Genomic DNA, 56,993 nt, shown 5'->3' on the forward strand with positions numbered 1-56,993 from the left:
CTTAACATATCCAGAGAAGAATTCTCATGACTAAACTCTGAATCTTAGGGAAGTGACATGCACAGAACTTCCTTAAAAACAACAACAACAACAAAAAACCTCTTGCTAACATTTCTGTCATTGATAACCAAGTGTTTTCTTAATTGCTGCTCAGTTTCTGAGTCTCTTTTTTCTTAAAGCCCCACAGCCTTTCAGCGTCATCAACGTTGGTCTTGTCCTTCTCCACGGCCCTTACATCACATTCACACCCTAGCCCTACTTTCTCTATTCCTTCTCATTCATGTAGATTTCCCCCGATTTTTTTTTTTTTTTGGTTTGTTTGTTTGTTTGATTTGGTTTGGTTTTTTGAGACAAGGTCTCTCTGTGTTAGCCTTGGCTATCCTGGACTCGCTTTGTAGACCAGGCTGGCCTTGAACTCACAGCGACCCACCTGCCTCTGCCTCCCGAGTGCTGGGATTAAAGGTGTGCACCACCATGCCTGGCTCCCTCCTGATTTTCAAATTCGCATTTTCATCTGCCATTTCAAAAGATTTTATCTGTGACATATGAGATAAGCCTCCTCTGTATCTGCAGTACAAATGTCTGCGTGGCCCTCTGCTCTGAGGACTAAGTTGTGGGAAAGATTCTTTCTGGCCTCTCTCAAGTTCTTGAACAACATGACATAATCTTGATAATCTGCTGTTGATGTTTTGCATCTCTCACAAAGGAGGAACTATGGCAACTGATTTGTTTTGGTTGATGTTATCATCACAGAATAAGGAGAGAGTAAAGACCAAGGCACGCATCTATTCTTGCCTGGTTGAAAGCTATTTATACATGGCAGGGCATGCGCATAATCAACACCTCGTCAACCCTAATCTATAGGTGGGAAAGCCACAGAGCGTGTGGTACTGTATGTTTTTTTAAAAATAGGCACACAACAGTTCAACAGACAGTATTTCTTCTTCTATGTTTGTTTTTATTGTTTCTGCTTTATGGCAGGGCCTGCATATGTAGCTCAAGCTGGAATATAACTCACAACCCTGTCTTTGCTTGCTGGGAGCTAGGATTATGGGTGTGTGTGTCATCACGCCTGCTCCAAGGGTGGTTATTCTTACCTGTGCTTGGCTGTTTTATAGTTATGGTGTTGCATTATAAGTTATGGTGATGTTGGTATCTTTTTCTTTCTCTTTCTAGATTTTCCTTTGCCTGGGCACATAGGGAGCTTCGTTTATAGCTCATCCAAGCTTGTATGTGCCCGGTTCACTGAATGAGCCAATGAAACAAACAAAAATGAACCAGCCATTTCTAGAGTGGCCCCTAAAACCCCTCCCGTAAACACTGTTTTTTAAAACATAGTTTATTAGTTCTGTAATATTTTTAGACATCATTAATGTTCTTTTATACTCTCCTTTTCTCTTAGGGTAGCTATATAAAATGTCATCTTGCACACTGACTTTTGTGATACCATAACTGCAGCATGAAAGGTGCTTTGATCTCTGAATTAATGCTTAGAGGGGACTGCTGACCAATTAGAAACCCTACTTAGTGCTGCACAAGCAACAGATACTCTTATGCATTTAAGTCATTTTACATTTTGGAATTTAATTTGCTATGGTACTTATAATTTTCTTCACTAATACAGAAGTTAGACCCTTGGAGAGGGAGGCTACCTGAAACAAGTAGGATTCAGTGTATGTTAAGGAAACCTATCTTCAGGACTAGGAGTTGTGGTTAGCTAGAGTCTGAGGTGGAAAAGAGGATGAGATATGAAAAAACATAATGGAAATATTCTTTGTTTACAGTAGGAATCATTAGAGTTGTAAACAACTGGACGCTGGATAGTTTTTATGTCAACTTGTTACAAGCTAGAGTCATTTGGGGAAAGGGAACCTAAGTTGAGGAAATGCCTCATCAGATTGGCCTGTGGAATATTTTCTTGATTGATCATTAGTGGGGGCAGGCCTATCCTACAGCGGGCAGTGCCACCAATGGCTGAGTGGTCCTGGATGTTATAAGAAAGCAAGTTTAGCTGGGAATAGTAGCATATGCTTCTTCAATCTTAGCACTTGGGAGGCGGAAGCAGGTGGATCTCTGTCAGTTCAAGGCCAACAGGACAGCCAGTGCTACACAGAGAGATTTCTTCTCAGAAACCGAAACAAGACAAGAACCAGGCTGAACAAGTGGTGGGGAGTAGGCTCGTGGTGTGCAGGGCTCCTCCATGGTCTTTGCCTTGGTTCCTGCTTCAGTTTTTGTTCTTATTTCCCTGGATGATGGGCTAGAAGCTGTAAGATAAAATAAACCCTATTTTTTTCCCAAGTTGCTTTTGGTCATGGCTTTCATTAGCACAATAGAAACTCAAACTAAGAGAAGCTGTCAAGATTTTTTAAACTACAGAAATTAAAGATTTAGTGTACATTAATTATATTTTAATAACTTTTTAAAAAAGTAACACCATAAGCTCCATGTTTTAGTTAGGGCCCCAAAGCATCCAGAATTTAAGAGAAGAGCTAGAGAACACAGCAGGGAAGAGTCAATGGCCACACAGTCTCCTTGGAAGGAGAACCCGTTCTTTGTCATAATGAAGTCATCACATGCGTACAATTAAAGCAGAGATGTTCTGACTTAAAAATAATTGCCTGGGACTTGGTCTTGAAACATTGGGAGTTTAGGAGCCCACAACATCACTCTGCTATACACAGCCACGTGCCACCTGCACACTCATCCCTCCACCTGGCACATGCTCAGTTACACGGAGGTACTAGACATGGCAGTTAGAGGCTGAGGACTGGAGTCTAAAAGATAAAATGTCCTAAGTCAAGGTCCGTTCTTAGTATGTAACTGTTGGCTTGTTACTTCACAGTTTGCCTCAGTTCCTCTTTTGATAAGCTGTTTTAAAAAAAGGCAAACAAGTGCACTTACCTCACAGGGTCCCTGGGAAGCTTGACTAAGAAGGGGTAGCTAATGCTCTCAGCAGCATCTCTGGCAGGATGGCAGCCCAGTCCCTGAGCTCAGCCTGTCTTCATCTTCAGGTCCTCAACTATTCTGGTCCCTCTGAAGTTCCTTAACTTGAATCCATTAACACCACTGGGAATCGAGACTGATACCTTTTCCCATCAACTTTCACAGTAGCTCGTGTGTGTGTGTGTGTGTGTGTGTGTGTGTGTGTGTGTGTGTGTGTATGTGTGTGTGTGTGTGTGTGTTTCAGAGTAGTCACTTTACCACATTTTAAAATTCATTTACTATTTGCAGTCCTCAAAGCCAAAGCTCTGATTTTCTTTTTGAAGTACCCAGACTAGTCTTGGGAGTAGATTCGAAACATCACTCCAAATAAAATGAACTCTCAGAACTCCCCACTCTGAGTGATCTTCCTATTGTGAATCTATTAATAGATTAAGCCATTGGTTCTGTCAGTGCCCCGGCCCCATGAGCTAATCACTTCCTCGTCTTCTCATAAAGCCCTGCCTCTACACACTGTATTGTAGATCCAACTTTTAATATGTGACTTATTTGGTAAAAACTTTCTGTCTAAGCAATACTATTGAGTACTCCTCTGTGCCTAGTTACTGATAGACAGGCATGGGGCTGTCATCAAATCATAAGCAAACTCAGAGCTTCTCCATGTAATAGCACAACGTCCACATTCTCAGTCTTTCTTGCAGAGTGGCTACTGTGGGAAAGTGGCTTTGGGGTGAGTTTTGTATTGTTTTGGTTGGTTGGTTTGTTTATGTTTTTTGTTTTTGTAAGATTTGCTGGTGCTGATGTTTGGGCTTCATAGGTGGGGGTGATTTGCACAAAGGGAGCACAGAAATATATTCAGTCACTCTTGGGGAACCATAGAAGCATCTGCATAAAATTTCCGTTGATATTCTTTGAAAAATGCTAGGAAGCAGACGCCTTGGCTGGAGCCCAACATTTCTGTCCCAAGCAGCTACCAGACTCTTCACCTGGGTGGCAGAAAGACAACATAAGCTGAGAAAGAGCTGTGCCCTTCCTGCTCTGTTTCTCCCCCTTCTGCTCTGGTAGCTGCTTTCTTCCACATGCTCAAGGGCCCAGCTTGAACTGGGTTCTCCAGCAAGAAAGTTTTGCCTTGTTCATAGTTCTGCAGGGTGTTTGGAAATCCAGTCTTGACGTAGCCTGTGTTAGCCCGGAGCCATCTTGAATGCTGGGATTACAGGTACATTCCTCATCCACAGTAAGGGGCCTGTGATTGTTTTCTCCTTACATTCTCCTACAAACCTAGTCTGTCCTTCATAGTGCTGTGATTTGAGATATTTTCCCCTTCAGAGATGTTTCTGCTTTACTGTAAAGTGACACAGAGAATTGGAAGCTTGGCGAGTGCACAGATTTTGTTTAGGCTTTCTCATTTTCGCCAGACTTCCCTGTGAGCTAAAAGCCCTAAGCATGCAACTCTAAAATAAGTGCCCCAAATATTTTTCCCAAGATTAGGAAGAGCTTAGAGAGTACAGACCACTCTCTGTCTCAGAAAGGAGACTGGATTCTGCTTCTGTTTGGGTTTGATGCCATCTTTAGCTGAAGGGTGGCAGACACCTGGCTATAATAAAACAGTGCAGAAAAAGGAGCCAACCATCCTCTCTGTGTGGCTCTTGTGAAGCCTCTTAACCTCTTTTTCCTCATCTACAGGATGGAGCCAGTAGGATCATTGCCTCTAACCCAAGAGCCCTAGGGAGCTCCCTAACGAAGTGAAGGAATAGGCTCAGATCACACTGTACAGGCTATGTGAACCAGGCTCAGATCACGCTGTACAGGCTATGGGAACCAGGCTCAGATCACACTGTACAGGCTATGGGAACCAGGCTCAGATCACACTGTACAGGCTATGTGAACCAGGCTCAGATCACGCTGTACAGGCTATGTGAACCAGGCTCAGATCACGCTGTACAGGCTATGTGAACCAGGCTCAGATCACGCTGTACAGGCTATGGGAACCAGGCTCAGATCACACTGTACAGGCTATGGGAACCAGGCTCAGATCACACTGTACAGGCTATGTGAACCAGGCTCAGATCACGCTGTACAGGCTATGTGAACCAGGCTCAGATCACATTGTACAGGCTATGTGAACCAGGCTCAGATCACACTGTACAGGCTATGTGAACTAGGCTCAGATCACGCTGTACAGGTTATGTGAACCAGGCTCAGATCACGCTGTACAGGCTATGTGAACCAAGCTCAGATCACTCTGTACAGGCTATGTGAACCAGGCAGTTGGTGTTCAAACCAGCACCTCTCACGGGCTCCTGGGGAGCTTGGTCTTGAAGGATGTTGGAAATTGTTTGAAATGACTATACCCACCCCCAAGTTTTAAACGGGTTTGTCTCTGCAAGACTTCTCATTAGTTCATCTTATATCTCTACAAGGTTAACCACCCCCTCCATAGTATATAGGAGAATCCCCTCTAAATTTCATGAGTCCATGACATACGCATTTTAAAAGGCCATCTTAGGCAAGTAATGAGACAGCAATTGAGTTGTAATCTGAATAAATAAATGTTTTAAAAAATCATCTACCTCTCCTGTCCCTATTAACCTTCTTTCTCTTCTACTAGGGTAGGTCAGTTTGAAGGGAGGTCGAATTGCTAAAGAACCCCAAATAAAGTTGGCTTTTGAAAGATCAAAGACTACACTATACAACCCCTAATCCTAATTAGCACCATGGGGCACTTCCTACCAGGCAAGCACTAGGGGAGCATTCTCTTGAGTTAGCTCACCCAGTACTCTCATCCATGAAGATGCTGTGGTGATCTCTATTGTCAGTAAAAAAGCAGAAACTTACTTATGCGTTGCTGGTCATTCAATGCAATTGGGCTCTCACACTTGCTGGCTTTTGTCACCATGCTTGTTAGCATAGTACTTGGGTAGCTGAAGCAAGAGGATCTGTAATTCCAGGGTAGCCTACTCTATGTAATGAGACCCAGTTATAAAGAAATCATAGGGAAAAAAAAGTCAAAGAAGGATGGAAGGAAGGGAAGGAAGGACAGAGGGAGGGAAGGAGGAAGAACGAGAGGAGAGCCAGGAGAGCTTTGAGTAAGAATGGCTCCCATAGGTTCATATATTTAAGTGCTTAGTCATCAAGGAGAGGCACCGCTTGAGAATGATTAGCAAGCTTCAAAGCAAATGTGTCTTTTATAAGCTGCCTTGGTCATGGTGTCTCCTCACTATAATAGAGCAATAATTAAGACATATGCATTAATTATGCATAAGTTCCATTTTGACATTTTCATTCATGTAATGCATTTTATTGCTTTAATCCTATTTATTTATTTATTTATTTATTTATTTACAGTATGTGTGTGCAGACATATGGAGGCTGGAAGACGACCTTGGGTGTTATTGCCAGTAACACTGTCCACTTCCTTTGAGACCAGATCTCTAACTGGCCTGGAGCTAGGCTGGATGACTCACTAAGCTCCCAGGATCCTCCTTTCTCTAGCACTGGGATCATAAGTACATGCTACCATGAAGAGCATTTTATGTGGGTTCAGGTGATTAAATATAGGACCTTGTGTTTGTGAGGCAAGCACTTTACTTACTGAGCTATTTTCCCAGCCCCAAACACTACATTTCAAAATCACTTTTTATGTTGGTGCAATAGTGGCATAGACATTATGAGTAACTAACCACTCTGGTTGGATTTCAGTCCCATTTCCTGAGATGAACCCACACCTGGCACTGCTTGAGTGGCTATTAACCTTAGACTGGGTAGACCTAGGGGAAAACCAAATACTACTGTTCTGCTGAAGGAGCATAGCAATAAAATGATCCCTAACGACATTCTTCTGTACCCGTAGACCAATGAAGCACTCAGCAGAGAGCGGTTAGAATACTCGGCCTTAAATGGAACTTCTTTATCCAATCCCCTTCCTCTGGGCTCAGGGAACTGTGTAGAAGAGGAGGGGGAACGATTTTAAGAGCCAGAGAGGATAGATAACACCAAAGAGACAGTATCTCTCATATACAATAAGCCTGATGCAGACATGGCAGCGCCCAGGGGGTCTGCACATGTTCAAATCAGATGGGATTCTACCACTGAGAGGGAGAGTAGACACAGGCTTCTACCCCTAACCAAGAAATTATCTGCAATCGACACCTGCTTGTAAAGGAAAATCGTGTTCTCCAGTGGATTTTCACTGGGTATATTAACCACACTTCAGAATAGACCCAGAGGTCAGCAGTAGATGGTCAACACAAAAGGAATGCAATGGTATTTTTGTAGATGTTAAAAAATTTCATATTGCTTTGTTTGAACATTTTTGTTTTTACATTTTGTCTATGTTTCCAGTCTTGCGTGTTTATGAGTTTTGTTGTGTTTGTGTTTCTTGTTTTAATTCTGTTTTGTTTGCCTGTTTGTTTGCTTTTTAAAGAAAGGGGAAGGTGAGAAAGGTCTGTGAGAAGTGAAGTAGGGGAAGTGATAATCAGAATACATTGCATAATTAAGAAAAAAAAAAAAAACAAGAACCATTTAAAACCTCCAGTGGAGGGAGAAGACACCAAGCTGCCCATAAAACCTTCAACCCAAAATTTGTCTTACCTACAAGAAGTGTAGGGATTAAGATGGAGCAGAGATTGAGGGAATGGTAAATCATTGACTGGCTGACCTTGAGACCCATGCCTTGGGAGAGAGCCAACCCCTGACATTGTTAATGACTCCGCTGTGCTTGCAGACAGCAGCTCAGAATAACTGTCCTCTGCTAGTCTCCGTCCAGCAGCTGATGTAAACAGATGCAGAGACCCACAGCCAAACAATAGGCCGAGCTCAGGGAGTTTTGTGGAAGAGTGGGAGGAAGGATAGAGGGAGCCAGAGGGGTCAAGGACACCACAAGAAGACCAACAGAGTAAACTAACCTGGGCCCATGGGGCCTCACAGAGACTGAACCATCAACCAAAGAGCTTGCATGGCTGGACCTAGACCTCTACACATATGTAGCAGGTGTGCAGCTTGGCCATCATATAGGTCCCCTAACAATGGAAGTAGAGGCTGTCTATAACTCTGTTGCCTGCCTCTGGATCCCTTCCCCTAGCTGGGCTGCCTTGTCTGGCCTCATTGGGAGGAGATGTGCTTAGTCCTCTGTGGCTTGAGGTGCCAGGGATGGTTGATACCCCTTAGGGGCCTCCCATTCTCTGAGAAGAAGAGATGGGAATGGGGGAGAGGTGTGTGAGGGTGGGACTGGGAAGAGAGGAGGGAGGGGGCTGAGATCAGGCTGTAGAGCCCATTAAAGAATAAAAAACAAATAAATTTTTAAAAGAAGGAAAAAGGACAAAGCAAACAAAAAGTGTATCCAAGGGTAGGAGTAAAGAAACTGCCTTATTTTTAGAGCAGTTCCATCATTTTGCATTCTTGCTAGCTTAGCATGAGCATTCCAGTGAGGGTGAAGGAATCTGAGTGCAAGGGAATGTTCCGTATTTGACTATAGCAGCATTGCAAGGGAGTGTGTAGCTGTCACATTTATTGAATTGTACACTCAAATGTGTACAAATAAAAACTGTTTGGAACTAGGGATATTAAAAACAAACAAAACAACTTTGTTTCAAGTGCCAGGAAATGCTTCTTATTCCCTCTTTTGTTTTCCTACAGGGTCCATAAATCTAAGTGAAGACAGTTTTGTTTTAAAATATTTTAATTACTTAAAAAAACCTTATGTAGTAGTCTCCTTACAGAAATCCTCCAATGTTGTTAAATCTCTACAACTTCCTAGGAATTACTACAGTCTGAAGATGTCAGCTTCTTAGTTTCTTCTTTACAGAGGGGTCATTCGGCAGCTGGCATTTCTTATCAAGTTTCTGCTCTGTGCTCAACCTTAGCTACAATTTTCACTGCCCTGAGTGTCATATGCTGGTGACTTGGGCGAGATTGGGATGAGCACGTGTCTCGTTTGACTGGCTCTAAGCCTGTATGTAGCATCTCGTCACATCAATGGTGAGAAAGCAGTCTAAATTTTGGCCTCACTATTTATTCGTGTGTGATTGTAGTTCCCTTAGCTGCAGTTAGGAGACTACCAGACCTTGCTTCTCCTTGAGGTCCTTTGCACCAGTGTTATCCATGGAGGCAGACAAGGGACTATAATAACCCTAGTATAAGAAAAGTTGGTATGTTTGTCTTAAAATGTCTGTATAAATGCTCTGAAAGTTCCCAACACATATCTAAAATAAGATGGCAATCATTTTGTTACTCCAAACCTTCAGTCATTCCTCAATGTCTGTAGAATCTACTCCACTTGCTTTAACCCTTTATAATCTAGTTAAGTTTCATGTTCAATTTTATCTCTATATGCTCCATTTCAAGCTCCTCTACCGCGGCCAGGTCCATCTTGAAATGTCATCAGCCATTTGTTGATGCCTCACTGAATGCAGAGATAGAAGTTCTTTGGGACTGTGGGGGATGAAGTAGCAGCAGTGGTCCCACAGAATCCCATCTTTTATGGAACAGACCTTCCGGTAGTTCTGAATTATGGCGCTTCGGAGTCTGCATCTTCCTAATGGATGGATGGACAGACAGACAGGTCGGCATGTGGATACATTTGTTTGAGTCACTAGCTTTTAAGCCCCAGTATCAGGACTCATGGGTAAGTGTCCCCTAATGTCATGTGAATGCCTAACCTCAGACAAGGACAGCTCCCCTTAGCTCCCTGCTGCGGAAAGTCTATCTACCCTTCCAGAAACTTCCCCTCCCTCTGTCACATGAAGTTCTATGTATGTTAGAGACTCTTGTGTTGTTGTGAAAACTTTCCAGTTTCATTGGCCAGCAAGGACATGTTTTCTGAACTCCTCAGAACTTTCATTTGGTGTTTCATACATTCATTTAGAACATATTACATTATATCAGAATTTAAGCATATGACATGAGTCACTTATACACACAGATTGGCACTTGGTCCAAAGTCGTTTATTTCTCATAAATAATGAGAAATATGAATCATGACTGCAAAATACATATGTATCACTTTAACAAAAAGAGTGAAGACACAAAGAGGTTTCACAGTTCTAAGCTCATGCCACTATTGAATGATAAGGAAGAAAGATTGAGAGGTTAGGAAGATGGCTCAGCTGGCAAAGTGAGGACCTGCGTTTGGGTCTTCAGCATCAACATGGAAAACCAGGCATGATGGCTCATACCTGTAATTTCAGCATGGGAAGGGAGAGGTGGGCAGATCCCTAGAGCTCACTGGACAGTCAGTCTAGTCAAGCTTGTAAATGTTAGAGTCAGCCAATCCCTGTCAGAAGAAGATAAACTGAAGTTCCTAGAAAAAGCCACACCCATGTTAACGACCCTGTCTATAAAGGCTGATTGGTTAGAAATTCATAATTGCAGAGAGTTCGAATGTTCCGTGTATCCAAATCACTTTAGTCCCATTAATAGTAATTAATTCCCAATTTCTGTGTCTGACTTAAGATTTTTGTCACTATCAGGTGAAGCTTTTTGGACACCAACTACCATCAACCTATAATCTAAGAATGTCATCAAATAGCACCCGAGACCTATAGCAGAGATTTCCCCAGTTTGCTGTAACCAGTCTACATGATACTCTCATCAACATATTTCAAAAGTGCTTCGATTTATGACTTAATTTTGTTCTGTAACTATAAAAATGTCACTAAATCATGTTATTTATGATGACCTGAATCCATGATCCTGGGCCATAGTCACTCATACTTGCCTCTAGAATAAATTATATGCAAGTTTCCTTGAGATGAAAATTATGTTTTGCATTGAAATGATCACAAAGGGAAAGGCTATTTAGCCAGTGCAAATAGGCTATATCAAATGTACAGCGTATATTTGATTAAAACAGTGTGTTATTAGTCAGAGTTCTCCAGAGAAGCAGACTCTTAGGGTTAAATCAACTTATGTTAGAATAGTAACAGTTATCTCACAGCTGACAGTGCTTTGAGCCTTTGTAGCTTCTCAGTCCGTGAGGCTTTAAGCAGGTCCTGGAACTGCTGGTCCTTAGTTGATGGTGGAGGCCTGGGAATGCTGATTCTGATATCAATGAAGGGATCTGCAGCAGTTAGAGTAGTTCAACAGTGTTTGTCTCAACGCTGGAGAGGGCATCAGCCTGTTAGTGCTCAGTCCACATGCTCAATCTGGCCCCGAGAACATGGACGGTTCCTGGAAAGCCACTGGCCCATAGTCAATGACGGAAGCCAGGGAAAACTTGTCCTGACATCACCAACAACAGGGTAAATTACCTTAGCGGAAAAGGTAACGGTAAGGCCAAGAGAGCCAAGAAAACTAACCTTCCTTCTGCCGCGGCCTTTTGAAATATCTGAGCTGCTACAAGAAGGTTTGAGCCCACAGGTGGGTTGCTTTCCCCACATCAATTAAGGAAGTCAGGAAACTTTTTTCAACCGAGGCTCCCTACGTAGCAATTCTAGTTTCTGACAAGTGTATGTTAAAAGAAACTATCACCAATAGTTGTTAAATGTCTGGTTCGCTGTTATTTAATACTACCTGAATACTCTTGGTATTTTATTAGATGTTGGTCCCCAAGTTATGGTTTGAATAGGAAATGTACCCCTGTAGGCTCACTTGTTTGAACACTTGGTTTTTAGCTGGTGGTGCTGTTTCGAGAAGCTTGGAACCCTTTGGACTAGGTGGCACCAGTGGGTTGCTGGGGTGATTCTGGAAGTTCGTGCCTCCTTCTGGCTCCAGCTCCAGCTCTGTCTCCTGATTGGAGATGTGAATTCTGCTATGCCTTCTCAATTATGAGATAGAAAAAAACCCTTCATGTTTTAAGAATTTTCTGTCAGATATTTTATCACAGGAATAAGAAAAGTCTAAAACACCCATAATTCAATAGATTCCTTATAGTAAGAATTAAGCTCTTCTCTTGTTTCTATTCTCTTTCTTCCTCTCTATTCATTTTCTTTCTCCTCCCTTATGAATATCTAACAAGACTTGGTGAACTCATTGATCTGCCAGTCAGTCAGTGTGTCAGAGACTACAGCATAGAGTTGGCACTGTTCCCATCAACATTAGGTGAATGGCTCTAGTGTGCGGCATCACAACAGGTCCCTGGGGATGTCAGCACCTAGGGAAGAGATGTTCCTAGCCCTGGGAGCCATGGCATAGTGGAATTGAACCTACATTTTACATTGGTTGAGCTCCGCACTTTACATAGAAACTCTATGTGTTTACCTTAATTGACTTTATGACAGCTTTAGGAAATAAATATGTGTTGAAGTTATAAAGGAGAAAACTAGGGTTCAGCAAGGCCCGCTCAGTGATAACCCTAAGGCCATGCAGCGGTGGAACCACAGCTAAAGTGCAAATTCATGTCTTCGTGAGTTGCCAAAACCTTTACTGATGTTCTTTGCCCTCATGATTTTCAGTCTCTCCCAGAAAATTTGCTGTTCTCACCCTTCCCTTCAGGGGAAATCCCCATGCTGCTCTTCCTCCAGCCTGCCCGTGGGTTCAAGTGGTGATTATTGCAAAGTTGTCACCAGCACATTACATCAAAAATGAGCCAAATGGGTAAAGAGCTGCAAGAGAGCTGCTGAGTGCAGTGTCCATCCCCAGATAGCTCAGAGGTCACACTGAGGACCGAGTGCCTGCAGTAAATAACAGAAAGGAAGAACTGTAGCAAGTTGATATCTTTCTGAAAACTTGCAAAACCTGAGGAGCTAGCCTTTTTAAAACAGGAAGCTGTGCTGTTTACTACCTGACTGCACATGTAATCAAATATTATCTCCACCTCATCGGCAGTGAGACCTGAGCTACTACTGGACTCATAAAGGGCTTAGAACATAATCACCAGGTATTGTTTCTTCTTTTTGTTCTTTGTTGGACAAGGACATGTTAAAATTCAAACAGATGTTTCTTAGAAAATAATTCCAAGTAGGCTAGGAAAGGAAAAAATGGATGTATTAGTTCAGGTAGGTGGAAAAAATAGCTTCCAGAAGCTCTCTTGCTTCCAAGAGGGTGGTGGCATATAGTGACTTAAGGGCAACATGAGGTAGAGTGAGAAGTCAACTCTAAGTCAGGTTACCAGGTAAAGTGGTTGGTGCTTGCCTTGGTGTCTTCCTGTCTGTGTGGATTAGGTTGGCCGGGTGCCTTTGGTGGATCTTTATTAGAAGATCAAGACAGAAAATTTCATTTAGCCTTTTGAAAAACCTTAGTTTGGCTGAGGTTAGAAGCGAACTGGTTTTGGTGAGTGCTTTGAGAGAGGGTGGTGGACTTTAGTTAAAAATAGAGCAGTGATTCTCAACTTGTGGGTTGCAACTCCTTTGGGAAGTGGAATGTCAGATGTCATGCATATAATATATTTACATTACAATTAATAACAGTAGCAAAATTACAGCTAAGAAGTAGCAATAAAATAATTTTGTGGTTGGGGGTCACCACAACATGAGGAACTGTACTGGGGTAGAAGACCCTCTTACCACTTTCAGAAGATGGCAATAATTATACTGAAGCCTGCCGCTGAGTAATCCTCCTGGAATAAGAAATGTGAGTCTCTATAACTCAATAAGAAAGGAGCAAATATGCTCAGCAGAATACTAAAGAGCACAGTCAATGCATAGACAAGGAAATATGATGAGTAATAATTACAACATACAAAATCCCTCAGCAATGAGCAGAACGGTAATAATAATAAGACAGCTCTGTATCTACCTATTTGGCCCAGTGACTTTCTTGTTTTAGTTCTTTTCCATCTTGATGGACGCTTTCCAAAGCTGGCACCATCACCTACAGTGTTAAGAATTTATTGTTGTTATACATTTCCTGGAAGCAATTTGGTAAAATGCATCAAAAGTTTTGGAAATGTTATTAGAGTTTGAAAATGTGTATTGGTGTATGTAGTATAAGTAAATAAGTTTTAAAACAGAGATGTTCGCTGCTGCATTACTTACAAAAGGACAGATTGGGACAAACTTCATTCACCATTAAGATGCTGATTAAATAATCATGGAGCCTACCTAATATATTGGACCTATTACAAATTATATTTCAAACCATTTTAACCACATGAGATCAGGATGTTTAAATAAGTAACAGAAGGCAATATAATATGTGTTTCCAATTACAATGTGCATAGCACCTAGGAGAGGCGCAGAGTGTGTTTTTTGGTATGCTCACTAGAAACCCTTGGGCTTAGCAAGCGGAACATACTGGTAACGCTTGGTCCTATCATGCTGATTACATTACTTTGGCAGCACAGATATTTTTTCCTATGAAAATATATTCTTTATGACCATCTCAATAAACTAAATATCATCAATCTGTATTCAAAGGTATTTGCCACATTTGAAGCACCTGCTATTAAAAGACAATGACAAACTTTAATCTCCAGGAAAGGAGTTAGTAAAAGTCCTTGTCAGGTGCGTGAAGCCAAGGCAGTCAAGATGAGCTGACTACACTTTGAGATTTAGAACGCTTGACTGAGTAGGGTCCAGGTCAACAATGCAGTACTTAGCCACTCATCTAACTCAAACAACAATTGGAAGTTCCAAAGCAAATCTACAACGATATGCAGATGAGAAATACTTGTCCCTTATGGCAGAGGTGAATTGAATTTCTTAAATAATCAAAGACTTTGAGAAAATCAACATGAGATAGAAAATTATTTTGATGAGACATAAAATTTTTTTTATTTTAAAGAAGAAAAAACTTAAGAAGAAACTCAGAATTGCTATTCTTACTGCATAGGAATTTATTGAGATAACTCAGCCACGAGTCTCTGTGTCTGTCCCCTCTTGTCCCTGTATTACCTTTTCATTCCCTCCTCACCCCACTTAGGCCTTTGGTCTCTTCGCTTCTCATTTTGAGATAATCTTCAAATAACCTCTGAGACAGAACAAGAAAAAATATGAATTACAATTTTAATATTAAAATTAGAATATGAAGAAGCATATGCAATATTGAGCTTCCTCATTTTCTGGAAAATAATGTAAAGGTTAAGACTTTTTGTTCAGGGCTGGGAGTGGAATTCAGGGCCTAGAATATAAGCAAGAACTCTATCACTGAGCTGCATTCTTAGCAAGATGAATAATTGTAATTCATATTTTTAACTAAAGCACCAAGAAACAATAATGGAAACAAGTTTGTACACGTGTCAGGAAAGTAAGGTACATTGTTGGTAAGGTAAATGGTGAAGTTGTATTTTATGGAGAAGACGAATCATCTTGTTCTGTTTGTAGACAGACCCAAACATCTATCTGTGTGGGAGCAAAACTTATCACAGTTTTCAAATGGTCACAGGACTCGATAATTTGTGTAGAGAACCTTAATTTCCCATTCTTGAGGATAGAAATGTTAAAATGTCAAGTATATGATATTATTTTCACATGGAAGATTTACATCTTGTTTTTAAGAAATGAGGGGAAGAGTCATTCTTTTCTTGAACGAAGGCCATTTTGTTTGGAGAAATACGAAGTAAAAAGAACCTTTTTAAAATTAACATTTTTGTAATCATGTATAGATGACTAAATAGATATAGACATAGTTTTAAAGGACAGAAAGCAAGGGGGAAAAAAACCAAAATCTAGTTTTGCATTTGTACAACTTTGATATTAAGGCGTAAAGTTTCCTAAAATCAGTCCAACTTTAGATAACTGAGCAGTGAGCAAGCAGAGTGTGGATTTGCTGCCCTTCATGGCATTCCTGCCTTGTCTGCTTTTCTTAGTTTTCTGATGGAGTCAATAGTCTGTAGGAAATCCGGCACCAGCCCTCCAGCTCTTGGTCTAAAAGATAAGTTGTATTAGAAAATCCCTTTCCCGGGGCTGGGGAGACGGCTCCTCATGTAAGACCATTAGCTGCTATCGCAGAGGACTGGGGTTCAATTGCCAGCATCCACATGACAGCTCACAACCTTTTGTAACTCCCGTTCCAGGAGATATGACACCCTCATACAGACATATGCAGTCAAAACATCAATATACATAAAATAAAAAGAAAGAAAATCCCTCTCTTGTACCCTCCAGATGATCATTTCTTTTGTGAAAGAGAAGCTTTCGGGATACCATTGCTTACCATAGCACTACCAAAAGCCAGAGAAGAGAAGAGTCATCAAAAATAGAATAGACAGCTGGGCGTGGTGATGCATACCTGTAATCCCAGCACTTGGGAGGCAGAGGCAGGTGGATCACTGTGAGTTTAAGGCCAGCCTAGTCTACAAAGTGAGTCCAGGACAGCCAATGCTACACAGAGAAACCCTGACTCAAAAAACTATAAATAAATAAATAGATAGATAAATAAATAAATAAATAAAATAATAGAATAGACACCAGAAGCAGTTGAACAGAAGCAACAGGAAGGGAGCCTACCATAGAGGTCCTGAAAGACTCCACCCAGCAGGGGATCCAAGCAGATGCTGAGACACACAGCCAAACTCCAGGGTGGAGCATGGAGAGTCTTAACAGTTGGGGAACAGAAGGACCTGGAGGGGTCAGGAGCTCTACAAAGTGACCAATGGAGCCAACAAATCCCAGCGGAGGAGGGGGTACTGCAGCGACTGATGCACCAACCAAGGACCATGCATGTTGAGGACCTAGACCCTCTGCTCAGATGTAGTCCATAGGCACACAGTCTCCTTGTGGGTCCCATAATATAGCGAGTAGGGACTACTTCTCACATGGACTCTGGCCCCCCCACATTTCTTACTTCCCCCTGGTGGGGAAGCCTTGCCAGGCCACAGAGGAAGAGGATACAGGCAGTCCAGATGAGACTTGACAGGCTGAGGTCAGATGTTAGGGGAGAAGGCTCCCTTTCTGAGGACTAGGGGAGGGAGGGGGAGGGAATGAAGGAGGGACGGTGGGGTCAGGAGGCAATGAGGGAAGGGGGCTACAATCAGCATGTAAGTGAATAAATTGAAAAAAAAAAAAGAGTCATCAAGGAAAATGCTCCTTAAGATTGTACCTACTTCAAGGCTTAATAAATAATAATAATAATAAAACAATAACTAAATAAATAGCTACATTTAAAATCATTATATTTAAATTACTGACAAAAGGATTGTATCTATGTAAAAATTAAAACTCTACCAAACTTAAACCTACTTGTTAGAGAATTTCAGATAAAATACTGTTTCAGTAAGCATCAGTTCCCCATTAAGTATTTTGTACATGTTCATCAAAGAGGTGGTTATCATTACTAGTACCACAAATATTTTGCAATTTATATGAAGATAATGATTTTGAAAGCCAGCATATATAAGATAGAAATTCCAAAATGCCTTAAAATATGCAGTAATGATAATAATTACATTTTTGCATGGAAATATAATTATTATTTTCATTCACTTCATGCTTCAGTTCAAAACTCTGAATTTCCTCCTCCAAATACTTTCAGAAATTAATATTTCCATTCATTACCATCACCCATAACATTTCTGGTTTTTTCCTATTATGAATCACGATGCCTTTAAGAACTGCAGGGTTTTGCTTCCTGACCTTTACTCATAGCATTTCACGTATATCTTTTGAAACATGTACTTAGCAGATTCTGACTTGAGTTTCCTTAATGAATAATCAAGTAATATGTTTCATATAGTTGTTTCGTTGTTGTTGCTTTAAAAAATATTTTTTTTCAAAAAAATAAAATATATATATATGTTTTTTTCTATCACAGAGGCAAGTGGAATGGCTCTGTACACAAATGAAAGCCAGACTGTGGTTGAAAGCTTTGGGACCACACCTTATGAATATGAGTGGGCACCACCCTGTGAGAAAGTCAGCATCAAAGAGCTGGGGTCATGGCTGCTGCCTCCACTGTACTCACTGGTGTTCATCATTGGTCTCCTGGGCAACGTGGTGGTTGTGTTGATCCTCATCAAGTACAGGAAGCTGCAAATTATGACTAATATCTACCTGCTCAATTTGGCTATTTCTGACTTGCTTTTTCTCTTTACTGTCCCATTCTGGATTCACTACGTTGTGTGGAATGAGTGGTGTTTTGGCCATCACATGTGTAAGCTCCTCTCTGGGCTTTATTACCTGGCCTTGTACAGTGAGATCTTCTTCATCATCCTGATGACAATTGACAGGTACCTGGCCATCGTCCATGCTGTGTTTGCCCTTCGAGCCCGGACTGTGACTTTTGCTACTATCACCAGCATCATCACCTGGAGCTTGGCAGGACTGGCAGCATTCCCTGAATTTCTTTTTTATGAGACCCAAGACAGCCCTGGCGAGTCTCTCTGCAGTCCTCGTTACCCAGAGGGTGAAGAAGAGAGCTGGAAGCGTTTCCACGCTCTAAGGATGAATATCTTTGGTCTAGCTCTTCCTCTCCTCGTCATGGTTGTCTGCTACTCAGGAATCATTAAAACTCTGCTGAGATGCCCCAATAAAAAAAAGCACAAGGCCATCCGGCTGATTTTTGTTGTCATGATAGTCTTCTTTATTTTTTGGACCCCTTACAACCTGGTTCTCCTTCTCTCTGCTTTTCACAGTACATTTTTGGAGAACAGCTGTCAGAAGAGCACACACCTGGACCTGGCCATGCAGGTGACCGAGGTGATCGCCTACACCCACTGCTGTATCAATCCAATCATCTATGCCTTTGTTGGTGAGAGATTTCGGAAACACCTTCGGCTCTTTTTCCACAGGCACGTGGCGATCTACCTGGGGAAATACATTCCATTCCTTCCTGGTGAGAAAATGGAAAGAACCAGTTCTGTCTCCCCGTCCACTGGGGAGCAGGAAATCTCTGTGGTGTTCTAGCTGGGCAGAGAAAACTCGCCTACCTTACATGGACTGGGAGATGAAGCGAACACATTGGGTCAACCACAGTGACCTCTAGGCCAGTCATTGCTACTTTCTATGCAACATTGATGCTCTCAACGGCCTTAAAATCGCACATACTAACTGCAATGTGTTCTCATGTACCCCAAGGTCATCACCAGAGGCCATGAGCTGGCCAATGTCACCAAACATGAAAATGGTAGCTTTTCTTGAGCCTCTGAAGAGCTATATATGTTCTGAGTCACTTAAATGTTACTCTATTTAGCACAAGTAGGGAGGTTTAAAATTTTTTCAAACATCTTGTTTAGCTATCTTTTGAAACCAGTGAAATGTTTCACAAAACGCATTTACTTAATTTCCTAACGTAAGTAGCATTTTTTCTCTTTCTTGATGAATAGCTTTCTTTTTACTCTTGATTATTATCTGTATATGGACAATTGCTCTCGCAGGAAACTGGATTTTGTGTCTTCTTTAATCATTCTTAAAAGTCATATGAATTCCTACTCATGTCAAGTTGTCATATTTTCCATTAGTGACTGAGATCACCCTGGAAGAAACACATTGTCCTCCTCAACGCCAGTTTCCTATTGAAAATTAAGCTGGGGCCTTCTGTGCTGAGGATTCCAGGTGCTCTAGCTCAATTGCTCTAGACTTGACACCATAAGCACCTGGAGGCTGTACCGGCACATGGACAGATGACTCCTATTGTTACAGAAGAGTAGAGATTTGGAGACAGCCATTAAGATTAACACATAAATTGAGACTGGAAACTCTTTTCCATCTGGTCTCACATAGCAAATAGAGAATGTACAAGAAAAATCTATGATATTATACAGAGAAAGTTGGCACTGTGCAAGTAACCCATGAATAATAAGAATTCTTATGGTACTTTGGGTGTCTGTCTTTTTCCAGATTATTAGCCTCCTTTTACTCTCAGGACTGCCTTTTTAATCTTTCTTAGTAAGCTGCCTCTATTTCAATAATTTTCTATATGTTCCTGGTCAGATTCATTATTCTGGTGCATGAGACCCTAAAAACCCCACGTGGTGTTCTTTGGATCCAGATGTGTGCTTATAACCCCACCTAGAGCTTATGACTCATGTTTGAAGTGAGGTTCCCAGTGGCGGCCATGATCCTTGGAAAAGACCACACTTTCACAGCTGTTGTAACGATTATGCTTTCAGAGACTTGGCGATCAAAACTGAGGATTTCACAAGTGTGTGGGAGAGACATATGGGCCCACTGGATATCTATGATAAGGTTATCTGCTATTATGGCCAGCCTATAAGATATGCTTGCTAGTCCATTTGAAGTGGATCACTGTAGTAGGAACTTCTAGTCTATCAATTTAATTCTTATGAGCTTTTCTTGATCACCTGTATTTAGTACCCTGGTCTAGAAGCTGTGAGTAACACAAAGATGAATGCAGAAACAATGGAGTGGAAATGGCTCAGGTCCCTTTCTCTCATTCTTTTCTTCTCCTTGTTTATAGATTCTTGGGGATGTAAGTTCTAAGGTTTTACTTAACTTGTGTTTGTAATACAGCATTTTTTCTTCTGGATATAACCTGATCACCTCATGATTATTTTGAAGTAGGGACTACCTTGATCTAGTAGCCATGGCAATGATTTGGACAGAAGAAAATAGAGGTAAATTGGTCAATAGTGATGCTATTGGAGCTACTGGTACTCCACAGTGGAAGGAAATCTAGGGTCACAGGACCCTCACCTTGGATTCTAACCATTACTCTCTCCTGCCCCAACTTGCACATCATCTTGTGAGACGCTACAGATACATAAGAATGGAAAACTTACTTGAAAGTGTGACCCCATGACTGAGTTTCCATGAGGCCATCATCCATGATGGGATCAAACTTTTTGATGACACAGCGTTTGGTGGGTAACTCTCACTCTTTTAATTAGCCCTTCAATAATGCTCTGTAAGTAGGTTCAATAAACTCATTTTTTTTTTTTTGCTAAGTTGAACTTTGATGGAATCATTGTTTTGGTCTATCATTTGGTCCCTTTCTTGGGTAAGTACATGTTTGTTTAAAAAGTTAATGCAACAATCTGTCATTTTCCAGAGAAAATGTAGACAGTGTGGCATAAACCTGCCAGGTTCCCATCTAACCCTGCCCATTTAAGTTACAGGGATGGCATGTAAAAACACTGCTTTGGGTTAAGTGAGGAATCCAAGGTGTAAGAAAAACATAAACCTTGTCCTCATAGCACCTCAGTCAAGTAGGATAAATTAAGAAAGAAACAAAGGAATCCATGGTAGACATTTTGTGCTATGCCTAGGTCAGACAGGGACAGATCATTTACTTGAGTAAAGAATGACTTAGTGGAAGAAAGGGCTTCTGAACAGGTCTGTGCAGAACAGGAATGATTTGGAAAGATTTAAGCAAGGATTTGTAGAATGCTCAGTTCAACTGGAGGAGGGTGTGGGCACTTCATGAGTGGAAAGAAATAGAGGATGGACAGATCAAGATGGGTCATGACTTTCAGTCTAAGGATCTCGAGCTTTGTTAAGAAGGTGAGAAAGGCTATTGAAAAGTGTAGCTCCGGGAGACAATACACTCAACCCTACACATTAAGAAGCTATAGCAAGATAGCTGTGTGGGGGAGGGAGGAGTAACAAGAATGGGGACCAGGTGAAGGGAGAGCTAGGGTGGGCTGTGGGGTACAGTGGGAGGGGGAGGACCAGGAAAGAGAATGAAAATCAGTAGGGGAGCATCTCTGGGACAGAGGAGGCCCCTGGGAGTTGAGATCCTTAACAGTGGGGGACATGGAGCCTGAGTCTCCACCTCCGTAGCCAGATTGGACTTCCACTGGAGGGAAGGGGACACCAACCCACACATAAAACCTTTGACCCAAAATTTGTCTTGCCTACAAGAAGTGTAGGGATTAAGATGGAGCAGAGATTGAGGGAATGGTAAATCATTGACTGGCTGACCTTGAGACCCATGCCTTGGGAGAGAGCCAACTCCTGACATTGTTAATGACTCCGCTGTGCTTGCAGACAGCAGCTCAGAATAACTGTCCTCTGCTAGTCTCCGTCCAGCAGCTGATGTAAACAGATGCAGAGACCCACAGCCAAACAATAGGCCGAGCTCAGGGAGTTTTGTGGAAGAGTGGGAGGAAGGATAGAGGGAGCCAGAGGGGTCAAGGACACCACAAGAAGACCAACAGAGTAAACTAACCTGGGCCCATGGGGCCTCACAGAGACTGAACCATCAACCAAAGAGCTTGCATGGCTGGACCTAGACCTCTACACATATGTAGCAGGTGTGCAGCTTGGCCATCATATAGGTCCCCTAACAATGGAAGTAGAGGCTGTCTATAACTCTGTTGCCTGCCTCTGGATCCCTTCCCCTAGCTGGGCTGCCTTGTCTGGCCTCATTGGGAGGAGATGTGCTTAGTCCTCTGTGACTTGAGGTGCCAGAGTGGATTGGTACCCCTTAGGGGTCTCCGCTTCTCTGAGAAGAAGGAAAGGGGGAATGGGGGAGGGGAAGTGAGTGTGGGACTGGGAAGAGAGGAAGGAGGGGTCTAGGATCAGTTGGAAAGTGATTAAATAAATAAAAATTTAAAACAAAAAGATATAGCAATACATAGGGGATGGGCTGGAAGCCTCAGAACTATCCAGGGAAGTGAGTTAGGAAGTGAGTCAGGGATGGTGGAAAGTAAGGGTAGCGGATAGTAACAGTTGTGAGGAGCACCCCAAGGATAAGTTGGCCGAGGGACAGCATGAAGAAAAAGTCAGAGCACTAAAAGAATCTATATCTGGAAAAATTAGTATATTGGTCACCTTTGCATTGCTACAGTGAAATATCTGCAGTAATTTATAAACAGAAGAGGTAAATTGAGCTCATGCATCTGGAGATTCCAGGCCAAGACCCAGCAGCTCTAAATTTTGGCCGTCTGGTAACAGTGAAGAGCATGTGTTGGAGAAAACCGCTTACTCTGTGATCCAAGAAGATGATGGGTCCCACAGCTTTTTTTGGAAGCACACTTTCAACGACTAGGACATCCCACTAGACCCAACTGCTTTTCAATAGTGCCATTCTAGGGACCAAGCTGTCAAAATATGGACTCCGACACGCTTGCACACACACACACACACACACACACACACACACACACACACACACACACACTTTTAAACGCACTTACCATCTCCTCTAGAAAACACATGAAACCATTGCCAGTGGCTCTTTAAGCGAAATACAGTTGGCTAAAGAACAGGAAAAATGGGGTGGCCTTTTGTATCTTTTGGATTTTGAGTCACAGGAACACATTTCTTATTAAAAATAAAGTCTTAGAATTGCTAAAAGATAAAAAGTTATGTTTCTGTTTTGATGTTAAGGCCCAAACATCTATCCCAGCAGCCCTGAGGACATTAGAAGTTTCCTCCTATAAATTTACCCTCTGGGCAGGAGACACTGTAAACAGAACAAAGTGATAGCCTACACTAGGAGAAGATCTTCACCAACCCTACATCTGACAAAGGTCTAATATCCAAAATATATAAAGAAGTCGAGAAATTAAACACCACCAAACCAAATAACCCAATTGAGAAATGGGACTCAGAAGTAAACCGAGAATTCTCAACAGAGGAATATCAAAAGGCTGGGAAACACTTAAAGAAATGCTCAACCTCATTAGTCATCAGAGAAATGCAAATCAAAACAACTCTGAGATTCCATCTTATACCCATCAGAATGGCTAAGATCAAAAATTCAAGTGACACCACATGCTGGCAAGGATGTGGAGAGAGAGAGAGGAACACTCCTTCATTGCTGGTAGGAATGCAAACTAGTACAGCCACTTTGGAAATCTATCTGGCACTCTCTCAGAAAACTGGGAATAAGGCTTCCTCAAGACCCAGCTATTCCACTCCTTGGAATATACCCAGAAAATGCTCCAGCACACAACAACATTTGCTCAACTGTGTTCATAGCAGCCTTATTCATAATAGCCAGAACATGGAAACAGCCTACGTGTCCTTCAATAGAAGAATGGATAAAGAAACTGTGGTACATTTACACTATGGAATACTACTCAGCTATTAAAAACAAAGAATTCCCAAAATTTGTGGACAAATGGATGGAACTAGAAATGAACATAATGAATGAGTTAACCCAGAAGCAGAAAGAGTCAAATAGTATATAATCACTTATATCTGGATAGTAGCCCAGGGGGCATGTCCCATGAAAGTCTTCACTCACCAGGAAAGTGGGTCAGAGGGGAGGACATCCTATTGCGACTCTAGGTGAGAGAAGCATGGGAGAATAGGGAAATAGAAGGATCCAGAGGGTCCTAGAAACCTACAAGAAGAACATTATGATGGGTGGATCTGGGCCCAGGGGTCCTGCTCAAACTATGGCACCAGCCAAGGACAATACATGCAGTAAACTTCGAACCCCTACCCAGATCTACCCAATGGACAGGACATTCTCCACAGTTGAATGGAGAGTGGGGTCTGACTTTCACACGAACTCTGGTGCCCCATATTTGACCATGTCCCTTTAATGGGGAGGCCTGGTGGCACTCAGAGGAAGGATAGCAGGCTACCAAGAAGAGACTTGATACCCTAGGAGCATATACAGGGGGAGGAGGCCCCCCTCAGTCACAGTCATAGGGGAGGGGAGTAAGGTGGAAAATGGGAGGGAGGGAAGAATGGGAGGATACAAGGGATAGGATAACTATTGAGATGTAATATGAATAAGTAATAAAATATATTTTTAAAAATTTTACCCTCTGATCTGGAACAACTTATTTTACATCTTTTAGTCCCAATGCCCTCTCTCTAATGGATAATAAAAAAAATTGGGAGAGAGCATCTTTAGTCTCCTGATAGCCCAAGTAGACTCAGACTTTGTTAAATAATCAGAGAGAAGCAGAGCAATCCTGAGCCAGGAAAGAAGCCAGATTGAATAAATCAGCTGGGAGAAGAGTTTGAGCCAGAACAGCTGAGCTGAACTAGCCAGCCCAGAGCTCAGAAAGAACAAATAAGAGTGAGCTTATTAAGCAGTAAGCCTCAGAGGCTGAAAATATTCTAGGTCTAGGTTAGAGCTAGAAACTTCCAGGACTAGGCCTAGATTAGCAGAAAGGGCAGTCAGCCTCCGAGATAACAACTGAGCCAGGAGAATAAAATACCTTTTACATATTGTGCTCAATGCAATTGGTAAGAAAACCCAACATGACTGAAAAGAAAGCCCACTAACTTGCAGAAGCAGAGGACAAGAGACATCTGACCGAAAGCTGCAGAAAGAAATTCACCTGGGATCATCTCCAGAGGAGGATTCAGTTCTTTGAATTAAGCTGGATGCCCAGAGAGGCTAAGGAGACTTCGGAGCACTGGGAGCCTTGAGCCCAGAGCAAGGGATGACTCAGACAGTGAATCACAGTTAGCGACCCCAAAAGACAATTTTAATTATATAGACAGACTTTTCAGTATTAAAAATGGAAAACTCAAAAACAAAACAAAACAAAACAAAACAAACAAACAAAAACCGGGAAACTCTATTTCAGACCCCTTGAAAACAAGGGTAGGAGTTGAGGATATAGAAACATTACTTGAAAAAGCCACTGCAGCACTCATTGCAAATGTGACCAGTGGAGTAGACCCCTCTCTACATCAAGTGCAATCTTTTTATTTTTCCCCTCAAAGATGATTGAAAAAATACCTGTACAACAAGAAAAATTAGCTATGATAATACAAAAGCATGAAAGTCAAGGGATAGAGGAACTAAGAGAACATAAAATGCTTAATTGTGAGCCTATGGTACCTGATGAAACTGACGATCAAGGTAGACAGCCCATTGACAATGGGTAAGAATGGCTCGCTGGCCTGGAGCTGGGCATGTGAGAATGCCTGAATGTCCAGTTTGTGTGTGGATTCATAAAGATCTAATTGTACCTTGAGAAACAGAACCTGGAAATAAGATTAGCTAAAAGACAGTGGACTGTAAACTGGGTGTGGTGATGCACGCCTTTAATCCCAGCACCCAGGCAGAGAGAGGCAGATCTCTGTGAGTTAGGAGGCCAGCCTGATCTATAAAAAGTCACCACTCAAGGAAGAGATGAGGAAATACAGCAATGCAGATGGCACAGAAAGCAGATCCCACTGCATGGAGACAACTTAACTAAACCAGCTGAAGAGGGACAGATAGTCCATCAGACTGGCAGACTGGAAAACCTTGATGCTAAAATGGGCTGTTGCTGAAGGACAGATGATCAGATCTGCAGTTATGGAGGATCATCGCATCAGTGGTTGGGTGGATCTTCATAAGGACATTCGGACTGTTAAGAGTGTGGGATTGGTAATTGTTTCTATTGTAAAATTTAAACTGTATACAATTCCAGTTGGAATACAAGCATACCTTTAATCTAGGAGAAAGGCAAAAAGATCTGAGTTTAAGGCCAGTCTGGTATAGAACAAATATCAGGTTAAAAAAAAAAAGCTTAGGCCTAGGGATAGTAGTACATGCCTTTAATCCTAAACAAAGGTAAAACTCGTTTGTAGAAAGAAGCACCCATGTTTGAAAGTGATGTAATGTCTAATTGAGTGGCAGAAAAGGCAGTGAATCAGAGAAGATTTGACAGAATAGGATATGCCCAACTCTCAAGAGAAGAGAGGAAAGGGAAGCTGCTTAAGAGGCAGTTTTACAGAGAGAGAAGGAGACATTTTACTAGGACAGTAATAGAGAGATGGGTTGCAGAGAGAGAGAGAGAACTCAGGTAACAATGGAATGAGCCAGAAAATGAGAAGCCAGAAAATTAGAGCAGATGGCTGAATTAGTTTGAGGCCAAGTAGTGCAATTCCAGGCCAGGATAGAAGCCATATTAAATAAGTCAGCAAGGAGAAGAGTTTGAGCTAGAACAGTTGAGTCAAACCAGCCATCCCAGAGCTCAGAAATAAGAAGAAATGGTGAGCTTATTAAGCAGTAGGTCTCAGAGGCTGAAAACATTCTAGGCCTAGGTGAGATTGTATGGAGTCTAGAAGCCTCCAGGACTAGGCCGAAGTTAGCAGAAAGAGTCAGTAAGCCTCCCAGACAACAACTGAGCCAAGAGAATAAAGGTTACTTTTACAAACTGATGGCTCAAGTTCTGCAAAGCAGATTTCAGAAAGAAAGGGAGAGATAAGTGAGAAAAATGCATCACCCACATCAGCCGTGGAACCAGGCATGCTTCTATGTGGTAAGGTGCATTGAGGGTGTCACTGCCCTTACGTTCACTTATCCAGCAGATATTTACTTAATGCCTGCCACGCTCTCTGACAAGCCTCAAGTAAACAAAATTGGACACTCTGGACCCTTTCTCAGAAGTTTAGATTCTTTTGCGACTTCAGATAATCATGGGACTTTTTGTACCTCAATGTAAGGTACAAATATATGCAGATATGAGTGCCACGTCCAGCACAGCTCCAGGAACTGACCTGACTGGGGCAACAAGGGAATGAAGAAAGCACAGACAGACAGACAGACACACAGACAGGTGTGTGGGCACAGAAAAGCTGGAGTCAGATGGAGAAGCCATTGCAAGTCAGCTCAATTAGCAGTGCTGACAAGTTGACACCAACCTTTCTCAGCCCAGGTTTTTCCCGTGCCAGCATCCCCTTTCACTACAGTTGTAGTAGAAGATAGTAACACTAGAGGGCACCAGCTAATAACAGTGCCGCGGCCACAGACAGCCCAACACAGAGTGTGCTCCTGTGCCAGGAACGGCAGGCTTTTGTTGATATTACAACATGAAACTTTAGAATACCGACAGCTGTCTTGTCTACTTGTGTTGCCAGACACCAGGAGCTGCTTTTATATCCCCAGGAACTGTGTGACACAAAGACAACAGGAAATAGTGACAAAAGACAGCAAATCCCTGTGTTTCATTTTGGTCAATGCTGGCTTTTCTCTGCGTTATGGCTTTGGTAAGGCTGGTTATAGCTCAAGACCTATAAAATGCCCTGCTTAAGTCAAAATTCAGACTTCCTTCCAAGAGGTCTTACAGGAAGCTAAAATAATGAGTATGCTGAAAATATGTGTGAATAGAAGCTATTGAAGAAAGAAAGAAAGAAAGAAAGAAAGAAAGAAAGAAAGAAAGAAAAGAAAAGAAAAAGCGCCTGCAAAGCCTATCCTCATTTATTGTCTGCTGCTTGTGGACGGATGGAATCTAGACTTTCCAGTATATATGTGCATGAGACTTTTACCTTCTTCCCCTCCCGCCTCTCCTCCTAGTCCTTCCTTCTCCCCTCCCCTCCCCTCCCCCTATGACCCTCTCCTTTTATCCTCAATAGAAGAAGATGCACCCAGTCCTACTACAACTTGATATGTCAAGGCAGGTTAATATCCATGGTAGGTCTCCCCTTCTCTGAGGAGAAAGGGAGGGGGGTCATTGGGGGAAATGAGGTGAGAGGGAGGGCCTGGGAAGAGAAGAGGTAAGGGTCCAAAGGCAGGCAACAGAGTCAGAGACAGCCCCTGCTCTTGCGGTTAGAGGCCCACGCTGCCCATCTCTTACATGTGTGTAGGGGGCCTAGGTCTGTCACCTGGATGATCTCTGGTTGGTGGTTCAGCCTCTGTGGGTCCAGGTTAGTTGATTCTGTAGGTTTTCTTGACTTCTGTAGCTCTTTCGATCCTTCCTGATTTCCCAAGCTCCACCTAATGTTTGGCTGTGGGTCTCGGCATCTGTTTTCTTCAGCTCCTGGGTCAAGCCACTCAGATGAGAGTTAAACTATCCTACTGTCTGCAAGTATAGCAGAATATTAGTGTAGTGTCAGGGGTGGGCTCTCATGGTATGGGACCCAAGTTAGGCCAGTAATTGCTTGACCATTTCCTCACTTTCTGCTCCCTTTTTATCCCTGACTCTCTTATAGGCAGGAAAAAGTGTAAGTTGAAGGGTTTATGGCTAGGTTGGTACCCAGACCCTGCCATTGGAAGTCTTGCCTGGTTACAGGAGGTGACAGTTTCATGTTCCATATCCCCTACTGCTAGGATTTGTAAATAGAGTCAGCCTCATAGATTTCTGGGAGTTTCCATTGTCTTCTAGCTTGTCCCAGAGATACCCCCACTGATTCCAATGCTCTCTCCCACCATCCTCCTCACCATCGATCCCTCCTGTTCCACTTCCCACCTCCCCTCCCACCCAGTTCCTTCCTTCCATCCATCCCAGATGTCTGTTTTATTTCTTCTTCTCAGTGAGGTTCCAGCATTCTCCCTTGGGCCCTACTTGTTGCTTATGTTTTTGGGGGTCTGTGTGTTACAGCATGGTTATTCTGTACTTTATGGCTAAAGTCCATGTATAAGTGAGTACATACCATGTTTGTCTTTCTGGGTCTGGGTTACCTCACTCAGGATGATCATTTCTAGTTCCATCCATTTGCCTGCAAATTTCACAATGTTATAGTTTTTAATAGCTGAATAGTATTTCATTGTAAATGTGCCATATTTTCTTTAAACATTCTTCATTTGAGGGATGTCTAGGTTGTTTCCAGTTTCTGGCTATTACAAATAAAGCTTCTATGAACATAGTTGAGCAAGTGTAATGTCTTTTGGGTTTATTCCCAGGTGTGATATAGCTGGGTCATGAGGTAGCACTATTCCCAATTTTCTGAGGAAAACAACAACAACAACAACAACAACAACAACAAGACTTCCAAAGTGGTTGTACAAGTTTGCATTCTCACCAGCAAAGTGGGGGAGGGGGTGTTCCCCTTGCTCTACATCCTCACCAGCATGAGCTGTCTTTTGGGTTTTTGATCTTAGCCATTCTTGTGGGTGTAAGATGGAATCTCAGAGTCATTTGATTTGCACTTCTGCATGGGAATTTTTAAAAATTATAGACAGGGCTTGTAGCCTTTAATAAACATGGCCCAATTCATAGTCTGAAATTGGACACTGCAACCAACAGCTTCTTGCAATGAAAGAACTGAAGCAGATAGGGAGGCAAAGAAGATTTGTTAGTTAGTCCTATAGGTCATACTTCTGGGGGCAGAGCTTCTTCTAACATTCCTCCTTGTGACTCAGGGCCAACAGTCAATCCAGTACCTCAAAGGAACATATTCTCCCATCTCCCTGCTATCTTCTTGTAAACTCTACTCAAATTGCCCAATTTGAATATGTCAGTTGTTTCCTGCTGGGAGCCTGGGTGGCACAAGGACACGAGTTTTAGCATTGCTCATAAAACATAAACATTAGATTTTGGTCATAAACATTAAAAATTGGTCATAAAAGAGAAAATATGGTAATTGTGAAGCTAAGTGTTCGGGGAAGCCTTCCTGGAAGGAGGACCAGATCTCAAAGGTTAGGACGCTGCACCTTTGTGGAGAGCAGGGTGTGGATCAAGAAGAGACACAGCTGGGAGCAAGGCAGGGGGCGTTTAGAGAGGAACGGCCAGCACAGAACAGGGCAAGTGACCTAGTTCTGGGAATTGTCTAGAATTGAGGGTGCTCTTTGACTGTCTGAATTAAGAATCACAAATGGTAAGAGTGTAAGTTTACCCTGTGGGCCATGGGACATGGCCCCAGGCCCCAGCCCACCATGAATGCAGTGGAATCAGTAGGCCTCCTGGATTTTCTGGACCTGTTTGGTCCAAGGGCAGTGATCCCATCTTGCTCTAAGCTAGACCAATTGGCATGGAAAATGAAGATGGAGGTGGGATGATAGACTGTGGCTTAGAAGGGAACTGCATGGACTACTGGAGCTGAAAAGTGTTTGGAGAGTTGGCTCCTTCATTCTTCGATTCTGTAAAGATACATCCACACCTTTCCTTATAGCCCTCCTTGGTTAAAATCAGGAGTATTGAAGAGGAGGAGGAGGGGGAGGAGAAGGAGGAGGAGGAAGAAGAAAAAAAAGAAGAAGGAGAAAGAAAGAAAGAAAGAAAACATATGCAAATCAGTGTGAGAGAGCAGATTGTTAACACTGAACTTCCAGATAAGGGACAAGTAGATGAATTAGTTGGTAAAAACTGAGCTTTTTCTTTAAATCCTAGCATGGGAAAATGGCCACACATAAAGCCAAGAGATGAAATAGTGTGTTGGCTTGCACCTCCAACTTTGTGTCCCTAGTTAGGAATGAGGATGAGTGGATGAAGAAGCTTTCATTCTTCAGTCTAAGGAGGGTACAGATCATCAGGACCGAAGAGCATAATGGCTTCCCTTGAAGGCATCTAGCAGCTGGTGCCTTTCTGTTACAGTCTGTGTGTTAGACATGTCTTGCAGGCTCGTGTATTTGAATGCTTGGTCTTCAGCTAGTGGGACGGGTTTTTTTGGATGCTACAGAGCAGTGATTGTCAACCTTTCTAATACTATGACTCTTAATACAAATCTTTATGTTGTGATGACCACCAACCGCAAGGTTATTTTTGTTGTTGCTACTGTTATGAATCATAATGTAAATACTGGCGCTTTCTTACAGTCTTAGGTGGCCCCTGTGATTGGGTTGTTCAACCCCCAAAGGAGTTAGGACTACAGATTGAGAACTACTGCGCTAGATCCTTGGACACTTGAGGCCTTCTTAGAGAACATAAGCCATACAGTGTGGGTTGCCAAAGGTTACACCCACTTATTCTGGCCTGTGAACCCTACTTCCGTGTCTTCCAAGATGTGAGGTGTCTCTTCATCCTTCTTCCACATGCCTTCCTCACTGATTGGACAGAAACCACACGCTGAAACAAACTCTTCTTTCCTTAGGTTGTTTCTGTCAGTTATTGTGCTGCAGTGATGAGAAAAGTGACTGACTCATCATAGTGCATACCTCTGTTGTTAGAATATTCTATGCTAAGAATATTGTAAGCCATTCCAGAGTTTCAATTGGCAGGTGTATTAATTATGATATGAGACATTTTTTTAAAAACCTTGCATGAATGTTAAGGCACTGATTGAGAAAGCTGAAGATCAGTGCATCAGGTGTATGTGGTAGGATGCAGAGGGCCAGGATACATGATTTTTATTGCCTTTTTACACAGTGAAGCTTCTGTCTCTTCAGGGAACCGTTTTTCATTAGCATGGGAAAGCAGTTCACTCTATGCCTGACTCTACATTCTTGCTCATTTAAGAAGCAGATAACTTGTAGATCTGAACTCAACTTGACCCACATCCTCAGAGAGCAAAATTGATAACCATAGAGGGAAGGAATTTCCATAAAGAATTACAGGAATAGCCAGATGTGGGGGGCACATGCCTTTAATCCTAGCACTCTGGGAGGTAGAGGCAGGTGGGTTTCTGTGAGTTTAAGGCCAGTCTGGTCTACAAAGTGAGTTCATGGTAGCTAAGGCTCCACAGAGAGACCCTGTCTTGAAAAAAAAACAAAGCAAAACAAAAAAAGAATTAGAGAAATTGGCCAAAAGATTCACATGTATTTTTTTTAAAGATTTATTTATTACATATACAGTATTCTGCCTGTACACCAGAAGAGGGCACCAAATCTCCTTATAGATGGTTGTAAGCCACCTTGGGGTTGCTGGAAATTGAACTCAGGATCTTTAGAAGAGCAAACAGTGCTCTTAACCACTGAGCTATCTCTCCAGCCCACACATGTGTTCTTAACAAAGGTGGCAGAATAGACAATTGGGTTAGGCTGAAGTTTTTTTATTTGACCATTGAAAGTATTGTACCAAGATTAGAAGAACTGCTGCTGAGATCATAGAAGCCTGATCCAAATGCTGGTCATACAAGAAGGATGTGAAAGACCAGGGTTCCTTGAAGTAATCCAGACAAGGATAACATGCTTTTCCTTATACTTTACTCTTTTATAGTTGATAAAACGATAACAAGTTCTCTCAAAGAGAAGGAATTGATTGAATGTCAAAAATAACATATATGTGTTTTATGACATGATATGGAACATAAGAAATGGATTGTGAAAAGGGTTGGAATAAACTTTATTGGCTCATAGAATGGGTAAAGAGAGAGTTAGGAGAGGAATGAAAATATGTGTAAAAATTAAGGAGTAATGCTTTAAAATAGCAAATGCACTTTATGACCTGTACCATTCAACTGAGAGGTAGTTATGTACAGTGAGACACAGGGAGCCTAGAGTGACCCTTGCTATCTAGTTGCTGCCACATGTGTCAGTCCTATCAAGTCATGATTTAGTTCTGCCAACTCAGACAAGACATTCTCTGTTCAGTGTAAACAAGGTTTCTATCCTCGGCTGCCATTTAAACCACTAGTGCTTTAAAGGCATGCCAGTGACAAACCCACTCACTTCCCAGTTCCCCACCTCCAATGTCAGCCAAGGTCTCCAGCTTTCTTAAATGCTCCAGGCTTCCTCCAAGAATAACTTCTGGTTGACTGCAGCCCCTTTCCGTTCCACATGTTCAGTCTCTTTCAGAATCCTCTGGATAGGCCTGGAACTTGAACCAGACTGCTAGAGAGCTGCCCACTAGCTTTCAGGGCCTTGTTGATTCACTAGTCCTTCTAGCATCAGTGCCAAGTATTGTCTTCTATTTCTGGAAATTTCTTGACTCTGGGTTGCTATGTGGGTTTTAGGCAATACTTTTCACACTCTTCTTTTGTCATCAAAAAGAGATTGAAGAGGGACTTTCCTGTCATGATGGTGAAAAAAGTTGTGGGTAAAATACAATCTTTGACTCTAGAGTGAGGAATAAACTAAGTGTGGATTTTTTTTTTAACTCACCAGAAACAATACAGGTATGGTTACCATAAAATCCATTAGACAAATGCTGATAAGGCCTCAGTGCATGACCAGAAACATCTATAATCCTCCATCATAGGGGTCCATGAGTTGCACTGAGAGGTGTGGCTCCCCTCCAAATTCCCAGAAGTATATAATGTCATAAAACAATGGCTCAGGTGACTAGGAGACATACATCTTTGGAGAGGAACTATACAATGGTACCATTCATGAGAATGTTTGCCAATTAGACTCAGTTAATTGTGCTGGGATAATATTCTGCTAATAGAAAGTTTACATACTTAGTTGTGCAAACTAAAATTTCTTTGAGGTTTCATTTCACCCTAGTTAGAATGGCTATCATTAAGAAAATAAATAGCAGCAAATTCTGCTGAGAACATGGTGGGAAAGTGAATGAACACCTTTGTTCATTATGAGTAAAAACAAACAAACAAACTTAAAACTAGATCCAGGTATAGCATTCCTGGGAATATACTCAAAGGAATCTAAATCAGTACTCAACAGATACAGAGGCATGCATACCTATGGTTTTTGCTTTACTGTGTATCATAGCCAAATTGTGGCACCAGCTTAGATATATTTCAACAGTCGAATAGATAAAGAAAATGTGTTTTATATGCACAATGGAGTATACCCAGGCATAAAGTAGAATGGCAAATTATTATTTGCAGGAAAATGGATGGACCATCATGTTATGTAAAACATGTTTAAGGTAGACAAGAAATTCCATGTTTTCTCTCATATGCAAAATCTAGATTCAACTATAATATGTATATATAAATATGTGTCTCTGTGTGTGTACATGTCTGTGTGTGTGTGTGTGTGTGTGTGTGTGTGTGTGTGTGTGTAGCAGAAGTACTGCTGGGTGGAGGGAGGACAGAAACCAGCAGGAGGAAGGTACAGTATTATACATGTATGAGAGTCTCACAGTGAAACCCACCCTTTTGTATTTTTAACTAAAAATTACAAAAGATAAAACTGCAGATCTGGATGCCAGGTATAAGTTATAGTAAGTCTAAAGGATGCAGGAAATCCTTTGGTCAGTCTCAGGGCTGGCATTCTTGAGAGCCAAGTGGTAGAGTTTTTATGTAACTTTATACTGTTGTAAACTGAATCTGGGTTGGAGCTCACCAGCTCCCACGAGCAGTGATAGAATGGAGGTCTTCACACTGGACTACATTTCCATATTGGTGTTAGTACAGAGATTGTTGGTAGGAGAGAAAGCGTTAAGAGGCAGCCGTTTGAAAGACAATGTAGAAACTTAAACCACTACTTTGTCCTATGAGGAAAATAGAAAATGTTAGTTTCTTATCACAGACAAGAAAGACACAGATACCTTGATTCCCACCATACTTTCTTTAATTGTCATATTTGGTTGTTAAGGAAAACAAGTCAGGGTAAAACAAGAGCCTTGATCTGATGGTTCCCATTCTGAAGGGTAGTGCAGCTGAATACAAGGGTGACTTAATTGTATTCTTCTTTTTTAAATCCTCAAGGTGTGCACCTACTCATTAATAATTTTTATTAAACATTTTTGTTTTTTACATATATATTTGTATTATTACACATATATACAATAAACTACCTACAGCAAGAAGTACTATGACATAATCAGGAATTATATAAATGTTATATTCTCAGTGTTTTGGCTATTTGTATTTGACAGCCTTGAAAAAAACATCTTTCCTATCTTGGTGAGTCTAAAATCCTGAATGAAAATCCATATCTATCATATCTCATCTCTATCAACTTGAAACATTTATCTAGACCTAAAAGCATCTTAACCCCTAAACAAGTAAGCTTAATTGTAAAACTAAGTAAGCTACCTGGTCTTCAACCCCATCAGAGACTTGAGAAGGGATAAATTGATTACTTGAGTATACAAGGGTGCAGGTTAGTAGTTTCCCAAATGAGAAGATGACAGAGACAGTTTGCTACCTGAACACTCATCCATAACTCTGTATAACATTGGAGCATCATCTTCAGCCTTCTGGCCCAATATATCTGACAGACATTTGTGAGGCAGGAACTATTGAGGACTTGCTTACCCTGTCTTAGTAGAGTTTGGCCATCAACTCTACCTGCATCCAAGCTTGCCCTTTTTTAGGTAGAATTCTGTCTGTGGTAGAAACAAGGACATTTTGCCCAGTGGCTTTTTTTTTTTTTTTTTTTTTTTTTTTTTTTTTTGCCACAATTGAAGCCATCTCCATAAGGAGATTCTTTGATGCTCATCATCCTCTTTGAGGTAGGCTGGGTGTTACCAGGAGTTAATCTGTCTCATTGTCAGTGAATCTTTAAAATAATAAAAGCATTTTAAAATGTCATATTCTGTATGCCTCTGAGGTTTTTGAAGACCTTATCTAACTATTTTACCTTATCTTTCTATAGAATCATATCTATTTGTTGCACCTAAGTTGTATATTCTTGTGATAAAAATAGAGTAGTAATTGATGTGACCATGATTTGATCAGCTAACAATTAATCTGTATAACTTATTTATCCTAAACAGCCTGAAATAGCACTTTCAAAATACTGAAAGTAACCCTTGTATTATAATTGAGTTATATGACTACAATGCCCATACGACTCCCATATTATTATTTGTTATATTATTATAAAATATATATCCCATATTATTATTACTGAGCTCTGTGATTATAATGAGACAACAACTGTAGATGAGGTATCAATGATGGGGCAGGGTATAGCCTCACGGAGTTTTAATGGGGCTAGAGTTCGTTGCCCTCTAATAAGGATTATTTTTAAGCATGGGGTTCATGTAGAAGGCCACCTGAAGAAGACAGTTGCTTTCCACTACTGGAGCAGACTTTTCTTTTTTTTCTCCTTCTTTCCTTCTTTCCCTCCTTCTTCCCTTCCTCCCTCCCTCCCTCCCTCCCTTCCTTCCTCTCTCTCTCTTCTTCCATTTGTAATTTCATTGAATTCAGGGTCTTGCACATGATAGGCATTTTTTTTTCTGTTACCAGGCTACACCCACAGCTCCAGAGAGCACGCTCTGTCTTGTGGCAGGACTAGGCTATCACTGGAGGATTTGCTTCATTCCAGTCTCAGGGACCAGACTACCTCAACATCCAATGGGACACTACACTGGGTCACATTGCCACCAGAACTGTGCTGAGCGAATCTGAGAAGTAGGAGCAACAAAAGCCCTGAATGTGTTGATGAATACATGGCCGACAGTGTCAAATAAACCAGAGAAAATGCCAGCCTCCTATTTTAGAGAAGATCATGAGGTCTGATGAACTAGGGCCTTGGAAGACTTCTATCTCTATAGCTAAGGGCTAGAGATGAAACGGTATAGGGAATCTTTGTCTGCAAAACAATGTGTCTGCAAACATTGGCTTAAAACAACTGAACTTATTTGATTTCTTTCCTATTCCTTGAGGGCTGCCTCTGAGAAGAGCTGTCAAGGACAATCTAGAAGAAGCCATCAACGGCAAAGACAGCGCTTGGACTAGGTGAGAATGAGCACATCCTCAGGCAGATCATTCTAGTAAACTTCCTCTGAGCTCATGAACCTGAGAATGACAGGATGTTGAGATACAGGCTAAAGCTGGCTGACATGAACCGTGTGCTGTGGGGGCTTTAGAAATTTGGTTCTGTGTGCACCGTTTTCCTCTATGTGTCTGTGCTGTTCGACTGCTTCATATTTTTTTAAGTAGGTCAGAAGGCTGTCAGTTCATAACAGGCAATTGAGGATTCTGGTAACCTGGTGGCCCATACATAGTCAAATAGACTCCCTGGAGTGCCATAAGAGCCTAAGAACTCTCTCTTGTAGGAGAGAGCATAGCATTACTGCACCTGCAGGCAAGCAGTGAAATTTGAAGGTAGGATCTGGCATCAGAGCCCATGCCTAACCATTGGGCAATGTTGTCGTTTTAGAGAAAATTTAGTGGTCATAAGATTAGATGGTTTACAGATAGTTTTGGCAAGGGTGTTATCACAAAGTAATAGTAGGAGTGGCTCAGAGAAAGTCTCCAGAACAGGACATGGTCAGAGGTCTTTATAACGAACAGGCCCAGATGCCTGGCATAAGAGTTGTTGCCGGTTCTGGTGGCACAGGCCGGTAGGATTTGCTGAAGGAGGCAGAAGCAGGAGGATCTGGGGTTCGAGGCCAGTCAGGGATACACATTTTCACACCCCCTCCAACCTCCCCACTCCCGCCCCTGCCCGCCCACTGTGGCTGTCACATTCCTTAAGTCGCCTCTTAACCAGCTGGCCTCCCTCAGGCAACGAGGGGGCGGGGGTGGGGGGGCTGTAGGGGGGTTGGGGAAGTGCAACTCCTCTCCTAGCGCCAAAGGCATCAATAAGATACTAGACAGCGTGGGCATCGAGGCAGACGATGACCAGCTCAACAAGGTTATCAGTGAGGTGAATGGAAAAAACATCGAGGATGTCATAGGTCAGGGTGTGGGCAAGCTCGCCAGTGTGCTTGCTGGTGGGGCTGCAGCTGTTTCTGCTGCCCCTGGCTCTGCAGCTCCTGCTGATGGCTCTGCCCCTGCTGCAGGAGAGGAGAAGAAAGAGGAGAAGGAGGAGGAGTCCGAAGAGTCAGATGATGACACAGGATTTGGCTTGTTTGATTAAATTCTTGTTCCCCTGCTAATAAAACCTTCCTATGTATTGTTTTTTTTTTTTTTTTTTTTTTAAGTTGTTAAAGAAAAAGACAGACAACAGGAGACATAGTTGGATTTTTCAACAGTGCTTGGATGGTAAAGGGTGGTGGGTTAGTGAGCATGAACCAGTGAGACAGGGGGGCTTGATATTTATGCAGTTGCAATAGCATAAACTAAAGTTAGCGATTAGTGAGAAACTGTCAAGTAACAGTGTTGGGAGGATGTGGGGAAGGAGAGGAAGTGTGATGAGCTTAACACTACAAGGACAGGAAGTAAGTGAGCACTGGTAAAGCGAACCTCATGGTCACTGACCACATTTGGTGGGCACTAGAACAGCAGACAGACAGACAGAAGAGGGGCTGCCTACGGGGAGTGGGCAGTGGGAGAACAGCTGCCTCTGACTTCCTTATTAAGCAGTATTATCACATTTATAAAGAACAACTTTTAAAGGCTATGTTATCATACCAGGGAATTCAAAGCAAAAGGGAAATAAAAGCAGGAGAGAGTGACAACATTACAGGTGGAATTTGTTACTACATCGGGCACCCTGGGAGTTAAGAGATGGGCAAACCCAAAGAACAAGCCTTGTTCAGTGTAGTCACCAAAGTACTATTAGGTTATTAAAACAATACTAAATTAGAGAACAGCTCACTGCCCAGGTGAGACAAATGTCAAATGGTCTGATATTAGCTAAAAACCACAAACAAACCTCCTGGTCACAGCAGAGTTGCCCTCATAGAGAAGACTGCCAAGATGTAAAGATACTCCGACATTTTATTTTAAAATGTATTTTTAAGTTGCAAATATGTAATTGACAATAATGCTCCAAGTTTTACATTTGATGTCATGGTTAAGACACAATCACCCCTCTACTCTGCCAGTATTTGACAGTTCCCGCGGTCACTTTTTGGGAAATAAAGGGTGCTAAGGAGCTGCTTGTTTCCAGCTGAAGTTGGTTGGGAGTTAGGTTTGGTGTTTGCTGTATCATCTCAGGTACATGTTTGTGGTGAAGCTGCCACCAAGTTTTTACAGTTTATCGCTTCTGATCATCAACCAAGGTAGCAGCTTCTCTGTTCTTCAGCTCCTGGAATTAGAGATAGCATCACTGGGCACTGCTTGAAGAAGATCTCAGGGCATTTTTGGAGGCTTTTTGGACACGTTATGGCACTATGATCAATTGTTGGGATCCAGTTAGCCTGACACAGATGAGGTCCAAAGGTGCCTAGCCTAGGTCTGGCTCATAGCCCTTACTGCCTGTCCCAGGACTCCTCCCCAACACATTTCACCTACGAAGATGGACTTTCTGGGGACTGGCTTCTCAGTAGGGCGAAGCTTTTCTTAGGAGGGGGCAAGAGCTGATGGAGAAATGTGTCCCTCCATCCACCTCATTGCTTGTCAGCAAGTCTGGATGGATCTCACCAGGTGCATCTCTGGCACGTTTCCTTTATTGCTTTCTTTCCCTGCCCCATCACCTTTGCTCCCTGAGAATCCTAACTCTGATGGACTCTGTGCAGAAGTCCCCACTGGGGATATGCCTTCTCTGCAACCCAACCCATTTCTAAAACATTTCCATACAGCTGAGTTTCCAAAGACACTTCTGAATAGAGTTTGTTCTGAAGCCTTGAATCTAATAATCAACAGTGGTTGACACTGTTATTCCTATGATTACTTATTACATTATTATCACTGTTGTTACATTTTTGCTTACAACTAAAGATTCTGTCAGGTGGTTCCCACCATCTGATAACACAGATAAAGATGAGAACAGAACATTGCACATTTGAGATCCCTGCACTAGTCACAGTTTCACTACGTGTTTCCCAATAGAGGTGACAACTACACAAGATTTACTTTGTTGCTTTTCCACTTAGTGGTCATTTCTTCTTTAGATTCATGATGGTGATTGCTCTCTATTTGAGACCTATATGTCTTACCATAGCAGAGAAACCAGAGCACTGTAGAATTGGTGTTTTTCCAGCATGCTTTCACACAAATCGTACAATGAGATACCCAGTTGTCTTTGAATATCTAAATGCCAGCTGCATGCCAGAAAGCAGGTACACTCAGCATTTCTAGTAATCACAGTATGCACCAGGACTCAGAGTCAAATGTTTTCTATATGGATCACTGAACCTATAATTCATAGCCCGGACACACCTCAGAATCCAACTTCTGAAGATTATTGGCAACTCTGGCAATGTTTCTGATAGAATCTTCACTGCAATTTTAGCTTCTATATTGTAAGTTGTCTTTTGAAAGCAAAGATTGTGTCTTTAAAATATTCTATGCAGTATATTATTTCAAAGCTTTATTAGTGACATAAAATATAATTTAGGGTTTCCTTTTCTTTGGCTCCTTCTTTATACATAGTTACTATACTGAGTTTTTATATTCCTATATATTTATTTTGCTATGGTGGCAACCTAACTAGGGGCTTCAAGTATGCTAGGCAAAGACTATACCATGTGTTATCTCTTAGTATTTTCTACCTTAATGTCCAATTTATTTCTAGTTCTTTTACCATTTGAAAAATCTCATTTTTGTACATAAAATTAACATATTATTGTTGCAGCATTTTATCTTGCGTATATATAAAATGGCTAATTGATTTTCAACACATGAAGAACAAAGTGATTTTTCACTTATGTTACATCTAAATATTTAATTATATTTAGAATTGTCCATTTGTTATTATAATAAGCCTGTACTTCTGTTTTATGCATTTATATGATGTGATCTTCACAATCACAGAGCTGCTAATATCATAAAAAATTTTTTAAAGTCTCAAAGCAATACTGATGTGGGCATCTGCCTTTTTGGTCCCCTAAAAGGCAAGGTGAACACCAAAGCCCAAACCGGATGCTTTCAACTATACTCTTTGTCTGTTTCTTATCATCCATCAGTCCCACTTTGCATGGTGACAAATTCCTATATAAACTATTTCTAAACTAGATGCTTGTCAAAAATCTATATTTTTCATATTTTATGACTTATGAAGAATTAAAAACAGGAAAAAGAAAGAAGCAGCTATGTACTTAATTCAAAGACTGTAAATGTTTCTGAAAGTCTTACTAGAAACCTGATAGCACATTGCTATTACATTTTTTCTTTCTCTGTGTCTAAAATATCAACAGACTATATTAGAAAATTATACAAATGTTTAGCCAGGTTGCCATCTGAAACAAAATCTTAAAGATTGAAATGATCTAGTCTCCACACCGGGAACATATATTGGGGGTTCTGAGGTAGAAATGGAAGTGGGAACGCAGAAGAGGTGACCAAGTTGAGTTTATATCTGACAATCCACTCTCTTACTGTCCACACATCCCTGGGCTCTTCTAGTTTAAGGATTGTGCCCAAGTGAAAATACTTCTGTAAGTAAACCTAAAATGTGCTACTTAATTGAAAACAGAGGGTACCACCAAGCCCCATCAGTTCCTTAGACAGAAAAGGGATGATTCTAGGAAAGTATATATAATTATTTGGGAAATAAGATACATTTATGTAAGATCATTCAAAAGCAAGGGCTAGTGAAAACTACTGCAATCCTGTACACACCGATGGCTAAAGGACAGATTGGGCCATTTTCCAAAGATGACTCTGAGGGAAATGGTAGCCAAAAGAAAAGGAAAGCATTATATGAGTGGTGGAGATGCCTGAAATACTTCTTGCACTGTCTATCCCAGTCCTTATCTTGTCTCTTCTTATTTTTCTTTTTGTTGTAAATGAATTACATTAGTGAAATTGCCCTTTGGCTCATTGGTTGCAGATAACCAATTTTGGTTCATTCCCTCTACACATGAGTCAATTCCAGGAAGACTTGTGGAATGTATGAAAATCAATAGACACAACGACAGAAGAACTCAGGAAGTTGTAAAAGAAAAAAAAAAAAAAAAACAGTCTTTGATTATATAACACTTTCAACATTTTTGTATAAAAGTAGGCCAGAAAAAAGTTAATATAAAAAACAAAATGGAGTTTGTAGGAAAAAAGACGTGCAGTAAGAGAGAAATAGTATATTTTATAGAGTTCTTACAATTTTGAAGAAGATAAGTAACCACATGGGCTGCTACTGAAAATCATGCGTTTGAATAAGAAACCAGGCTTCATGCCACAAATAGCTGGCATCCTTTAGAATGGTACTTCCTGTAAGGCAAATTATGAGAGTTTGAGAATTAGGGTGTAACTTTGCTCCAGCACACCTTTTAAGATGTCGTAAGATATGTGCCTTTACAAGAATCTCACCACTATCTACACTAGAAGGCCACTAATTCAGTCTCATACTTGCAGGGCTGTCTTTGGAGTGAAGGAAAGACAGACTGCAGTGAGGAGTTCTATACCAGTGATGACTGTGCCTGCCTCATAGCATAGTGAAGGCCTCACTCACAACGGAGAACATCTTTTCTTGGTTCTAGGTTGCCTAGGCCTCCTTGAGACACTCTCTTTGCAGAGTGGTCCTAAAGGACAGATTACCTGAAATTTAGATGCAGATTTAGATGATGTCTGTCCTTTGTCCACTGGACTGTGAGCTGCTTGAGCCCTGTGCAGGGTTGTTTTACATGAAGGCTACTGAGGTGCCACTTAGTCTTTACTTTCTTACCTTTCCATAATGATTACTTGAACATTACTCAGTGACTTGAGGAAAGAGATCCGCAATGTAAGGTCCTAGGGTGCATCCTACCCCATGTGGGTAACTTCCATGACTCTCAAATCTGTTCCTTGAAGGTGACTGAGTCTTTTGCAGGAGGCACAGTAACATAGAGCAACCACTGAGGTAGTGTACAGCAATTACAGGAGAGTAAATAACGTGTGAGTGAGGTAGCATCCACAGTTTCTCTGCCCCAGAGAGAAAGCTGATTTAGAAACAAAAAGGTCAGTATTGCAGGACTCTAGGGTCCTGATTGAGGTTTAATTATAAAAACATGGAGCCATCTGTATAGCATAAGACAATTGACCTGTTTGCTGGGGCCAGATAGCCAGATAAACTTAGCCTGACTTGACTTCCCTCCGGTTTCGTCCCTGCCAAGTTGCTCCCTCTGCTTTGCCTCTGGGCTCCTGTCTCTCTTCCTCCTGTCTCTTTGCCTTTTCCTGTTGGAGCAGGAGAGGAAGTGACAAACATTTACATATTCTGCTAGCCTTGTGCTGTTCCTGCCTCAGCAATTAACAATTGAGAGCAGAGGGACACATGTTCGCAGCCCGTTGTTACAATATGTGTGCATTATCCCAACAGGGGACTCTCTTGGAGAAGCTGACAAGTCAATCTAACACTTCCTACTAGTAAGTGGGCTTGGGGCCTCCACCAGGGACAGAACGAGGGAGACTTCCAAAAGCTCGAGAGACGAGTCAAATAAGCTATAATGTCCTGCCAGACAGAAATTATTCCCAGTGCTTAAACTCAAAGGTTGTTAGTTTCAACATTTCTACAGGCACCAAGATGAAAATGCGACATCATAGGTGAGAAGGGGAGTTCAGCTCAGATATTGAAATTCAGCAGCTAGGGACCAAAAGGGCAGCTTCTTTCTCTTCATCCACTTCCTCTTCCTCCCTTCCACTCTCCTGCCTCCCCGTTCTCCATCCCTTCCATAGCCCACAACTCTGAACTCAGCCCATGAAACTCTGAGAAAGCTGACTGGGTTTTTTTGTGATTTTTTTTCTGAGAGTTTTCAAGAAAGCAGTCCAAGGAACCAGTGTGGATGAGTAGCAATCGGAAGGCAGTGAGCAGCTGTGCCAAAGTTCTGTGGAGCCTTGGTGCTTGCAGTGAGGTCTATGGACTAACCAGGCCAACATCATCTTCCTGTCTTCAGCCTCATCCAGACATACTGAACCAAAGTCTGCATTTTCACTCAGCTCCCCAGAGGATGGCAGGCTGTTTAAATTTGGGAAAAGCTCATGTGTGGAGTGAGACAAAGCAGAGAGGCAAGAGCTAAGATTGTTACAGAAAGCATCAGGGACAAATTAGATACAGAATAAAACTCTGGGATTTTCTTTTTCCTACCGTATGACCTTTCTATGGGGGCAAGGATGTTGTTTATTCAGTGCAAATCATCTGCTTCCTCCTGGGTACAAAGATATTACTTTTGTCTCAGAAACACCATAAAAGAGCATTTTCAAATCATGTAACCAGGAAATAAAGGAAGACCCCACAAACTAAAACTGGACTTGACCTCTTGGCAAGAAGCTGTTCTTCGCATCCATAAGAGGAAAGTCCCTTCTATGCACTATTGGATGCCGAACTCCAGCCCGATGTCGTCCCAGCGACCTCACGCCAACCACAGACACTCTATTAACTATAACATGTTGCTGGTCACTACCAATACATATTGAATACTATTTTATTTCAGAATTGTTCACTAAGTGTACTGCTGTTTATACTCTGTGAAATTTGTGGAAGACTGCCATTAATGTACGCTAAAGAGCTTTATAAAAACACAGTTAAGTGCAGTAAGGAAAATTGTGATTGAGAAGGGAAAGTCTCTTACATGCTTAGAAGGTGTTCTCCTTTACTCAGTCGGTCCTCCAACACCGACGTGGGGCTCTGTGAAGACACCTGGTGGAAAGGGCTTTCTAAACTTATTTATTTGTTATTTTCAAGACGTTCTTGGCTGAAATATGTTGATATAGGCTACATCATGTCTGTGTCTTCTCAAAGACAATGTTATCTTTGAACCCAGTACCAAGAATGGCTGTGTGCTTACTCTAGTTCTCACTTTCTGGTTCTTCAGCGTGGACTTCTAGCAGCAAACTGGTCCATCTTCAACATAACCATGGCTAGGAGGTGAGGCGGTGACTTGAGTTAGCTTGTGGGGCCTCAGAAACTAACACTAAACGTAATGTTCAGAGAACAGCCAACAGGGCGGCAGCACGGTCAGAAGATGGGAATGCTCACTTGGCACACACGGCATTCAGTACTGTACTTTACCCTTTAACTCCCTCGCAGAGCTGAAGGGCTCATTTACCCCTGGTTCTGCGATGTTTTTGTTACCTGTTCAACTATCACCCTCCTTTGGAACTCATGATAACAGAGAAGAGTCAGCTTTTACATCTCTTTCTTAGGTGACCTTTATCCTGTGTAGGCCCTTCCAAAAATCTTTGTCAAGATATGAGCCACTTTATACCTCCCATTTTGTATTTAACTTCTCAGGCATCTGCACAGTGCCAGCTGCGTTTGGGGCACCGTACTACACTCTGGGAGTAGAGGAGGCAAGTCAAAACTACCACAAGCATGCGTCCACCTTAGGGATCTGGTAGATTTTGCAGTAGAGCCATGAAGACAAGTGACCCCAAAATGTAAACTACAGTAAGACAAATATAAAGTGTCACAACAACTCAGAGGAGGAAGCTGTTGTAAGCAGTTTGGACAGGAAGTAGGGAACGATTAAGAAATCTGTGCCCTTTATAGGAAAGGCAAGTCTGAACACGGCCTCTGAAAGTTCTAGGCAAGGTATATGGCGGGGAGGCGTCCAGGGATGACCAGTGTGAACGGGAGCACCGAGGGCTGCCTGCGGGCCGTGTCTGGGCCATGGTGGTGCTCCCTGGAGTGGCTAGAATCAACGTGAGATGGAGCACAAATGCAGATAGTGAGCTTCCAAGTCAGTGCATCCTGGGCTCTCAATTCCTGGCTCTGCCATCTTCGCAAGAGTTGGGCAAGTCACTTAGACCTCTCTCAGCAACAGTTTTCTCATCTGTAAAACAGAATTACAGCATCGCTCCCTCAGAGTATCATTATGGAGACTGCGTCATTAAAATATATAAACCAGTATATCTGGAAGGGCATGAGGGACAAGCTATTCTCCATTAATAATTATATAAATGGAAATATGGGGGAGGTTACTTTTAAAGCCAGTGGTTTTCCAAGTGAGGTCCCTGGACCAGTAGTATCCTAGTAATTGGGAACTTCTTAAGAATGTTAATTCTTGGCCTCCTCCTAAAATATAATAAATAAAAAACCTTTTAATTGCCACCTACCAAGGTCCATGAGGGGCCTAGAAATGTAAAAGACAATGGTTTAAGACACTATATCAGGAACAATGCATTTGGAGGAGACAGGGTCCTTTGTGATCATTGAAGACAGAGGCATAAAAGAACCTCCAAAATGTCCAGCTGACACGTGGAAGGGACTTTGGGATTCAGGAGGTCCCTTCTCCTCCTGACATCTCTACTTCTCTCTTAGTTGGAGCCTCTCTTGTGATTGCATGCAGCTTTCTGTCTCCTACCTTCAACATCTGAAGGATACCAGGCCAAGAGGCATAAACCCCTTTGTCTCAGCTCTGCCCTTCTGGGGACTGCTCGTCAGCCTTGCTGTAGTCAGGTGCCCAACCTTAGGCTGATGCCTTCATTGTGAGGGCTGGGACGTTTGTCCCTACCTAGCTGCCCTTCCTGAGTCATGGGTATGGAAGTGAGACTTTCCTCATGTGGAACATCAGTTAGGAGCTTGGGAAACACATCAAGTGCAGAGCCTGGCATTAGGGAGTTTGCCAGCACTGAGTTCAGGCCCAAAAGACAGTTCTTCTCAAAATTAGATCCCTAAACCAGCATTCTGACAGCCAAGCAGGATTGTCCTCCCCCCATGCCTTTGGATACAGAAACTTTCCGAATGTCATTAACAAGGGCAAGTGTGAGGAACCAGGTTGGGCTCAAAAACACTTCAAAAATGTCACTGTACTTGAGATAGCCCGTTTTTGTAGCCTCAGTTATTTTTAATGCGACTTCTTTAAAGTCATAATGAAATAGGTGAAAGAGATGTCAAAATTGCAAGCATCTGGGTGGTAGCCCCCTTTGCTTTTTTATAACACACAGTCTACAGAGTAAGAGGCGCCTTCCTGACATGCGCAGATTTTTCAGACAGAGCAGAGCCCCTTTTCTCTTTGCTCTTGGGGACACCAGGCTTCTGGGGGCAAAGTCTCTTAACAGAGACACTAAGCTCACGCTCTAATCCGTCATGATGAAAAGTAGAACTGTTCATGTCAAAGAAAAAAGTGATGAAAAAGTAGATTAAAAGGAAGTCAGATGAAAGATGTGTGAAAAATTTAAGAGCCAGAGAGACAAGCCAGCACATTAATCGATTCTCGTGACTTTCTGTGGGATCACAAACCAAAATTACCTACTTGGACTTTTATGATCAAGCCTCAAACGCCACCATTATAGAGAGTGCTTCACTTGCCACAAACAAGGTAGATCTGAAACCACAGCCACGTCAATGCTAGAGTATTGGAGGTTTTAACAAGAAAAGGAAGGAGTCAGAGAGGAAGCAGAAATTTTATAGAACTGTTGCAAAAGAAAATGTTAACTCATTAGTTCTAAAGTTTCGGAAGATTTATGAAGTGTTTAGCAGGGGGAAACCAGCTATAAACCTTAGACACAGCACTGTGAAAATGATCTACTCTCAAGTCTCAACTCTGTCGATTGCAAACAAAAAGATGCACTTGGCAGGGAATGTGTAGGTTTTGATAAAGGGAAGTGACAAGTCCAAACCTGGTGGGTTGGGTCAGCCTGTGTAGTGTGGGATGGAAAGAGGTCAGCAGTGAGCAAGGATCCAAAAGAGGAACTAACCCTACATCTAAACCAAAATGTTGATTTGTTTGATTGTTTTCCACTCTGGATTTTACTAAGATGTGGAGCAAAGAAGTGGATTGTCAAGGACAGTTGAACAGATTAAGCCTTAAGTGAGGCAGTACCACCCCTCCCAATGGGGCACCTGTACCTGGTTACAACTAAGCTATACTTAGACTAGGCAAGGATTCTGAATATGTCCAACCTAACAGGACCCTAACATGGCTCCAAATAACAGTTACACTACTGGGTTCATTTGACTACACGTACATTGATACTAACTGTTGGCAACCAGTACTGTTCACAGATTGACTTGATTTTTTTTTCAAGTAATTCTTTTATCTTCTTCATAAAGCAAGTCTCTAATTGTGAAGGAGATGCTGCTGAAAATACCAGTCTCTCCTCTAGCCAGGGATACTTTCCGAGGAGGGACCAAGCACTGCCCACTTCTCTGCTGTGAATCTCAGCACCTCCTGCACCAATTTAACTGGCCGTTTTTGTTGTTTGTTTTGGGAGTAGGGGCCCAGGTGTTGAAATTGCTTTAGGTTGATGTAACTCGTGTGTGTGTGTGTGTGTGTGTGTGTGTGTGTGTGTGTGTGCGTGTGCGCGCGCGCGCGCATTTTTGTGTTGGGTAGGTAATCAGGACTTTGTGCATGCTAAACACATATTTTAACCTTTGCCTGAATTGCACCTACCGTCTGCCCAGTGCATTTTCTTAAATTTTCGAGAAGTTTTGTTTATGAACCATGTGCTTGTCTTGTTGGAACTTTTCTGGGTGGAGATAAAGATAATTACATTTCTTTATAGGTTTATTTCACTTTTCTGTATTTTTATCAGTTGAGGGTAAATCTGGAAAGCCATCTACTGACCATATCTTTGTATGCATTGGCACAGAGCTGCTGAGAGGCTTCTCTTTGCATCTACATCTTCTATTCTAGTTAATCATGTTGTTGTTGTTGCTTCTAAGGAAATATTGTTTTTTAAATATATTTTATTAATTTATTCATATTACATCTCCATTGTTATCCCAGCCCTTATATCCTCCCATTCCTCCCTCCCTCCCATTTTCCCTTTACTCCTCTCCCCTGGCAATATTGTTTAATTGTGCATTTTCTCATTTTTTTTTTTCTTTGTCACCCTTGATAGAAGTCACATTATTAAAACTGAGCAGCCTCAGGCCAAGATTGTCACCAAATGAACTGTGGTAAAAAGCACAAGCGTTCAGAATCTTTTAGATTTTAGGACTGGATTATGGATCTATGCCTTCATTTTTATTCAGTTTTAAATATTTTGCAGTTTTTGTTCTGCTTTCATTTTAACTCATGAAGCACTTAGAAATTTGTTTTTAGTTTCCAAACAAGTTTTTTGCTTTTGTAATTTAATAAGCTGTAGTTAGAGACTATGGTCTATAAGATATCATTTTTCCAACATGCCTGTAATTCTCCGATGAACTTGTACACAGTCAGCAATTACAATAGTTCCCATGTATATCCTCCATGTTAGAGCTTCTTAACTGGGAATGCACAAGTGGGTTGTGGCATGTTGTGATATGTCACTGTCCTCTGTCTTAAGAATAGCTATATGGGATCCTGCCATGAGTACCCTCCATGAGCACCTCACTGTATGCTCAGGAAGCTTGTCAAGAACCCTGAACAGTAAGCACCGGTGCTTATTCAGCCCCGTTGCTTCATGGTGATGTGTAAGGCCCACGAACTCTCTGGGTAGGTGCCTATCACCAGCAATCTGTAGAGCTCTAGCTGCTCAGAAAGGACACTGTGCTCTTGTTCCCTGTGCCAAAGACCCCCAGCTTACCTGAGAGTCTGGTGAGCCTCAGCCGGAGGACAGCACCAACTTCCTTTTACATATTTAGGACTCTTCTGTTGACTTGTGTATTGTCTATCCGCTCTGCAGCTTTCAAGCCAACTGCAGGTGACCATTCTAACAACTTACGTGTAATCTCTCAGAGCTGTATCAGTTTGAACCTCTTTATTTAAAACCTTTTGGTTTTTTAATACTTATTTGCATTTTTATATTACAGAAACTATTACATTTGTTAGTGAAAGACAAAGAACCAATTTTCAAATGTAATTTTTAATTGTTGCAAATTTTTGAGTGTTTGTAAATATTGAATCTTAATTTTACCACTTATGCAAATAAAATTTCTCATCAATCGTGATTATCAATAAGTTAAAACTGCCATTTAAAATCTTTATGAGAAATGTGCACAGCAATTCAGGCATAAGAAATGATAAAAGTTTATGCCTATGGCTGAAGTTTCTCCCATTTAAAAATTAGAAACTAGTTTATGTATAAAGTTTCTTAAAAGATCAGTATTTAATATTTTGTACTATACTGAATGCAATATCTTCTTGCTATGGATAGGATATAGTTTGTCTTCAAAAGTCCATATACTGGGAAAATTGGTCTTAAAGTCACAGTGTGGATATGGTGTAACTTTCCTGTGTATTTACCTCAGAAGACATTTGCATTAGAACTGATACCTTAAATGACCTAATTTATGTTAAAGTTAAGAAGAGCAATTTCACTACTTAAATTTTTAAGCAGAAATTACTATGTATATAAAAATGGAAATTCTATGAAAACTATTGTATTTTATCTTTATTATTGCAAGTAGTAGTGCCGTTGTGAATTCTGACCCATCAGCTATGGCTTCCACCTTTGTTCAGTTGTCATAAGCCTTAGTAAAGCATGAGCCTTAACGTTCACAGCCTTTCTTAATGCCCTTTTCCTCCCTCCATCTCTTCCTCCCTCCCTCCTTCCTTCCTTCCTTTTTTCTGTAGCATAGGCTGGTCTTGATTTGATGTAACTTTCCAAATGCTGTGATTATTAATATGAGTCAATATGCTCAGATTAAATGTTTGGCTGCTGTTGTTGTTTGAAGGTGTATGTGAGTATGCCTGAGTATGCGGATATACGTAAAGGCTGGAGGTCGATGTCATGTGCCTCTTTAAATTGGTCTTCACCTTATATTTTGAGACAAGGCATATTACTGGAGCTGGAGCTTGCCAATTTGGATAGACTGTCAGGCAAGTCCCAGGGGCCTTCCTTTCTCCTCCTCTCCAACATGTATTTCGAGAATTTTTATGTGGTCTGGAGGATTGAGCTCAAGTCCTCATGACACTTTACTGAGTCTTGTCCCTAGACCCACGTTTAGTTTATTCATTTAACTTTTATTTTGATATAATTTTAATTCACTTACAGAGTTATAAGAAATGCTACAAAGAGATCTGGAGCTCAATCTCCTTCATAGTAAACTACTGAAAAAGTATAGTATCCCACACAGGATATGGATTTGATAAAGCTGAGCAACACAACAGTGCCATGTGTCCACACCCTCTCCCTTCAAGACCTTTACCATGTCCCACGAAAGCCTTCACTTACCAGGAAACTGGGACAGAGGGGAAGGCATCCTATTGGGACTCTAAATGAGAGACGCATGGGAGAATAGCAAAATAAAAGGATCCAGAGGGTCCTAGAAATCTACAAGTAGAACAATATGATAGGCAGATTTGGGCCCAGGGGTCCCGCTCAAACTAAGGCACCAGCCAAGGACAATACAGGTGGTAAACTTTAAACCCCTTCCCAGATCTAGCCAATGGTCAGAATATTCTCCACAGTTGAGTGGAGAGTGTGATATGACTTTCTCACGTACTATGGTGCCTCACATTTGACCATGTCCTCTGGAGGGGGAGACCTGGTGGCACTCAGAGGAAGGACAGCAGGTAGCCAAGAAGAGACTTGATACCCTATGAGAATATACAGGGGGAGGTAATCCCCCTCAGGAACAGTCATAGGGGAGGGGAATAATGGGAAAATGGGGCGGGGAGAGGAATGGGAGGATACAAGGGATGGGATAAACATTGAGATGTAACAAGAATAAATTAATAAAAAAAAAGGAAAAAAAAAAAAAAAAGACCTTTACCCACAGGCCTTATCTTTACTATCTGCTAGTTTAATTTCCAGTTCTAAAATGCTTTAGTTTCAATAATGCAGTATGAATGGAATCAAATAGCAAGTAAGCCCTTGAAATTACATTTTGACTCAGCATAATTCTTTGAATTAGTTTATATTGTGACCAACAACTTTTTCCCTTTTGTTGCTAAATGGTTACTGTAGACTCTTGTTCTCTGGGCACAGCATAGTTGTCACCCTCTTGAGCTCTCAAAAGCTGTGATTACCTGCATAAGACCTGCAGAAGGTTGTAGTCATTACCTTGTGATGGAGGAGGGAACACCCACAAGGCCCTGCCCCTCCCTAAGATTTATAGGGAGTTAATAGTTGCTGGGAGAAAGGCGTTTTCTTTGGTGGTATAGTTACTGTTAAGTTGCCAATGCTCTTATAAATAACCCTTCACTCATGTTCCTGTCCCCCTTCCCTCTCTTCGGTAAATCATCCTAATTAAACTCATTGGTCACTAAGCTAGACTTTGGTTTGTTGTTTTTGGCTTCTGTGAGATGAATAGGCATTTGTTCATTTATCCAGGAAAAGTTTGTACAACATTGCTTTTTCATGGTATAGTTATGGTGTAGTTTATTTAATTGTTCTCTTATTATACCCATTTAGTGACTGTCATGAATAAAGCCACTAAGGACATTCATGTTTGAGGCCACAGACATGCAACCTCCCCTAGGTGATCTAACAGCCTCTTCTGACCTCCTCAGCTTCCACGCGCACACGTGGTGCAATATATATATATGCAGGCAAAACAGCCATACATAAAATAAAATTAATAAATCCAATAAAAGTTAAAAGACTCTCTTCACAGATGGCTTTAGGTTGTGTTAAATTGAAAGTTAACTCTAAGCAAGTCTAGAATGATCGTTAAATGTTACCTTCCTAACAATAGTAAATGAACAGTTTCTATAGACCAGCAGCACTTGGTATCACACTAGCTTTTGTTTGTTTGTTTGTTTATGTTAGCCAATCTGAAATCTGACAAAGATGTAGTCATAACCATGGTCTTAATTTGTATCTTGGTGTACATAAAAATACGTATATTTGACAGAGACACTATAAAATCTAATGTGAAGTGCCAGCTTCAGACTGGCTAGTCTAATTTTATAGTTCATTGAGAAGTAGATGGAGGGTCTGGTTAACATTTCGATGGTTTTATTTTATTTGCAAGTTCTAGTAATAAAGTTTTAATAAATTAAAAATTGAATTTTATAATGGCAAATGACATTGAACTTTTTATATACTTTTTGCCATTATTATTATTATCTTTTGCTAGTTTTTTCCATTAAATTATTTTATATTTTTAAAAAGAATTGTTGTTTTGAGAGGTTTTGTTTTTGTTTTGTTTTTCAAGACAGGCTTTCTCTGGGTAGCCCTGGCTGCCCTGGACTCACTTTGTAGACCAGGCTGGCCTCGAGCTCAGAGATCCACCTGCCTCTGCCTCCCTAAGTGCTGGGACTGAAGGCATGCACCACCACCACCCAGCTGACAGTTTTATATATTCTCAAAACTGTTTTGTTAGATATGTATTTTGCAAATATTCTTTTTACTTTTTTTTTTATCTTTTTAGGAAATTCTTTCAAAGACCAAAAGTGTTTAAATTTAGGTAGTTCTATTTGTCAAACTTTTATGTCTCATGATTTTGGGGTCCAGTCTAAGAACTGTTTGCCTAAAACTAGATCCCAATGCTGTTTTAATAAAAACTTTATTTTATGTTTAACATTTAAGTCTGTGACCCGCATTGAATGTCTCCGATCTTTCTCTTTGATAGTAGCTCATGTAGCCCAGCCTGGTCTGAAACATACCACCTACCTAAAACTGTTCTTGAACCCCTGATCTATCACATATCAACTGGCCACAGTTAATACAGATCTTGTTTTGGGCTGTCTAGTCTATTTTATTTATCTGTGTAACTATATCTCCATGAACACCATGGAGTCTTGAATGTCACATGGTATGAGTCCTGAGAGCTGTTGGATTAGTTTCTCTCACTTTATTTTTGCTATTTCCTGTTGTGCAACAGAGCACCTGATAGAAACAGTTTAAGGGAAGAAGGGTTCCTTTGGGACCACAGCTTTAGAGGGGTCTACTCCGACCATGGTGGGGAAGGCATGGCAAGGCAGCCTAGTTTATGGTGCTGCAAGGGCGTGGTGGAGACTGTTCACACCACATCAGAAGAGGAAGCGGAGGGAAGGACAGACCCAGAGAACAGCTATAACCTCCAACATCTGCCCTCAGTGACCTGCTTCTGCCAACAAGGCCCGTTCTCTAACTCTCTCGGCAGAAAGCCACCATCTAGGGCCAAGGGGACAGGACAGATCGAAACTATGGCATACTGTATCTTGCCTCTCTACCTAAATTATAGAGTAATCCTCAATTCTATAAAAATCTTGCTTGTATTTTTTTTAAAAATTTCATTCAACCTGGACACCAGTGTGGAATAACTGATATCTTTCCTGAATTGAGTTTTCCAGTAAGCATTTCCATTTATGTAGTTTTTAAGATTTATTTCATCAGCTTTTTGTGTTTTTAAAGATATATGTCCTGATGTTGGACTTATACCTCGTTACATTTATGATCTGAGATGTATCTTGAAGTCTTGTGTGTTAAATGCTTGGTCTCTCCTATAGTCTTACGTGGGGGGTGACTAACCCAGACAAGTTGTCTGTTAGGAATAAGTAGGGTCACTGGGGGTGTGCCCATAAAGAAGATATTACTACTCTGAACTCTGCCTGTTTTCACTTTTCAAGGAGCCCCGAGGGAAGCAGCTTTGTTCCACCACACATTTCTTGCCATGATATACTGCTTTACTGTAGCTTAATGTGATGAGGCCAAGAAGCCATAGAGTAAAACAAAGACTTAGCCAAAGTAAATCTTTCTTCTTTTTAAGCATATCATCCTAGATATTTTCCATAGCAGCAGAAAGCCAACTAATATCTAATTTTTTCTTATCAATTCTAAGTTGTATTTTAAATTTTCATATCTTTTTAAAAATTTAAAATATATTTATACATGTATTGTATGTATGTGTACTTGCATGGGAAGACAGAGAAGGAAAGAGAGCAAGTGACATGGTAACCCTGTGGACATCAGAGGACAACCCATGGGAGTCAGTCTTCTCCTTTCCCCTGTGGGTTCTGAAGACTGAACTCAGGATATGAATATCAGCCTGGGTGACAATGCCTTTACTCACTGAGATATCTTACTAGTCTTTGATTTTTTAAAAATAAGAATGATTTAATTTTTTATTTCTAGCATATACCAAAATAAGTGATTTTTAATTTTTTTGTACCTGAAACATTGTTTAATTCATTTTTTTTTTTTAGGAATTTTCTTTGTAGACAGTAGTATCACCATCTGCAAATAATGACAATTTATTTTTTATTTTCTGAGTTAATTTTTTTATTTCTGTTTCTTGTCCGGTTGCGGTAGCTAGAAGAACCCATTGATTAATAAAGGTTGGGAAGGTGTGCTCTTGTTTGCTCCTTATCTGTGTAGGAAGTATTATGACATTCACACTACATGTAATGTGAACTATAAGTTTTCTAATAGTGAATATTATCAATTGAGAAAATTTCTCTGCATTTTTGTCCTCTGAGATTCTTTTCTCCATTAATATACATTGGATTTAGCTAAATGCATTTTTAGTACATCAATTGATATGATCATATGATTTTTCTTCTTTAATCCATTAGTATGGTATATAAACAAGAATTCCTAAAAAGAAGCTGTCTGCAGAGGCTAATTAAAACTAATTAGCCTAATTAAAATTATGTTGGACAATCTTTAGCCCACTGAATTCCTTATCTCACCACCATCTTCTACATCAGACTTAACATTTTGCTACTATCTGAAACTAACATCCCGACAAAATCTTTTGAAATGTATTAACTTAGCAAAACCCTAGTTTCCCACTAAGAGTGCTGCCAGATAGCATCAGGGCCTATAGCAGGGATAAAGGTGGAGCAGAGATTGAGAGAATGGCCAACCAATGGCTGGCTCAACTTAAGACCCACCCCATGGGAGATAGCCAACCCCTGACACTATTAACAATACTCTGTTATGCTTACAGACAGGAGCCTAGCATACCTGTTCTCTGAGAAGCTCCATCCAGCAGCAGATTGAAACAGATGCTGAGACTCACAGCCAAAGATTAGGTAGATCACAGGGAGCCTTCTTGAGCTTAGAAGAAAAGGCAATCTTTTCTTAACAATCAATGAAACGCAACTGTAGAATGTGTTCAGCAAATTATGTTATGTGTCCACTCTAAAAACTGACAGCTGTCACTGGGCTTGGTGACCTAAGTCAGGACTGTATCCCAGGCTCTCCTAGCACTCTTCCTGCGCAATTGTTCTTACAAGTCATGAGAGATTGTGCTGGGTCTTAAATTACCAGTGCCAGCTCTCATCTAAAATTACAAGAACAAGTCAAACCAAATCCGATATAAACAGAAAAAAAGGAAACGCTAAAGATCTGAAATCAATGAACTGAAAAGCAAACCCCAAAAGAAAAATTGGTAAAACAAAACACTGGTTTGCTGAGATAATCAATGAAACTGACCATATTTTTTGCCAGACTGATCAAGAAACTAAATAAAAACAAAAAGTACAAGAATTAAGAATGAAAGCAGCAACATGACTTTAGATCCTTCAATATAAAAGGTTTTCTATCAGGATGCTGTGAGCAACTTTAGAACAAATTAGATAACTTAGTGATAAGGTAAATTCTTGAAAGATACAAAAGCCAAAACTCACAAAAAAAAAGTTAATGCACTAAATAACTCTATATCTATAAAAAAAACAGAAATGTTAATAAACCACCCTGTGAACTGATACACTAACAATTTCCTTTAAAGAAAACACTAGGTTTTTTACAAAGTCTTCAAAACTTCAGGAGTAGAGAGCACTTCTAATTCATTTTATGAGACTAGCAATTACCTGGCAGGGAAAACACACACACATGAGCATAGTACAGAAAGAGAAGATCAATGACCTTCCTGAGTGTGACAGTGTATCATGCATATGTGGCATAAATAGAAACTTCATTCTCTTACAGAGTGTAATGTAGCACTGTTGCCTGTCCTGTGTTAATCCTAAATTTTTCACTGAAAAACATACTTTCATTGCAGGGCTTCTCTCAGTTCTCAACATGAACTAATCCATTACTGAAAGAGATACAAATTGGATAGTTTCATGATTTTTTAGCGAGAGAAAAAAATGGATGTTGGATTGGAGGTTTTATACAAAGTAATAAAATGCCATAGATTTTTGAATACTTTTAATTTGAAAATCAAAGAATGAGGCAGTATATTTGGTGCTCACAAACAAAATTATATCGTTCTTTTTAAAAAAAAAAAGAATATTAAATGGCAATTTTCCAATACTTGGTAAGAACACATTACTAAATGTATGCTACAAACCAGTTCCTTATCCCTGGTCCTGCAGTAGTAACTTCCTGTCTTTTGTTTGATTATGCTTGGTGAAACAAACCAAAAGCTGATGTCTAAACACA

The 56,993-nt window shown here is 41.2% G+C and overlaps 2 protein-coding genes across 2 annotated transcripts; both read left to right on the forward strand.

Moving 5' to 3' along the window:
• The first annotated feature begins 12,623 nt into the window (after positions 1–12,623).
• On the forward strand, positions 12,624–18,706 carry Ccr3 (C-C motif chemokine receptor 3). Its single transcript, XM_051140203.1, has 2 exons — positions 12,624–12,754; positions 17,566–18,706. The coding sequence occupies exon 2, from the start codon at positions 17,577–17,579 to the stop codon at positions 18,654–18,656; it is 1,080 nt and encodes a 359-aa protein (XP_050996160.1). The 5' UTR covers positions 12,624–12,754; positions 17,566–17,576; the 3' UTR covers positions 18,657–18,706.
• Positions 18,707–37,334: 18,628 nt separating this feature from the next.
• On the forward strand, positions 37,335–37,929 carry LOC127184172 (60S acidic ribosomal protein P2-like). Its single transcript, XM_051140417.1, has 2 exons — positions 37,335–37,411; positions 37,575–37,929. Exons 1-2 carry the CDS (start codon positions 37,335–37,337, stop codon positions 37,927–37,929), a joined length of 432 nt encoding a protein of 143 aa, XP_050996374.1.
• Positions 37,930–56,993: the final 19,064 nt, after the last annotated feature.

The sequence above is a fragment of the Acomys russatus genome, chromosome 32, assembly GCF_903995435.1.
Source record: "Acomys russatus chromosome 32, mAcoRus1.1, whole genome shotgun sequence".
Taxonomy (NCBI): Eukaryota; Metazoa; Chordata; class Mammalia; order Rodentia; family Muridae; genus Acomys; species Acomys russatus.

Coding starts and splice junctions, on each gene's coding strand:
- Ccr3 (XM_051140203.1), top strand. CDS start 17,577: ATGGCTCTGTACACAAATGAAAGCCAGACTGTGGTTGAAAGCTTTGGG.
- LOC127184172 (XM_051140417.1), top strand. CDS start 37,335: ATGGTCAGAGGTCTTTATAACGAACAGGCCCAGATGCCTGGCATAAGA. Junction 37,412..37,574: donor GGTTCTGGTGGCACAGGCCG/GTAGGATTTGCT, acceptor GGCCTCCCTCAG/GCAACGAGGGGGCGGGGGTG.